General features: G+C 41.6%; 1 pseudogene; it reads right to left on the bottom strand.

The window, feature by feature from the left end:
- Positions 1 to 7315: 7315 nt before the first annotated feature.
- LOC138069885 (activator of 90 kDa heat shock protein ATPase homolog 1 pseudogene) lies at positions 7316 to 8421 on the bottom strand (annotated as a pseudogene).
- Positions 8422 to 60948: the final 52527 nt, after the last annotated feature.

Genomic DNA, 60948 nt, shown 5'->3' with positions numbered 1-60948 from the left:
AACTCAACACTCAAAAGACTAAGATCACGGCATCTGGTCCCATCACTTCATGGAAAATAGATGGGGTAAAAGTGGAAACAGTGGCAGATTTTATTTTCTTGGGCTCCAAAATCACTGCTGATGGTGACTGTAGCCACAAAATTAAAAAACGCTTACTCCTTGGACGAAAAACCATGAAAAACCTAAATAGCATGTTGAAAAGCAGAGACATCACTTTGCCAACAAAGGTCCATACAGTTAAAGCAAGGTATTTCCAGTAGTCATGTATGGATGTTGAGAGTTGACCATAAAGGTTGAGCACCAAAGAATTGATGCTTTTGAACTGTGGTGTTGGAGAAGACTCTTGAGAGTCCCCTGGACTGCAAGGGGATCCAACCAGTCCATCCTAGAGGAGATCAGTCCTGGGTGTTCATTGGTAGGACTAATGTTGAAGCTGAAACTCCAATTTGGCCACCTCATGAGAAGAGCTGACTCATTTGAAAAGATCCTGATGCTGGGAAAGATTGAGGGCAGGAAAAGAAGGGGACGACAGAGGATGAGATGGTTGGATGGCATCACCGACTCAATGGACATGGGTTTGGATGAACTCAGGGAGTTGGTGATGGACAGGGAGGCCTGGTGTGCCACGGTTCCATGGGGTTGCAAGGAGTCGGATACAACTGAGCGACTGAACTGACCTATCGTGTTGGAGAAGACTCATCTTGAGAGTCCCTTGGACTCTTGTAAGATCAAACCAGTCAATCCTAAAGGAAATCAACGCTGAATATTCACTACAAGGACTGATGCTGAAGCTCCAATACTTCGGCTACCTGATATGAAGAGCTGACTCATTGGAAAAGACCCTGAGGCTGGGAAAGACTGAAGGTAAAAGGAGAAGGGGATGACAGAGGATGAGATGGTTGGATGGACATGAGTTTGAGCAAACTCCAAGAGACAATGAAGGACAGGGAAGCCTGGTGCACTACTGACCATGGGGTCGCGATTGAAATAACAACAATATACGAATGTATATACACATAAAAGTTTTGCTCTGTAACGTTTGTTCAAGAACAGAAAAAATTAGAAGACAAGACCAAGACCAACCCGGGAGTAGAAAAGAGAAGGACAAGGGCAGGACATCCATCCCCTTCACAACATATTTTCACACACAAAGGTATTATGAATAATCCCTTTTTTTGCACCTTCCAAATTTTCTATAAGTGAATGCGTTTTTCATATGAGAAATAAAGTCCACATTTTAAAAAGGCAATTACAGAGATAAGCAGAGAAAATGGGGGAGAGTAGCACCAAAACTCACCAAAACTAAAAGCAGAATGGCATGATTGATAAAAAATATAAAACACTTATCTTCAGACTAATCAGTTAAGCGGCCCTGAAGAGCAAAAGTTGATTAGAAATATACAAATGTCCCAGAGTTATTCAGACAGTCAATTATGTAAGTGAAATAGAACTTTACCAGAGGTCAGTAGTTTGCAGTTTTAGATGGCAACCCAGCAGTCCACAAAAATTTGAAATGCCTAAGTCTTTCTGCTAATCAATTATACTTCTAGGCATCTATTACTGCATATTCAATCATACAAGTTAGCAAGCATGACATATAAGAACACTGTTGACTACAGCTTTATTTTTAATGGCAAGAAATTTGAGAAAATTTAAATATTAATAAGGAGGGAATTCCCTGGAAGTCCAGTGGTTAGGACTCCATGCTTCCAATGCAGGGGGCCCTGATCCGGGAATTAAGATCCTACAAGCCCCATGACGCAGCCAAATGAATCAATGAATGAATAAATAAATATCAATAGAGAAACAGTTAAAAATCAATATATATGGTATAGTCAAAAGAAGGGGTACTCTGGGATTAATAAAGTGAAGTAGATTTGCATATAGTGTGAAAAAAAAGTGATGAAAAACAAAAATATTTTGACTACCATTTTTTGCTAGTTAGGCGAACAGTACGGAAAGGTTACGAACTGTTACTGAAGACAGCCCTGGGGAATGGGATGTGTGGGTGTAGTGAGGCCAGTGTTTTCACTTCTACAGCACACCTGTATACAGCTGGATATTCTAAGGCATGTACTGTTCTGCAACATTTTTAGAGGTAGTGGATTCATGCACGGTTAATGAGATGGTATGGATGCACTTTAATCCCAGACAGGAGCACCGCTGCCTTTTAGTGAAAACATCAATGTAGACAAATGATAAATGCTCCCCATCAATCAATGACACTTCCAGAACCTACACCCTCCTCATGATCACATATACAAGTGAGCAACGGTGCTGCACTCTTCACACTGACCCTGGCCATGTCAGAGCATGTCTGTGGGGAACCAGCCCACCAGGGAGGAAGGTCTGCCTTGCACTGATGTGAAGAGCAAAAACACAAGAGTATTGGCAGGCCTGGCAAAGATGGACTCTTCCTCCAGATCAATTACAATCTAAACTCAGTAGGGAGAAAGAAGCCGGAGGTTGACTTCGGTTTATAACTATTGATATTCTTCTCAAAAAAAAATGGTCTTAATCTACCAACCTTCTAGGACTCAAGCAACTAGTACGATGCATTTCTCTGCTTCAAGAGAGCAGCTGATGAAGTTGGACGGGTATGTCCTTAGAGTCTATGCCACACCATCTGGTATTTCATTATACGATGACTTCTTATTGCTCTTGTTTTCATCTGTTTTGGTCTTAGCTCTTCAAATAAACTCATCTTTTTCAGGGCACTGTCCCCTCAGGGAAGCTGCACAAGGTACTGAAAAAGCACCAGACAAGAGTCAAGGGCCACAGTTCCCAGAGCTACTTCCACACTGTTCAACTCTGAGCAAAGGATCATTTCTTTGGTCTTCAGTTACCACATGTGTAAAATTAGGAGTTTTAAAGATGTTTCCATTCTACTATCTATGATTTTTACATTTCTCATGGGACCTATTATAGAATCGAGTACAGCTATTTATATCAAAATTTTCTCACATTTTTAAGCAGAATATGTACACGCTGTCTTCACAATCATCAAACAAGATTCTACTTAATTTTAAGAATAAATTAAGTATAAACCATTTATTTGAAACAAGTAAACTGAAATTATTTTACATGTATTAACTGCTTAAATTTCACAATAACTCAGTCAATTGCCCCTATCAGAGATGAGGAAACAGGTCTAGCAAGCTTTCTTACCCAAGGTCACACAGCTAGAATATGATGAAGTCAAGAAGCAAAGCATAAGAGTCTAGCATATTTAACTACACACCCTCAGTTCAGTTCAGTCGCCCAGTCGTGTCTGACCCTTTGCGACCCCATAACTGCAGCACGCCAGGCCTCCCTGTCCATCACCAACTCCCGGAGTTCACCCAAACCCATGTCCATCGAGTCAGTGATTTCATCCAGCCATCTCATCCTCTGTCATCCCCTTCTCCTCCTGCCTTCAATCTTTCCCAGCATCAGGGTCTTTTCAAATGAGTCAGCTCTTCGCATCAAGTGCCCAAAGTATTGGAGTTTCAGCTTCAACATCAATGAACACCCAGGACTGATCTCCTCTAGGATGGACTGGTTGGATCCCCTTGCAGTCCAAGGGACTCTCAAGAGTCTTCTCCAACACCACAGTTCAAAAGCATTAATTCTTTGGTGCTCAGCTTTCTTTATAGTCCAACTCTCACATCCATACATGATCACTGGAAAAACCATAGCCTTGACTAGATGGACCTTTGTTGGCAAAGTAATGTCTCTGCTTTTAAATACGCTGTCTAGGTTGGTCATAACTTTCCTTCCAAGGAGTAAGCATCTTTTAATTTCATGGGTGCAATCACCATCTGTAGTCATTCTGGAGCCCCCCAAAATAAAGTCACCCACTGTTTCCACTGTTTTCCCATCTATTTGCCATGAAGTGATGCAGCCATGAAATTAAAAGACGCTTACTCCTTGGAAGAAAAGTTACGACCAACCTAGACAGTATATTCAAAAGCAGAGACATTACTTTGCTGACTAAGGTCCGTCTAGTCAAGGCTATGGTTTTTCCTGTGGTCATGTATGGATGTGAGAGTTGGACTGTGAAGAAGGCTCACCGCCGAAGAATTGATGCTTTTGAACTGTGGTGTTGGAGAAAACTCTTGAGAGTCCCTAGGACTGCAAGGAGATCCAACCAGTCCATTCTGAAGGAGATCAGCCCTGGGATTTCTTTGGAAGGATAGATGCTAAAGCTGAAACTCCAGTACTTTGGCCACCGCATGGGAAGAGTTGACTCATTGGAAAAGACTATGATGCTGGGAGGGATTGGGGGCAGGAGGAGAAGGGGACAACAGAGGATGAGATGGCTGGATGGCATCATTGACTCGATGGACGTGAGTCTGAGTGAACTCCAGGAGTTGGTGATGGACAGGGAGGCCTGGCGTGCTGCGATTCATGGGGTTGCAAAGAGTCGGACACGACTGAGCGACTGAACTGATGGGACCGGATGCCATGATCTTTTCTGAATGTTGAGCTTTAAGCTAACTTTTTCACTCTCTTCAACTTTCATCAACTACACACCCTACACCCTACTATATTGTAGGAGAGGAAGGAATATACCATTTGTGAGTTGCTTTCTCAAATCTGACACAAGAGGTTCTTGCTTTCTAACACCTCTCCTTGAGACTAAATTATAATCCAATAGTATCATTCCAATTGAATAACTATATAGAGGCATATAAAATATTAAATAGCAACACAAAAAATATTCTGAAAAAAAATCTAGTGAATATACAGCCCTTCTCCAGGCTTTCTCCCAATGGCTTTGCAGAACACTTTGCATTAACTCTGCAGTACAGAACCAACTGTAATAACACTTTCTCTCCCACCACCTAAGCTGCATTCCTGGCCAGCAGGCCTGTCAGTATATTGCTTGTACCCTTGCTTTGGTACGGCAAACAGATGGGGAAACAATGGAAACAGTGAGAGACTTTTATTTTGGGGAGCTCCAAAAATCACTGTAGATGGTGACTGCAGCCATGAAATTAAAAGATGCTTGCTCCTTGGAAGAAAAGCTATGACCAACCTAGACAGCATATTAAAAAGCAGAGACATTACTTTGCCCACAAAGGTCCATCTAGTCAAGGCTATGGTTTTTCCAGTAGTCAGGTACGGATGTGAGAGTTGGACTATAAAGAAAGCTTAGCACCAAAGAACTGATGCTTTTGAACTGTGGTGTTGGAAAAGACTCTTAAGAATCCCCTGGACTGCAAGGAGATCCAATTAGTCCATCCTAAAGGATATCAGTCCTAAATATTCATTGGAAGGACTGATGCTGCAAGTTTAAGCTCCAATACTTGGCTACCTGAGCAAAGAGCTGACTCACTGGAAAAGACCCTGATGCTGGGAAAGACTGAAGGGAGGAGGAGAAGGGACGACAGACGGTAAGATGGTTAGATGGTATCACCTACTCGATGGACATGAGTTTTAGTAAGCTCCCGGAGTTGGTCATGGACAGGGAGGCCTGGCATTCTGCAGTTCATGGAGTCAAAGAGAGTCAGACACGACTGAGTGACTGAACTGTACTTGCTTTGGTATAGGTATCATAACTGACCCTCAGTCAATATGGAATCCAATAAAGTTTGCTGAATGAACGTCAACTAAGTTTGATGATGTATTAATGTGATGTATGCTGCTTTAAGGGCTTCCCTGGTGGCTCAGAGGGTGAAGCATCTGCCTTCAGTGCGGGAGACCCGGGTTCAATCCCTGTGTTGGGAAGATCCCCTGGAGAAGGAAATGGCAACCCACTCCAGTACTCTTGCCTGGAAAATTCCATGGACAGAGGAGCCTGGTAGGATATAGTCCATGGGGTCATGACTGAGTGACTTCACTTTCACGCTACTTTAATACTGTGACAGACCAGAATCAACACTTCAGTCATGCTGCAACTTAGTAAGGCTTTCAATGGAGTCTTGATCATCTCTAAGTCTTTCAGCTTAGAGAAGCAGGAAGGTGATTAGATGTTTGAATCAAGAACACGTAAGAGTCAGTATGAAAGTGAAAGTCACTCAGTCATGTCTCACTCTTTGCGACCCCAAGGACTGTACAGTCCATGGAATTCTCCAGGCCAGAATACAGGAGTGGGTAACCTTTCCCTTCTCCAGGGGATCTTCCCAACGCAGGGACTGAACCCAGGTCTCCCACATTCTTCCAGGGCAGAGCTAGGAATAGCAGCAATCATTCTTAAGAGAGGATTAAGGAAAAAAAAAACAACCCACATTGATCTAACTTTGTAAACCTGAAAGTGAGCTAAGTGAGAATGAAATACCAATAAATGGCAATTATTTTTTAAATCTTATTTGGACTTCTTAGCTAGCTTAAAAGTAGAAAAACAGGCAGTTTTGGCCACAGTTTCAGAGGATCCATGAAGCCATCCGGAGATTGGCCAAGGATCATGGACAGGGACTGAAGAACTTGTTTCAGATAACTATGTGAAGCTGGTAGGTGTGAAGAACTGCTGCTCTCAGCTTTTACCACCTGCCAGATGTGTTCACCAGCCATGTCACTCAGCCTTACCATGGCCCTAGTAAGGAGTAAATACAATGCTACTTTCTTGATGGAAGAATATGAAACTCAGGGAGGTAAGATAACTTAGCCAGTTGCACACCTGCAAAGACAGAAAGGAAAACTTAGCTCTTTAACCGGGAAGGTAAGAATAAGACTAGCTTACAGCCTCACCTTGGAGATACTGTGGTTTGCCTCCCGATTACTCCAATAAAGCAAGTCACATGAATTTTTTGGTTTCCCACTGCATCTAATAGTTATGTTTACATTACACACGTAGTCTATTACATGTGCAATAACAGCATTATGTCTGAAAAAACAATGAACATGCCTTAATTAAAAAATAACTTTACTGCTAAAAAATGTTAATCACACCTGACAATGCAGGGTTGCCCAAAACCTTCAATTTATTAAAACACACAATAATGTGAAGCAAACTAAAGAGGTATGTCTGTATCTGATTCCAAAGCCTCATAAACCTTGGCCTCCTCTTGACATTCAACAGGTATCTGGAGCAAATGATGTAAATTTTTTGAGACCCTCTCTTCATAAACTAACACAGCTGGTGATAGACTGTATTAAATGATGAATTCTAAAAGGTCTTTTCCTTCATTTTTAAAATTACATTTATTTAGCATAGGTACACCTAAAGGAGAACTCACCCTCTGTTCCCACCCAGCAGAAAGCATGCACAAACCCAAGGTACACATGAAGGGAAGGGGCCCTGGTGCCAAGTTAGTGGTCAGGATGGTACAATCCTCTGAGTCCCAAGCCTCAGTCAGGAGAGGGTTGGACTGAGATACTGGGCAGCCTGGCCCTAAGAGAAGCGTGCCCTATAGCCAAAGGTCTGTTTGATGCCCTCAATGTAGTGCCGCTGCCAACCCTGCCGCATTCTCTCCTCCTCATGGGCAGAATACCTCAGCTTTCCAAACACAGCTCATTCTCTCCATTCTTGTCAATGAAGGTCAAGGTGATGGTGGCAAAGCCACGTTCTGGCCAAGATTTAAACCTCCACTTCATCGCAATATGTTTCTCAGGGACCAGTTCAATGAATTCTCCAGACACTGACACCAATCAACTGAAACTTGCCACCTTTCTCTGCTTCTAACATTGCAGGAGGGCTTTCCAGGTGAAGTGGAAATACAGGAAATGCAAATTTAATCCCTGGGTTGGAAAGATCCCCTGGAGTAGGAAATGGTAACCCACTTACTCCCGTATTCTTGCCTAGAGAATTCCACGGAGAGAGGAGCCTGTCAGGCTACAGTCCATGGGGTCGAAAAGAGTAGGACCCAACTAACTGACTCAACACAAACACATAACATTACAGTAGCATGGGTATAGGGCTGAACCAAAAAAAAAAAAAAAGGCAAACCAAAACAACTCTGTAGCACTCTGATCTGGGTTTTTGAAGGGGCAGATTTGGCCTTGCGCTCCTCAGTTTTCAGTGCTGGCTGCCTGGCTGGGTCAACTGACTCTCCATGATTGTAGGCAATATCGTACCCTGTGTGAACTCAGTTTTGAAGATGCTGCTGATTCTTTAAGGCCATGAGATTTGTGTCTGGCTCATTTCTGGCAAAGCTCACACTAATCTCCATTTCATCCACACTATTTTCATCAGACAAATTGAGGATCTCCACATGGCCCTTGTACTCTCCAGAGGTACCTGTCCAGTTTAGTTTGATGCTCCACTCATAAAAGAAGGTAAATTTGCCTTTGTGATGGTTAATGGATGACTTCCCATCAAGTTTATTTGCTTCTGACACCTTGAACTTCTCATTTAGCACACACATAAGAACAGTGTTTTGAGTTTACCTGTGGACGTATTCAAAGCATCCCTCTCAATGCCAGCTGTTGACATTGGTGGTGTCTGCTTATTCATACCTCCATGGTCCAGCATGGGTCACCCTCACCCTACCTGGCCATCGGCTCTCCTCACACGCTGCCCCCAGCTCCCGAGCAGCCACAGTCTCAGGACCATTCAGTCCCAGCCTCCCAGCAGTGCCTGGAAACTACTAGAAGCCAAAATGTCTTCTTGCTATTACATGCTTAATCCTATGTAGAAGGATATTTCTAGAGCTTGAACCCAGAATACAGGCATATCTCACTTTATTGTTATTGTGCAGATATTTGCAGATATTGTGTTTACAAATTGAAAGTTTATGGCAACCCTTTATCAAGAAAGTCAACTGGCACCATTTTTTATAATAGTATTTGCTCACTTTGTGTCTCTGTCCTCATTCTGTTAATTCCTACCACATTTCAAACTTTTTCACTGTTACTGTGTTTGTTATGGTGAACTGCGGTCTGTGGTCCTTGACACTACTGCTACTACAGAAAGACTAGGATTTGCTGATAATGGTTAGTATTTTTTAGCAAAAAAGTATTTTTTAATTACGGTATACACATTGTTTTTCAGGTATAATGCTACTGCATACTTAAAAGACTATAATACAGTGAAAACATAACTTTTATATGCACTGGGAAACCAGAAATTCATGGGACTCACTTTATTGCAATATTCACAAAACTAGAACCAAATCCATTATATTTCTGAGGGTGGCTGTGAAAGAATGCTGAAGGTTCCATCTTTTCGAAAGGAAGCACAATCATATTAAAATCAACCAGCAAAAGACTGGGAGAAGGCAATGGCACCCCACTTCAGTACTCATGCCTGGAAAATCCCATGGACGGAGGAGCCTAGTAGGCTGCAGTCCATGGGGTAGCTAAAAGTCGGACACGACTAAGTGACTTCACTTTCACTTTTCACTTTCATGCATTGGAGAAGGAAATGGCAACCCACTTCAGCGTTCTTGCCTGGAGAATCCCAGGGATGGGGGAGCCTGGTGGGCTGCCATCTCTGGGGTCGCACAGAGTCGGACACGACTGAAGCGACTTAGCAGCAGCAGCAGCAGCAAAAGACTGACAAACTCAAGACTCTATCCTTTATAACCTAAACTATTAACCATTAGGCAAAAACTACAGTCGTCCTCCAGGATCCAAAAGGGGTTGGTCCCAGGGTCCCCCGCAGATTCCAAGCTCTGAAGATGTTCAAATCCCTTATAGTATAATACAATGAACACAGTCAGCCCTCCTTATCCACAGGATTCACAGTCACAGATTCAACCAACCTGGGTTCAATTCAATTGATTCAGTTCAATCTGTGGTTGGTTGAATCTGTGGATAAAGAGGACCGACTATATATATGCAATGGCTGGTATCCACCTCGGATTACATGTATCTACTGGCCACTCATGAAACAAAATTCTTTTAGAACAATATTATTCTAGAAGTCTCCTCCCACATTATGCTTACAAAATAGGTCCCATTTTCAGTAGCCCTGCCACAAAAATATTACAGCAAACATAGCAATAATGGTCGGGGCTGGCTGGCCAGATTAGCCAGTGACAATGAAGACAGTGAAGGAAAGATAACAAAAGCTTCAGAAGCTGGGCTGACAAACATGGTGACAAATACACAAAAGGGAGGCGTGTATTCTCTCATGGAAAAATGTGTTTGTGGTACTAGTGGCACATAGAACACAGGAGTAAGGTTACCAGCAGGTGTGGTTAAGTGCGTGAAGATAAAGAGCTCAGTGTAGAAAGTTAGTTAAGTCACTCAGTCATGTCCGACTCTTTGCAACCCCGTGGACTGTAGCCCACCAGGCTGCTCTGTCCATAGGATTCTCCAGGCAAGAATACTGGAGTGGGTTGCCATTTCCTTTTCCAGGGGATCTTCCCGAACCAGGGATCAAACCCAGGTCTCCTGCATTGCAGGCAGACGCTTCAACCTCTGAGCCACAGAACTCACTGGGTTCATACAGGTCCTCATGAAACACTGCAATGGCACCCCACTCCAGTACTCTTGCCTGGAAAATCCCATGGACGGAGAAGCCTGGTGGGCTGCAGTCCATGGGATCGCTAAGAGTTGGACACAACTGAGCGACTTCACTTTCACGCATTGGAGAATGAAATGGCAACCCACTCAAGTGTTCTTGCCTGGAGAATCCCAGGGATGGGGGAGCTTGGTGGGCTGCCGTCTATGGGGTCGCACGGTCGGACACGACTGAAGCGACTTAGCAGTAGCAGTAGCAGCAGCAGCATGAGACATTCAAATGAGGATAAACTCTAGGGCCTGGAGATTAAGATATCAGGGCAGATTTAGGAGTCATCAGCATACATGTGGTAGTTGAATCTATACAGAAAAAAAGGGGGGAGGCAGAAAGAACCTTCAAGAACATCAACATGTAAGAGGTGAGGGCAAGTGACCTCGATCTAGGAGATGAAAATACAGGGGTGAGGGGAGGTTTTAGGAAAACCAAGGAAAACGAGTTTTAAAGAGGAGGAAATGAGGAACAGCAGCAAATGCCACAGAAAGAGCAGAGCTAAATAGAATATTATGTTCAGTCTGGTAATTAAGGACTCTATGACAAAGCTGAGGAGTAAAAATGGAAATCAGATTTCAGGAAAATGATCAGTAAATAAAAGGAGATAATAAACAAACATCACTCGTTCAAGAAGTTTAGTTTAACAGAATATATTTACCCTCTCTGAATGTAAAGGGTTTAGCTGATACTCACAAATAGAACAAAAAAGAAAAAATTCTGCCTTTAAGTTAGTTCTTATTCAATTGCAGCATTTTTATGTCAAACAGTTAAGTATTCAAAAGATGTAAAGTGTTTTTCCAGGCACCATTCTGGATACTAACATATCATTTAATCATCACAAACCTATGAAGTAGGTTTTACTATTCCTAATTTACAAATGAGACAACTAAGGCACACAGAAGATATACTACTTTCTGAGGTCCAATAGCTAGTAGTATGATAGTCAAATCTAAAATTTCACTCAAAAGAAGTGGGGAGGGCAACCTGAGAAGTGAGGGTTAATAGATGAAAACTGCAAATGTTATAGTAAGACTGCACTGACTGTTTAACTGGACACATTTTAACATCTATTCAAGAACTTATTTTTAATTAGACAGAATCTGTGTCTTCTCTCATCTCAGAATCCCACATTGCTGAGACCTGACATAATCATGCCTCTTGTGACACCCAGATTCAGCACTGTGTTAGAACTGTCATCTCTTACTGAATCACAAGTTGATTGAAAACGGATGTGTATATTATTTATCTTGGTGTATTTATTCCTCTAATCCTAAAAGTAGAAGATTCTAGACTTACTATGGTAACCATTTCACAGATATACAAGTATCAAATTATGTTGTGCACCTGAAACTAATACTGTTATATGTCAATTATACCACAATTTAAAAAAGAAAGATGCTCAATAAAAGCTGGTTGTATGAATGATCATTTTTACTTTTCAGAACATCCTGGGGGCTTCAATAACTTATTTTTAAAGTCTTAAACTGCTATGTACTACTCTGACTCAGATATTATTTAAATCATCTATGGACCACTCAAATTACTGATTTTGCTGGAAATACCATTCTGAAGTAAAAATCAAATATAATTCCCCTGGATAAAACTTTTTAAGGATTCTCTATCACCTACTAGTCAAAGGTCATAGCCCTGTTTTCCAACCTTACCTCTAATCCTAGTTACCTGCTTCCAACTACCAAACTGGGATTCCCTGGTGGCTCAGTGGTAAAGAACCTGCCTGTCAATGCAGGAGACGTGGGTTTGATCCCTGGGTCAGGAAGATCCCCTGGAGGAGGAAATGGCAACCCAGTCTGGTATTCTTGCCTGGAAAATTCCATGGACACAGGAGCCTGGCAGGCTATACAGTCCATGGACTCACAAGAGTCGGACACAACTGAGTGGCTAAACCACCACAGCAACAAACAAGTAGGTGTAAGTCACTAGCCTCGTGGGACTTACTTACATTTTAGTGGGGGGAGATAAAAAATAAAGCTGACATTTTATTAGATTTTTGTTAATTGCTCCGTTTTAATCTGTCTTTTGGTCATTGTTGTTTATCCTTTTTAAATAAAATTTAAAAATCCAACCATACACATACGAAGCTCTGGAAGTGCTCCGACTTAAGTGTGTAAAATGAATTAAAATGACACAATTCTGGAGCAGTGTCTTTTTTATCTTTTTATTTATAGATGCATACCACAATGAAAGCACTCAATATCTTTTATAAAACCTGAGTCATAGCTAGTTTGGTCAAAAGAAGCTATGTGAGGTTTTCAAACAGCCCCAAAATATAACGTGTCAGCCTTGAGGCCGTAGGCACATCATCTTAACAGTTAATGTTCTTTCTCTTACATACTGCCTCAGCATGTTTCGAACACAATGTGCTTTAACAAGCCCTGTCACAAGGCGCAATGTGTTAGGAAGAGATCTTCACATTTCATCCTAGAATAACTAAGTCTTTGCAGTTATCTTCAAGCTGCTTCATCCATGTTACTAAATCCTGGGCCATGATTATCTTCATTGTACAGATGGGGAAGGAAGGATATAAAATGACTTGACTGAAGAGTCCCAGCAAGTCACTGAAAGAGCCTTCATTTTAACTATCCATTCCTGTTCCTCTCTTCAACCAACCATTCTGAGAAACTCTCACCGCCAACAGGCAGAAAAGAGCATCAAACTAGTTATTTGCTTTTACTTGTTTAACTTCAATGAATAACAGAAGCTTCCTAGACCTGCAGGTTATGATAGCTATAGGATAGGAGATTTGATAGATTAAGTTTTGCTGACTGAATCCAAATTCATAAATCTACCTCTAACTTCTTCTAAATTTCAAAAGAGCATGAAGCAAACTTTAAAGGCTTTTTTTTTCCCCCCTCTCTCTCCTGATCTCTAATTCTATCGAAGTTTGCTCAGTCCCCTAAATGTGTCAAGTCATACCTACCTTTTCCGTTCAGGATCCAGGCTGCCCAAATTTTCTCCTACTTAAACTGTAAACCAATCCCTCCCGAGCCAAGACACCTATCATTGCTAGCCAACTCTAGATCTAGAGGAGCCCAGCAATGTTAAATTCCAGGCAGCCCCCCCTCTTACACCTCCAAACCACTCTGGGAGGAGTGCCTCTTCTAATCGTCGCCCCATTGTGGGGTCCAGAAAAGGGAAAAGTCAAGTGTCTCAGATTCAATAAAAACTATTATCCACGTTGGTAATTTGGAGATCACAACTACTAATGGAAGTAATAACCTAAAGATTCCCACGTTATACGTGCTGAGAACAAATTACTTAGCAGATGAAATTTCCTAGCCCAAGTGACTTGCATAACTGGGCGATTAGCACAGGCTCGAAAAAGAGCAGGAAGCTCATACTTCGGTTTACTGTACTTTACTACAGAATTCTACACCAAAACATCTTCACACACGCCTGCCTTGAGATGATGTAAGTTGTTGCCCTAGTCTTTTAACCAGAACGGTAGGGGGGTTCTCCTCCCCTACAGCGGCCACCGACCACTCCTTCTAACGACTGGCCCCTGTGGCTCGAGCTAACAACCTCGAAGCCCGCGAGCCCCGCAGCTTCAGCTCGGCGGACACCGCAGCCCCAAACTGGCCATCCCCTCCTCCCCCACGTCCCCGCGTCGCTCGTCATCCCGCGCCAGGCGCCACCCTCTCTCCATCCCGGAGAGGGTTTGGGGCTCCGCTCTGCGACTATCAGCGGGAGAGGTCCCCGCGTCGACACCTACCTCCCACCTCCTCCTCCAGGCGCCGCCGGGGGTCAACGCTCGCCCGCCTCCTTCAACGGCCCCAACGGCAGCGCCGAGCCTCCCGCAGAGAAGCGGGGCGCCGCTCCAGGTGCCGGCGCTCACCTCCGCGCCCGCCCTCCCGACCCCGGCCGGCGCCCGCCCCTCGCCCGCCCGCCTGCCCCAGTCCCCGCAGGCGCCGTCGCCGCTCCCCAGGCGGGCGCGTCACAATCCCGGCGCCGGGTGAGGCTCTCACCTCACGGCCCCCGGCTGTGGCGGGGAAGCACCGCTCGGAGTCCTAGACCTGCTCGCGCAGCCCGGAGGGCCCGCACAGGCGCGGCTGCACGCTGAGCCCGGGCCGACGGCCCCGCCTCCACCTCCGGCTCCCGCCTTCCCCGCCCCCGGCCGGGCTCCGCCCCACCCCTCGCGGCCACCTCCCCTGCTCCGCAGGTTCGCAAGGCCTAGCCGCTTCCCATTGGCTCCGCCAGTTGCTAGGCGATGAACAACAGCGGCCTGCATTGGTCCGGTGGCACCTCCAAAAAAACCCGGAGAAAAAGAAAACCTCATCCCTAGAGCCCGAGCGGGATGCGGTCGCAGCTGCGGCTCTCGGCACCTGTTACGCCCTGTGATTCACCCTGCTGGGTCCTGCTCTCCACCCCCTCCTCACGCCCGCGGAGCCCGGGGCCCCGGGCTTCATGGGGCTAGGGGCGGGTGGCGGGGTCGTGGCTGCTTCAAAGCACAAGTCCCGAGCCCCTGTGAACCCCAGCACCCACCCGAGCAAAAGTGAAGCGCCCAATAAAGCTCTGTGGGCTTGAAAAAGTGGGGAAATAAACCAAACAGCCGGCACCCAGAATTAGGTCAGGCCCAGGGGAAGGGAGGTTCAAGCGCTGGGAGTCGAGGATGCCAAGGAGAAAAGTTCATGTAAATTTAGGGCAAGAATTGGACCTAGGCGAAAGACAGCGGGAAGTCTAAGAAAAGGCATTCGTGAATTAGAAGTTTATGCAAAACTGCCCCACACCCACTGATCAAAATATGCGCAAAGAAAATGTATGCCCGCTACTCCCTTAGCCAGGTCATGGCTGCTGCTCTCGTGCTCCATGACTTCCTAAAATTCTCCAGCGGAGATGAGACGCCAGAAAAAGGAAGGAGATCAGATGGAGAAATCGCAGGCATATGAGTTGAGTTATAAAACAAAGACGTACTTGGATAGATTTTTTTTAAGTGAAGCCAAGAAATTTACTCAAGAGAGTAAAAACAGGTTTGGTATTTTAAGGAGGATCCTGAGAGCACTTTGAAACCAAAATACTATGCGAGAAGGACAAGAATTGTTAAAACTGAAGAACAAGGGAGAAAGGAGTGCCTTCTTCCAGTTCACACACGTATATCCAGGCCCAATCCTGGATGAAAGATCAAGGCGAGAAAATGAACATGCCATGGCGACGACTTCAGAATCCGAGGTAACCCTCCTGTTGCTTTTGGCCTAAGCTATCGGGAGGCCAGGACTGATGCAGGTAAGCATAGGTGAATCACAGGCCCTCCTTATAAAGAGAGACGCCCCAGTGCAGGCTGGTGGTAAGGCAGGCCAATTATTACCAAAAGTTAATCGCTAACCCAGACAACTGATGAGACTAGAGTGGGGTTACCCCTGCTCCCGAGAAGAGTTCTGAAATTTCAACTGTCCACCGCTCAAAACCCCACACCCCTTCCCATCTTAAGAAGCAAGTTCGTGTGACGTTTGTCTTTGAAGTAACACTTCCAGCTTCATTTTGACCATTTAACTTCCTCACTGTCAAAAAGCAAGAGTTTACTCTCCGATTAGCTAGAAGCATGGAGATCGGTTAATTTAATAAGCTGCGTCTGCGACTTCCTTTTGTGGCCTAACAATTTACAGAGTAGGATTTTAAGAAGGCTTGGGTCGGGAAGAGGAAAAGGCAATGGCACCCCACTGGGTCAGGAGGAGGTGAGTTAGGAAAAGTTCCGGCTCTGCCTCAGGCCACAAGGGTGAATCAGACCTGTCAAATTAAACCAGCGCTTTACTGTCTTGCTCTAGAGACCCACTTTCCATTTCTAAAAGTTATTGAGGGGCCCCAAAAGCTTTTGTTTATGTGGGTTATATGTATTAATATTTACTATACTAAAATTAAAACTGAGAAATCTAAAAATATTTATCTAAAAAATAATTACATCTTACCATAAATAGCACATTTTAATGAAAAATAACCATGTTTCCCCCTAAAATAGTAGCAAGATTGATGTTACTTTAAAAATTTGCAAATATCTGTAATATCCAGCCTAATGGAAGAAAACTGGAGTTTCAAATCTGCTGCGTTCAATCTGTTGCACTATTTCAGGTGGCCCCTGGAAAACGCCATTGTACCCTCAGAATGGGAGTTTAAAACAAAAAAGGCAAATAACATTTTAGTATTAAAACAAAATAGTTTTGACCTTGCAGACTCCCTGAAAGTGTCTTGGGGATCAGCTCTTAACACCCTCTCCCCTTCCTCAGATTAATGCTCTGCAAGCCACCACTCTAGACATGTCTTGCTTCTCTGTCCCTCTTTGTCAGTGACTGTTTTAGGAACTAAGCATGTGGTGTGAACGTAATGGGAAGGTGGAGGAAAAGGACTCCAGGGGGAGGGTTTTATTTCTGAGGACCCCTAAGAAGTTTTTTCCTTACTTCTTGCCTTGGCCATCTTCCAGTTAGCAAGATATGTTTCAACCTATGGTGGCACATCCTGGAACAATGAGCAAAGAAAATATAGGAATGGTAACCTAGAACCAAAAGGTCACTAAGTGGCTAAGTTAACCTACCCTGGCCCTGCATACCTCATGACTACTCACGTATGATATAGTAAGTGGTCTGATGCCTAAGCCATTTTGGTTCAGGTATGCCAATTCCTTGGGGCTTCTCCGGTGGCTCGGAGGTAAAGAATCTCTGCAATGCAGGAGACGCAGGAAATACAGGTTCAATCCTTGGATTGGGAAGATCTGGAGGAAGGCATGGCAACCCACTCCAGTATTCTTGCCTGGAGAATCCCATGGACAGAGGAGCCTGGTGGGTTACAGTCCGTAGGGTCACAAAGAATCAGAAACAGCTGAAGCTATTGAGTGATCATGGGATGCAGTTTCTTGCAGCCAAGAAGATCCTGGCTATCCTTTAATCAGGATAAAGATTAAAGAACTTGGCTGCGGCCTGAAAATGGTCTAAGGACACTTTGGGCCCAGGGACAAAGGAATTGGGCCTAATAGGACTTTGCTCTAAAGGAAACAAAGGGGAAAGACATGACCTGGAATGTTTCTTAATGTTTAACTATGGTTACTTTCCCCTTTCCTGGCAAAATTAGGAGATTGATTATCAAGTGATGTTGTTTTCCAAAAAACATAAAAACTTCCATCCTTGCTCCTTGTAGTCTGTATCACAGTGGTCAGAATAATGTGTCATGCCACTTTTCTGCTTTGTTTCCCTTCAGTTAGTGTTACAGTCAAATTTCTTTCCATGGCTACAAGTTTCTTATCACTTGTCCTCCATCTCCTTATCTCTCTGTTCTTGTAGCCTACAGCTCTCTCCCTTACTCAACCATTAGCCACCCCAGTGTTCCTCATGCTTGCCGGGACTTTCCTACCTCAGAACCTTTACACTGTCAGTTTGAAGTTTCTTCTCCTTAATGTCTATATTACTTATCTCTGCCCTTTCAAATCTAACCGAAGTCATCTTCTTTGTGAGGCCCAACCTAACAACATTATTTAAAATTGGAACACCCCCCACCCCCTCCCGCAGCTTCCTAAAGCTCTCTTCCCTTGCTCTTATATAATCTTCAACCATAATACAGAGTTCAGTTAGTTTTATTTGTTGTTTGTTTGGTACATCTTCCTTTTACTAGAATGTAAGCCCAGCAGGATTGGAGAAGGCAATGGCAACCCACTCTGGAGAATCCCAGGGACGGGGGAGCCTGGTGGGCTGCCGTCTGTGGGGTCGCACAGAGTCGGACATGACTGAAGTGACTTAGCAAGCCCAGCAGGGACAGATTTTGTCTCATTGTTCACTGCTGTGTGTGTGCTCAGTCACGTCCAACTCTTTGTGACCCCATGAACTACTGTAGCCCACCAGGTTCTTCTGTCCCTGGGATTTTCCAGGCAAGACTACTGGAGTCAGTTGCCATTTCCTTTTCCAGAGGATCTTCCTGACCCAGGGATCGAACGTGAGTCTCACCTCCTGCATTGGCAGGAGGATTCTTTACTACCACTGAGCCACCTGGGAAGCCGTCACTGATGTATGCCCAGTGCCTAAATCAGTGCATGATACATAGTGATTAGTACTCAGTAATTATCGGTGAATAAATATAACTTTAAATGGATGTTTTTCATTCCAAATAAACCACCTTGGCCAAGTGTATACATGTTCCTATGCTGCTGCTTAAAAGTATCACATTTGTAGACACGGAATTTTTGAAAAGAATTCTTTCTTTGAGAATAAATCTGATTTTTGGAATAGTCCAAAAGTTATTCAGACCCAAATCTGATGAACACATTCTGGAGTCATGTTAAAAATGCCAAAACCTGTGTTTTCCAACTAAGTTACTGCATTTGGGTGGATAGGGAAAGGTCAAAAAACAAAATGTGTTTGATTTTCTAAGAAAGTAAAGTGACTGTGAACATAATTTCAAAGAGGAGTTCTAAAAATAACACTAGTAGCAAGTTGCAGGAAGAGTGTGCATATATTTTAAGCTCTATATGTTTCAGTGTATGTGTGAGTGAATCTCTTCTAACATGTCTGGTCTGCAGACTTCCATTCTTGCCCTTATTTTTTTTTTCAAAACTGAAGATCAGATTCTCCCTGCTGCCCTCTCCTTCAGTTAAGAATCTTTCATGGCCTTTCATAGTGCTTAGATGAAACTGACCTTCCTACCCAGATCTTGCGTGATATGACCCTATACTCCTCTTGGAATGCTCACTTTGGTATACTAAAGTGATATACTATATGCAGCGGCCCCCTTTTTTCTTGTCTGGCCCTTTGAACCTGCAGTTCAGTCTGCCAGAAGGTTCTTCCAACAAGAGTTCAACAGTGTGACTTTTTTTTCCATCATTGAGATCCCACTTCCATATATCCCATGTCTGGTTTGTCTACTTATTTGCTTGCTGATTGTCTGTCTCCTCCCACTAGAATGTAAACCCCATGAAGGCAGGGACCTAGTTGATCATATTTGCCTCTGTAGCCCCAACCTCTTCATTCCTTCACTGGATGGTTGCTAACCATACTGTTAAAAGTGAAATTGCTTTACATTGTATTAACTCCTGTGATATATAAATTTTTATAAGTATGTATTATTACAATTTTAAAGTATTTTAATTTTGCTGAAATAAACAGGCTCTGATTTTTAACACATATAGTAAATTAATAATCCACTCCATGTTTACTTTTTTTTTTTTTCAAAAACCAGTTTTTCAAATAACCCAGCAAGCATGCAGGTCACATTGCTTCTAATAACATGTATCTTCAAATCTGGATAATAATGGGCCAACTTATAAAGGCTTTCTGGTGTAATTCGTACCATCTGGATTATTTCAATAGCAGCAACAGTTTCTGGATCTAGTGAGGAACATTGCTTGTCAAGGCCTGTGTACTATAACAGATGAGAAGAAGGGCTGAGTCACCTCTCCTTAACGCCCCCACTTTCATTATTTCTATGCCCTGGCCAGAACTGTCTTTCAAGGGGTGATAGAGTGGAAAAACAAAGTCTCGCTAGATTCTGTACTAGGAACTTTCATATCTATAACCTCATTTGATTCACAAGATCAACTTAAGCTGTTTGTAATTAACTACAAAATACAGGCCAAATTCCAAAGGCCCTGAGACTTCAGAGTCCTCACTGTGGGCTGGAGTGGCCCAGGGAGTTCTCCATGGAGGAGAAGGAAAGGGACTAGGGCCTTGGGACAATCTGACTCTGCAAGCTTGACAGTAGGCAGAGACCAGGCCATTTTTAGGTCTGCTTCCTGGTCTAAAAGGTGGCCTTACTCTTAGCTGTGCTTGGCTCCTCTAGCTCCTGAGTGAGTCTCTGCATCATGCTGCATTTCCAAAGATGATTCGTTTCTGGCCAATCGCATTGGATTTAGGCCAGTAATGGTTTAGCTTGAAACGAGTCCTATGCCATTTATAAAGTGCTGGCTGAGTTTGCAGAAAAAGCAGACCCCTATAGTTCCATCTTCTTCTCATCTCTACCCAGGTGAAGATTCTCAGAAAACTATCCATTACCCATCTTGCTGCTTGTCACTACCCTACCCCCATCCGGCCCCACCATCAGAGACAAACAGAACAGCAGACAAAATGCTTGATCATCTTCTAGGAATTTCACTGTTAGTGCTTTAGATTTTTGTCAGGTGTGCTGAATGTTCTGCTCTATCATTTCTTTTGAAAGTGGATTCTTTTTTTCATTTGTTGAGTGTTTTGTTATTGTTGTTGTTCATTTGTTTTTGAGCCTTGTGATTTTTACCAAGCTCTAACTCCGATTTTCAACTTTCTCTTTGTCCTAAAATTGATATGTCATATAAAATTTGATTTTACATAAATCACTCCAACAGTTAATAAGGGGCTATCATAGAAAATTAATCAGGTACCAACCAGAGTAGTTCTCAAACACTGTATTTCCAAAAGAGAAGTATTTCCTTTAGGAATTGCAGTGAGTGCACAGGCAGAACATAGGAGCACAGAAACACTCCACACAGCTTACCTTGCTGACCACAGTGACCTCCAGACCTTTCTCATACAGAGCAATGTGGCTCAGTCCTCATTTCTACACTTGCAAATTTTAAACACCGAGCATCAAGAGGACAACAGAAGAGACTCCAAGGAAGTAGGAAGACTATAAATGACCCGAAATGTTTTTTAGTTATATTGAAATCTATTTAAAAACCACATAACACAAAGATCCAGCCTTAACTTGAATAGTTGTGACATCATTCAACACCAAACCACCCTTTTATTTCACATAGTCTTAGTTTTCCTGCTCTTATTTTAAAATTTCCTTAACTGTTTAATGAATGCTTATTAAATGATTACCATGTGAGAGACTGAGAGATTTTAAGTCCCTGCTCACTACAAGAGGGCTTCCCTGGTGGCTCAGATGGTGAACAATCTGCCTGCAATGCAGGAGACCCATGTTTGATCCCTGGATCAGGAAGATCCCCTGGAAGAGGAAATGGCAACCCACTTCATTATTCTTGCCTGGAGAATCCCATGGACAGAGGAGCCTGGTGGTCTACAGTCCATGGTGCTGCAAACAGTCAGAGACGACTGAGCAACTAACAACTGCCTTCTTCTTTTACTACAAAAACTCAAAGTTTCCCAGGAAGACAGAATGATCCATTGACACTTGAGCCTGACTGCCTGCACTGAAATACTGTCTAGCCCACTTGGGTCCATGTTGACATCACTGAGCTCCCAAATCCACCTGGGGTTTTCTTCCTCCGGGCATTCTTTTTAGTAAACAATAAATGCTTCATGGTCTACATCACTTCTAGTTAGGTTGTTTGATAATTGCAGCCAAATACAATACATTGAAAAAAGAACTTTCATGAAATGATCTGAGGGTGTGATATTTCACTTTATTGGTACAAATATATTCAACTGCCACATGTGGAAATAGTCAAGTGAGCAAAAACGTCAATGAAAAATGAAGTACAGGAGTTATTTACAGAGGGCTGAATGAAATAATTAAAGAAGTAGGAACATGTGGGACTGTGTCTTTGCTTTGAACTATAACTATGTATCTTGGATATTAACATTTTTCTAAATTTTATTTTTTTCTTTACTGATTTAACTAGGTCAGAACAATTAAGACACATTGATAAATACAACTTTTCATGAAATAATTTGCTATTCTGAAAATTTTAGGTTTCAGCTCAATGTCTTCTGGCTAGTCTTTGTGTTATATATATATTCCAACAAAAGTCATATGTAAATAATGTCTTTAGAAATCAAGTCATAATCTAGATGTACTAGTGAAGCTAAATATTTAAAATTAAATCTATTTGCATAATGAATGACACTTTTGTAGGAAAAATAATCTTATTATTCATCCAGTCTATAAGATTATATTTTAATATGTTGGATTTTCTTAAGAGAGTTCTGCTTATCCTTACTTCCTAAGCTCAGTTCGCTGGGTTTTTTTTTCTGTTTTCTCTATTTTTTGGCCACAGCATTTGGCATGGGGAATCCTAGTTCCCCAACAGAAATCGAACCCATGCACTCACTGTGTAATGAAAGTATGGCGTCTTAACCACTGGACAATCAGGGAAGTCCCTTCACTTAACCTTATTTAAAATCCAAACTTTTGTGTGTTACTTTAATGAAGAGTTTCTGGATATGAATCCCAGTACAGAAAACAGAGATGTTGCAATCAACAAAACAATTTTTAGCTTTTTATTCTGCAACTGGCAATGCAATTTTGTCTTAGTAATAAATTTCCATTTGATCTCATTATTTCTATTCACTAGGTAAAGTTTTGTTTTGTTTTGTTTCTACATTCTCAGTGAAGAAGAAATCTGAAAGCTTGATTCCTGGTGGATTTTATTTTCTGCTTTGTAAACGTCTATCAATGATGTCATCAAATAATTGTTCAAATTGAAATACAGTGGAAGAGAATCCCCTGTATACAGGATAAAACACCCCATAAAAATTCAGAGTTGAAAAACTTAGGTATCAATTAAAATATAATATTGATTTAAAGTAACTGATTAAGGTTTTACAATAGTGAGTGAATCTGCCTGTCCCTTTAAAAAGAAAAGCTATTGCGTTCTGGTTGCTGAGCTCTCTTGGATTTATTTTATCTTAGCAGCTGTTCCTGAAGTCACTGTTATTCAAATGAGGGTTTTCAAGCTCTTTGTTGTGTTTTTTCATAACTTATGGTATATGCTATCAAACATAAAACTCAAATTTAGAATGGGGTAGAGGTGAGGACAATTAGAAATACAGGAGAAATACAGTAATACTGAAAAAAATCTCTAATTTTCATTTAACAAAGACTGTTGAGTATGATCTCCTGAAGCCCCAATGATAGTAGCAAGGCAAAACCCCTGAACCTCTAAGCACCAGAAGTTTGGATGGTATATTTAGTAATAGCGTATGTGTGGGGGAAGATATCCTAAATGGAAATAATGGGACTTTCTGTGGTTATAAAAGATGGGGAAAGAACACATCAAATGCTTTTCTTGCCACTTCAAAATAAGCAGATCATAAATTTTACCTAACATAGGCTATGCTTTGATCTAGAAAGAATAACTTTATATCTCATATTACCTTTTGTTTCTTTTATTTTTGTTGTTGTTTTCTTAAGAGGTAGCATAAGTCTGTAAACTCTGAGCAAGGAACCTGGCTTCGCCTCATACTTGTACTTTTCATTTAATTTACAAATTAAATGATTAGTTTTGCTAAGAGCAAAGTATATATGGAATTTTGATTTCTTTAGGAGTCAGTCTTATGAAACTCATTTCTAGTCATGTATAATCATTTCCTAGTATGAATGTCAATGATTTATTGAGTAATTATTGTCAAACAGTATTCTAAGTGCTTACAAATTAATTCTTCAAATTCTCAATACAACCCTATGAGGTAGGTAACATTATTGCCTTTATTTCTAAATTAGTAATTAAGAAAGCAGAGGTTAATTTGCTCAAGAATACCCTGCTAGGAAATTTCAGAGTTAGGCTTTACAGAGCTCTTGTCTTAACCACCATGTCATACCCAGTATTTAGGACTGCCTTAATCTCTCGTTTGCTAGTCATTTTTGTTCAAATGCCTGCTGACTAGTGAATAGAAATCTTCAAACCAGAATAACCATATCTGCCCATGTTTATGAAGACTCCCCAGTAGTACAGAGCATGGATAGTTTTAAGGGACTCAATTCCACATTCTTAACTTTCATTTCTTTTTTAAAAAATATTTATTTATTTATCTGCTGCCCCAGGTCTATGGGAAACGGATTCTAGTTCCCTGATCTGGAACTGAACCCGGGCCCCCTGCTTGAGAGCACAGAGTCTTAGCCACTGGACCACCAGGGAAGTTCCTCAACTTCCATTCTTATACATTCCTAAAATTTATGTGCCTGAAAATATGCTTTCAATCTCTTTTCCATACCCCCCCCTTTTTTTTTTAACAATTTCCATTTTCCCATTTAACATAAGAAAGTCTTTCTTCTCACAAATTCTACATCATATTGTGGTGTGTTGACTTCAGTTGCGCAAAACATGGAAAATCAGAAGCCTGTGTGAGTGCTGAGAAAGGGAATAACCATGATGACTGGGGAACAAAAGTGTGTCACCTGCTAGAGTACTAACGATAATTTAAATGGCTTTAGTTCAGATTTCAGCTTGAAGGGGGCTGAGGTGCAATTTTCTCAGTCCTCTGCAATCCAGGTTTATCTGACACCAGCTGCCTCACCATGTCGCCTAAGTGAGACACTAAGGAGACACAGTTATATACCTGAGGGGCACCCGTGGGGAAATCCGTGCCACGTCTGTCCTGGCCCCCAAGCTCAGCCCCCTAGGTCTGTCTCCAAAAGAGGTTGGTGATAACATTGCAAAGGCAGCTGGTGATTGGAAGGGTCTGAGGACTACAGTGGAATGGAGCATTCAGAACAGACAGGCCTAGATTGAGGTGGTACCTTCTGTGTCTATCCTGATCATCAAAGCCTTTAAGGAGCAACCAAAAGACAGAAAGACGCAGAAAAATATTAAGCACAGTGGAAACATCACTTTTGATGAGATCATCCACATTGCCCAGCAGATGCAACACCAGTCTTTAGCTACAGAATACTCTGGAACCATTAAAGAGATCCTGGGGCCTGCCAGGTCTGTGGGCTCTGATGTGGATGGCAGTCATCCTCATGACATCATAGATGAATGACAATAGTGGTGTGGTGGAATGCCCAGCTAGTTAAGAACTGCAAAGGAACATAATTCAATAAAGGGTTATTTGACAACCAGTAGGAAGAAAAGATACTTTAAGGAACGGATCATCACATGGTTTTTGGCATATAGTTGAAACCAGTTCAAGGAACTGAGTAACAGGGCTACAGCAAATCCCTTCAGCTCCCATCTACTTACTTCTGTGAACTAACTGCTTGAACAATTATATCTATAAGAACAGTATCAAACTCATGATTAGAGTTGGGGTGAAACTCAGTATTACTCTATAATACTCATTCCCAAATCCACTGGGGAAAAAAGCCCCTTCCATTTTGCTAACAGATATGTTTTATTTTTATGCTTAAAAATAGTCATCAATTTGTAATATAGCCATGTTTGATCAGTTGTGTACTGCTACCAATTTTAGTGACAACTCCATCCAGACACAAAACTAGGACCTTAGAGTTAACAGAAAGCAAAATTATGTAAATATATAGTTGTAAAAAATGATGCAATCATCAATACAAATTTTCAAGTATGAAAATATGCAATAAAATAGCAGTCTGTGGGAGCAATGGAAATATGGAAATGAAAATGACTTCAAGAAGAAGAAGGAACAATGTAAAATTTCTGGCTGTTAAAGAATAACTAGGTCACATATATTTAAAATGAATAATGTTGGGTAAAAAAAGTACTATGGGATTTAGACTCTTTGGGGTAACTTTAAAAGAGTGAGCTAACAGCTTTATTTTAAAATATCATGAATTGCATGCAATATGCTGGAAATGATGCTCTGCAAACGTCCATTGAAAAATTACAGGTGGCAACATAAAAATACAGGAAAGATGCAAATTTTTCAAAATTCTTTCAGGGAGGTATGTGAGCAGAAAGTTTGAAGACCACTAATCTTGAAGCCACAAAAGATCTCCCCCGGGGTACTTAAAATTTGGTCCAAGTAATCATTAACAGTACCATTTTACATACTAAAAACATGGTTGCTGTGTAAAATAAAATGCCCTTAGTCACTGCTCCTTGCCCTGGATATTCAGCAAATGCTAGCAAATGAGAACTGAATATACCAGTTTGAGTTGTCACGGTTACTTTTCCTGTGCTAGTCTAGCATCTCTAAAGAGGGCTACTGTGTGTAACTATGTCCACCATACTGAGTATGTTTTAGGAAAACAATAAAACAAAGCTTTTAAGATAAATGTGCCAGAAGATTTTCCTGTGATTTTTCTATCAATATAAGCCTAGTCTATGAGCTCCTTAGGCTAAATATTTTCCAAACCCAAATTTAGGGCCCATGATTGGATATGTGAAAGTGTCCTTTAAACAGGCAGCTTACTGGAAATCAGAAATTTCCTGAAAATCCGGGGGCTCAGGTTAAAATAAGTAGGTATGATCGACAGCACATCTACTATCTCAAAGTGAAAGTCTTATAACTTTTTCTAGTACGAAACTTGGATTCTAGAAAGCATGGATTCTCATTTTATTCTGCTACTGATCCTCAATAAATCTTCTCTGGGCTTCATTTTCTTCATGCGTAAAAGAAGTGGGATTGCTTACTTATTTTTTGTTCCTTTTCTGTGCAGAAGATTACTGAGCACCTGCCATGTACTGGATTCAAAGGTGAATGAGACAAAGTAAGTCCCTTCCCTTCAGGTGCTTCCAGGCTGTGAGGACACTGAGACTGTTAATTTGTTTACAGATAATTACAACACAGACTGATAAATGCTGTAACGGAGTATGTAAAGGCATAGATATCGGTGGCTCAGTGGAGGGAAGTGTCAAGTTAATGCAGAACCAAACTCTGAAATGTATCTCTTTTTTTGGTCCATCTCATGCTTTAAATTTTTTAAAATTTTCATTCCTTTTAGTTACTTTTCATTTAATTTATTTTTAATTGGAGGATAATTGCAAAGTTGTGTTGGTTTCTGCCATACAACTAGAATTACCCAGAAGTATACATATGTCCCCTCTCCCTTGAGCCTCCCTCCCACCCCCGCATTAAATTTCCTTTACTTTTGAAGATGTAGCAATACATCTATATAATATAAAATTCAAAATGTATAAAAAGACATGCTATGAAAAGTTTCCCTGTATCTTCCCTTCACCAGCCTAGTTTCTCTCCTCCAACACAATCAGGACTGCCAATTTCTTGCATCTTCTTCCAAAGATTTTAATCATGTCTTAAAAGAATGGGTGTAAGATAATCAAGTAAAAAAGAGACGGAGGGAGCATTACGACAAAGGGAATAAGCAGAGTTTGTGGGGGAGTTGGGCCTTTGGGGCTGCAGGGCAGTGCTTCGAGGGCTCTCTCCATGCTAAGTTTGGATCTGATCATGAAGCATTAGGACAGCCACCCATGCTAAGCAGAGATGGTGCCTGATTAAAATAATGATTTAGAAAGAGCACTCTGGCAGAAACGAGAACAGATTGGAGAGAGGTGAGATGAATGAGGGAGACCAGTTAGGAGGCAATCGTAATAATCCAAGGAAGTACTAATGAGAAACTAAGGCAGGACAGAATCAGTCAGCATTGGAAAGGGGGCCAACATGGAGTTATTAAGGAAGAAGGATGAACAGCATTACTGGATCAATTGGATTCCGATGGATTTAATTCCTGTCTGTTTTCACCTAAGAATTGCCTGCGTCAAGTTCTAAGAATAATTAGACATAATTATACACACACACACATACACACGCGCGCGCACGCGCCACTGAAGCAGTCACCAGGGTACTCCATATTGTCCTAGATGTTAATCTCAGTGAGGTGGAGATGTCCAAGCTTCCCAGGTCAAATTTCATCACTTAAATTCTTATCCCTGGGCTTCCCTGGTGGCTCACTGGTAAAGAATTCGCTTACCAATGCGGAAGCCAGGAGTTTGATCCTTGGTCATGGGAGGACCCCACGTGCCACGGAGCAACTAAGGCCACGTGTCAAAACTATTGAGCCTGTACTCTAGAGCCTGAGAATTGCACCTACTGAGCCCACGTGCCGCAGAAGGAAAGCCACTGCAATGAGAACACCGAGCACCGCAACTAGAGAGGAGCCCCTGCTCACTGCAACTAGAGAAAAAACGAAAAATCCTTGCAGCAACAAAGACCCAACGCAGGCCAAGATAAAATATAAATAAGTAATGAATTTATTTTTAGAAAAAAATACTACTCTGTCATCAGAAAAGTCCTCTGTAAACACATTTCTCTGAACAGCCCCTTCCCTTTCTATAATAGTTCTGAGGGAAACCTGTGTTCCCTGAGGATACTGCATTCCCTGCAGCCCTCGTGAGTGGTGGCCGGCTTTCTTTGACCTCAGGCACCACTGGGTGAGAAGGTGCTCCAGGTGTTCCAAGTCCTTGTCTCTTTCTTGGCCTCCCCCAACAGCGTCACTGAAGCTCATGCTCTGAAGCTCACCTCCAGACCTCTTGCTGTGGTCTCCTCCTGTCCTCCTGGTCTTTCCCACACGTTCTTCAGAGATTTCAGCACCTGGTTTACTGTCTCTCTCCCATTCTCCTGTCATTATTCTTGGTGATTTCAATACCCACACGGCTGGTACATCCACTCTCATGGACTCTATCCCTCAGCCTCTTTACCTCCAGTGATCTTTTCTTCTGCCACTCCACTCCAGCCAGCAAACCCCACAGTTATCCTTGTCATTTTTTACAACTGCCTCCTCTCAATTATCTCAGTGTCAAGCGTTTTACTTCTACATCCAGCTCATGCCCTCAGCTCAAAAATTCTTCCACTCTACCAGGCGCTTTTTTTCATCTGAGCCTATTGCCTTTTCACTGTTTTATTTCCATCCCTCAGGCCCTCATTCTCTCCTTACCTAACTTAAATTCCATGGTCCTGCATTATAATTACTCCTTTAAATCCGCTGTTACCTCTTTCAACCTTTTATTGCTTCCATTATATCATTCTTTAAAAAAAATCCCCACTCTAGGAATAGTCCTGTGTCTACCTTCTCTGTTTCTGCTCTTAAGAATCTAAATATACCTCAAGAAAAAAACTGATTATGCTGACATCAGACCTTATGTTGACTCTTACTGCTAATTGTCGATTCTTCTGTATTTTCTTAATCTATTTATTTGACTCTCCCAGGGCTATTTCTTTCACAAAGCTTCATCACCTTCCCCCTATTTCATTGACCATTACTCTCAGACAAATACAAGCAGCAACAGAAACTGTCACCATCCAACGCCCCTCCTTCTTGCATCTGTTCCTGTATGCCATCTTTCCCTTCTATTGCAATGAGTGAGCTGTTCAGTCTGTGCCTACCATCCCCTTCACTGGTGCACTGGATTCCAGGCCCCGCTATTCCCATGGTTACCTCACTGTCTTTCTATACGTTCAATTTTTTTTTTCTCTCTGTTGAGTCATTCTCATTAATGAACAAACCACTTTTAAAAACATTACCCCCTTGACTTCATATTTCCTCCAACTACCATACCATCTCATTCTTTCACTTACCTTTACAGAAAAAATTCCTTAAAATAATTGTCTGTGCTCAGCATCTCTACATCTTTACCTCCCTTTTGAATCAGCCTTTAATCGGGCTTACATTCAATCATAGGTGCAGGTAGCTCCTGAGTTACTTATTATGGCTTTTCACCAAAGAGAGATGAGAATTGGATGTATTCCAGAAAATTCTGAGAAGAGACTTTGTTTCAGCTTGGCTGATGTGCCTACTCCTTGAACCAATCACCGTGTTATGAGAAATGTGGTCACATAGCATAGTCTGGATCATGGACTAACACCCTCTGCCAGAGGCAGAGTTACCCTGATTGGCAGTTCCAGTGGAACCACAGGGAGTAAATGAGGAGCAGTTAAGGAGTGGTGCTCTTACCGAAGAGAAAGGGACACAGGATAAACGTAAAAAACAGATATCCTGATAAAGTTCCAAAGGAGGAATAGGGGCCTGGAACGGGGTGGCAGACAAATCCTAGAAGGATGTCTGCAGTAAAATTTAAATCACAGTTCATTCCATAACAAAGCAGAGTGGGCGAAATAAATTTCAATGCCTTATCTGATTATCTGGGCTTCCCTGCTGGCTCAGTGGTAAAGAATCTGCCTGCCAGTGCAGAAGATGAGGGTTTGATCTCCAGATAGGGAACATCCCTGGAGAAGGAAATGGCAACCCATTGCAGTATTCTTGCCTGGAAAATCCCATGGACAGAGGAGCTGCTGGGCTACAATCTGTAGGGTCACAAAAGAGTCCAACACAGCTTAAAGACAAAACAACAATCCAATCATCTATAAAATATAAATAATAAAAATAATTTTAAAAGTACTTTTCTAAAATAATATTAGGCAAAGTCTCTATAAAGTAAAACTTTGAAAAAAAATCTAGCTTGTGTTGCAAACTGGCAACACATCCAAATCAGAGCAAGACAATAAGTTTTACTCATCATTGTCATAAGAAATAAAGGTTTAAGTTCAGCACACTTTAAATTTAGCACACTTCTTGCAAACCCAGAGTAGGAAATAAAAAGCACTAACACATTCTAAAATATTCAAACAAAAATAGCCTTAAGAAACAAAAATAAGCATTTGAAGTTATGTGTGTACAGAAAGTTTTGCTATCTCATTTATTTAGTGTAATGATAATTGTTGACAAAATGCCTCTTTTCTCAACTTTATAAAACTAAACAAATGAAATAAAATAGGAAAAAAAAAAAAAAAAACCTGCTGGAGATTTTGAGACACGAAAGTTCTCAGAACTGCTGTTCGCATTATGTAATATGAGGAACTATTTATAATCCCAGCATTTTCAGAATTCAACATATTTAAATGTTGCTACCTGATTTTACAAGCCAAGAGATTTAAAGCTAGAACTGCAAGCAATATGGATAGAACAGTCAAACCCAGACCAGATGGCTCTTTAATGCTTTTTAAGTAGGCTGGTGGTAACGTCGTGTTATCTGAGGACCCAAAATAGCTCTTCAAAAATCTCTCTCTTATCTAAGAGACTTGGTCCCTGAAACCCCACCTTTAGCAATTGGGGAAGGTTAGAGGATATTTCCTGGAGGAGGGCATGGCAACCCACTCCAGTATTCTTGCCTGGAGAATCCCCATGGACAGACGAGACTGGTAGGCTGCATGTCCATGGGTCGCAAAGAGTCAGACACAACTGAGTGACTAAGCTCACACATACCCCCTTGTACTTAGTTGCTCAGTCATGTCCAACTCTTTGCAACCCATGGACTGTCTCCCACCAGGCTCCTCTGTCCATGGGGATTCTCCAGCCAAGAATACTGGAGTGGGTTGCCATGCCCTCCTCCAGGGGATCTTCCCGAACCCAGTTCTCCCGCGTTGCAGGTGGATTCTTTACCATCTGAGCCACCAGGGAAGCCCTAAAGTTATATTATTATGCCCCTCCTCCCAAGCTTTCTGATCCAATCTTTAAAGGCATGGGGGCAAGCTGATTTTCAATTGTAGAGCAAATTTCATCAACTTTTCACAAGGGTTTTAGGCTGAGTGACAACCTTCTGATGTCCCTGTGGGTCCAGCAGAGTTCACCAATTTCTACTTCTGATTACATCAATATTTTCCTTCAAAAGCTGACATTCAAACCCAAAATGTGCTCCAGTAATATGGTTCTGGGTTTTTATTTCTTTAAACTTCTTTCTGCTTGCAAATTTATTTGTTAGAAACTGGAACTTAGATGCAATAAAAATAACTGTACTCTCCAAAAAGATAAAATAGATCTGAAGCTACGTGCAACAGGAAAGTATTTATAACAAAGTCAGTTTACAGGAATTATTCATAACAAAGATAGTTTAAAGATGTATTTAGCTGAGAGGCATATATCTGCCTTAGGTAATAGTTTGGAGAGGCTTTTAAGTTCTTTAAAGAGTTTTGAAGCCAAATGAGTGGTAGAAGTCAACACTGCTGCTGCTGCTGCTGCTAAGTCGCTTCAGTCATGTCCAACCCTGTGTGACCCCATAGACGGCAGCCCACCAGGCTCCCCCGTCCCTGGGATTCTCCAGGCAAGAACACTGGAGTGGGTTGCCATTTCATTCTCCAATGCGTGAAAGTGAAAAGTGAAAGTGAAGTCGGTCAGTCGTGTCCAACTCTTAGCGACCCCATGGACTGTAGCCCACTAGGCTCCTCTATCCATGGGATTTTCCAGGTAAGAGTACTGGAGTGGGGTGCCATTGCCTTCTCCGGAAGTCAATACTGCTATCACCCAAAAGGCCAAAGCTAAAAAAACAATCATGGTATCACTGAGTATTCACCCACAGGAGCTTCCAATTTGTCAGGTGATGAATGGTTTATCTGATTAATAAACTCCAACAACCTGCTCTGAATACAGCACCATACCCTCCCTCTTTGTTTGCAAGAGTTCTTAGCTGTGAGTATATCAAATGCTGGCTAGAATCAGGCCCACCTTCTCCCAGGGGAGAGTCCACTGTCTGTCTTCTCTACAGAGGCCTGAATAGAAATAAATCAGCCATTCAATATGCCTACTCAGTTAAAAGCCTATTCCCTGAGGGCTGACCTCAATCCCACAGTGAATGGGGAACCGATTAGCATATCACCGATCCCAGAGTACCAGGCATTGTCTGGTAAACAAAAAGAAATTAGAAACACAGGAGTGGGACACAAAAGCAGAGACAAATTAATGCTCTATGTGTGTTAATGTTTATCTTTGCTTAAATAAAGATTTTTGAGACAAGTGGTCAGTCATCTGTAAATAAATGTCTGGTTAGATGGTGGGGTGGAGGAAGTGTTGTTCATTCAATAGAACACTCAAGATTTAGATTTCACAGGTGAGCTTTAGAATCATTAAAGACTGCCTCCTGCCATTAAATTCTTATTACCTATTGGTTTTGCTTTTAGTAGCGCAGAGTCGGACACGACTGAGCAACTGAACTGAACTGAACTGAGGGCTCTATTAAATTGTATTTATATGTTTAGCTGTTTACTCTGTTAGACAAAAAAATGAGACTGCAGGAATCAACAGTGGTTAGCAGAACAAGCTAAATGATTAGATGAAGGTCAGCAAAGCTCAGAACATCTCTACAAGATAGATGACATAGATTTTCCAATAAAATACAAGAAAAATAAAAAATAAGAGGAAAGAGAAATCTATAAAAGAGACATAGAGACATAGTGACTACATGCAATGTGTGGACCTTGTTTGGATTTTGCTGTAAATAAATGTTTAAAACATTATGAGAAAATTGAGGATATTTGAATAGTGGAATTAAATAAAGCCTTTATACTGAATATACGTAGTTATACTGAATATATATAGTTAAAATGATATGATGTCTAGGATTTGTTTCAAAATATACAAGGTTATTGATTGTCCATGGTTAATAATTATTAAGGTTGAGAGATAAGTATATGGAGATTCTTTATATTGCCCTCTCTTCTTTTATGTTTGAAATTATCCATAATAAAACTTTTTTTTTAATCAGCAAGATATGAATAATAAAACAGAAACTATTCTTGTTAGAAATACACTACAGTACTTCTACATGTTCTTATTTAAGGACACTGTAAAAGTCCAATCAAAGTTCATAAACATTCATCCTTATGTGAATGAATAGGCATCACTTCAGTTCAGTTCAGTCACTCAGTCGTGTCCGACTCTTTGCTACCCCATGAATCACAGCATGCCAGGCCTCCTTGTCCATCACCAAATCCCAGAGTTCACTCACTCACATCCATCCAGTCAGTGATGCCATCCAGCCATCTCATCCTCTGCCGTCCCCTTCTCCTCCTGCCCCCAATCCCTCCCAGCATCAGAGTCTTTTCCAATGAGTCAACTCTTCGCATGAGGTGGCCAAAGTACTGGAGTTTCAGCTTTAGCATCATTCCTTCCAAAGAAATCCCAGGGCTGATCTTCAGAATGGACTGGTTGGATCTCCATGCAGACCAAGAGACTCTAAAGAGTCTTCTCCAACTCCATAGTTCAAATACATCCATTCTTCGGTGCTTAGCTTTCTTCACAGTCCAACTCTCACATCCATACATGACCACTGGAAAAACCATAGCCTTGACTAGACGGACCTTTGTTGGCAAAGTAATGTCTCTGCTTTCTCTTCCAAGGAGTAAGCATCTTTTAATTTCATGGCTACAGTCACCATCTGCAGTGATTTTGGAGCCCCCCAAAATAAAGTCTGACACTGCTTCCACTGTTTCCCCATCTATTTCCCATGAAGTGATGGGACCAGATGCAGTGATCTTCGTTTTCTGATGTTGAGCTTTAAGCCAACTTTTTCACTCTCCTCTTTCACTTTCATCAAGAGGCCTTTAGTTCATCTTCACTTTCTGCCATAAGGGTGGTGTCATCTGCATATCTGAGGTGATTGATATTTCTCCCGGAAATCTTGATTCCAGCTTGTGCTTCTTCCAGCTCAGAGTTTCTCATGATGTACTCTGCATATAAGTTAAATAAGCAGGGTGACAATATACAGGCTTGACATACTCCGTTTCCTATTTGGAACCAGTCTGTTCTATGTCCAGTTCTAACTGTTGCTTCCTGACCTGCATACAGATTTCTCAAGAGGCAGGTCAGGTGGTCTGACATTCCCATCTCTTTCAGAATTTTCCACAGTTTGTTGTGATCCACACAGTCAAAGGCTTTGCCATAGTCAATAAAGCAGAAATAGATGTTTTTCTGGAACTCTCTTGCTTTTTCGATGATCCAGCAGATGTTAGCAATTTGATCTCTGGCCCCTCTGCCTCTTCTAAATCCAGCTTGAACATCTGGAAGTTCACGGTTCACATGTCGCTGAAGCCTGGCTTGGAGAATTTTGAGCATTACTTTACTAGTGTGTGAGATGAGTGCAATTGTGCAGTAGTTTGAGCATTCCTTGGCATTGCCTTTCTTTGGGATTGGAATGAAAACTGACCTTTTCCAATCCTGTGGCCACTGCTGAGTTTTCCAGATTTGCTGGCATGTTGAGTGCAGCACTTTCACATCATCATCTTTCAGGATTTGAAAGAGCTCAGCTGGAATTCCATCACCTCCACTAGCTTTGTTTGTAGTGATGTTTTCTAAGGCCCACTTGACTTCATATTCCAAGATATCTGGCTCTAGGTGAGTGATCACATCATCGTGATTATCTGGGTTGTGAAGATCTTATGAATAGGCATAAAGCACTTGAAATGTTGCTATATACACTACATAATAAGTGTTCAATAATTGTGTTAAAGGTAGTAGGTCTAAATCTTGGCTTGTAAATGCAAGCATTTAAGAAAGAATGTATTTTTCTATAGCAGAATACAATCTCTTTTTCAATTCCACTTTCTACTAGGGTGGTAGAAAAACAAATTATCAGTCAACTGTAAGATCTGCCCAGATTTTCACCTGTATTTTACCTAAATTGCAGAGGCATCCCTAGAACCAGGTGTTGGAGTCGGGGACATGGGGTTGGGGTAGGGGGAGTCTATCTGGACCTTTACATCTTCTGTTCACACTTGGCATTTTCTGAGACCTGTACCATCGCACAAGACTCTCCAATCTTGGGCTGGGTGGATCTCTAATCTTCCAGGCCATTCTAAGTTCTTGGAACTCATACTGCTGCTCACCACAGTGGGCCATCCTTGAGGCTCTCCAAGGCCATTTTGCTTGGGGTTTCCCTCCTTTCTGAGGCTCTATCTGGGAGACCAGACACCGATCTTTTCTTTAGAACCTCACAAACCTAGTTGGGGTCTTGCCCAGCTTCATTCTCCTCTCCAGTACCCAAGTCCAGACTGAGCCTAGGGAGCTGGTACAGAGCCCCCTTCTCTCAGGACCCATTAAAACAATTTCTCTATCGTTTCCTTTCCACAGTCTTCCTCTGCAGCCTTTGAAGCACTTGCTTTTTATCAGCTGTATTCCCTTACATAATTTTTTGGGCTCAAGTGCTGTAAAGGTGTGTTTTTCCTACTTTCTCCTATCATATTCCCTCTCTGAGGCAATGCTTGGAGAGAGAGTAACTGATTACATAGAGAATGGAAATAAGTGATGGAGTAATGTGTCCATAAATATGTCAATTATTTTTCTTTCCATTCCAACAATGCATGAATGGAAAAATTACACAGCTGAGCTCCTTAACCTTTTCAAAGTCCCACAATGAGTTAAGACAGCCTTGGCTATGATTCAGAACATCGAGTATGAGGATCAGATTGGGTGAGCACCCATGACTCAGTCCCCAAAAGAACAAATGGACTCTCCAAAGTGGCCTTACACGTTCAAAAGAGAATCCCCCCTTCAATGTTTTCCAAAAATCGATCCCAAGAGAACTAGTGAAAGCTAACAAGCTCAGACACAGAGAAATGTGGCCAGATAGCATCCACCAATTGTTGCACTTCAAATCTAGGATGAAGGTTCAAGTTTGCAGGAAAATCTTTTTTTGAAAACTAAACAGAAGCTAGGAAAACTAAAATTTGTGCTTTTAGTCCTGAGTCGTCCCCTCCCACTGTACATTTGCAAATCATGTCATGCTGGTGGTTTCACTTATTCATCTAACTGTTCAGGCATTCAGTAAACATGTGTATCAATGTGCCAGGCACTGTGCTAGGAACCTATTCGCAACTAAGACTGAGGCCATTGGAAGATCACGTATCTTCAATATGTATCAGATTTTGTTTCCTGATCCAAATTGACCAATCTGTGGATATAAATTTGAATAAAACATTAAGCCAATGTTCTGGCCAGAAACATCAGTTATTATGGTCTAAGGAATGTGTAGTTAGGAGATGTGTGACTAAGGAAGAAAAACACTAACAGTGGCTTTCAGTGAATAGAACGGACTAGAATGAAAAGGCCCTTTATTAGCACCATGATGGGAGTGCATTGTGCATCTGACTGTCAGGTTAAATGCTGCTGCGTTATTACTGGTCTAATGAATTTTAAAAGTATCATTCTAAAGCAAATCCGGTGAGCAACAAAGATAAAGAAATTCTGCAACCACAGCTGAAAACATTGCCACCTCCAGGGAAGTTTATAAACCAGCCTACACTCAGGCTGGATTATGCTTGGGCCCATTAACCACTCACTCCTCAAAACAAACATCTCTTTGAACCCAAGTTAAGGGCCAAGAGAAAAAGCACTAATTGTAATCTAACAGTTGAGGGACCAGAAGGTTATGTATTCATTCCCCTTACTTCACAGCCTCACATATTCCCAGAATTTCCAGCTCACTGAAAGAAATTAATCACTTTGCCATTATATGCTATGCATTTTCTCTACCAATATGATAAGCTGATATTTGCTTTGTTCAGTTTCTATTAACTAGTGATAATGATGGGGCTTATAGCCAGTTGAATTAGGTCACTGGTTAAAAAGAAAGGTCTTTATAGAAATTACTGTGTTTTTTTTTTTTTTTTTGCTATGGCATAATGCTATTATTTTTTAAACAGTTAAGAGGTCAAAGCTATTTTCATAAGACATTTAAACAAAGTGGCTGTTCAGGTGGGCTTTCATCTGAGGATTGGTGACTATGAAAAATTCAGTACATAAAAGAAAAACAAGAAATGCCCTTTCTCAAATACTTAAACTGTGGCAGAAGGATCACCCTTATTTTATAGACACACTTTGCTTCAAACCTCACTTTTGAGATGAAAACCATGTCTATGCAAATTTACATACAGAAAAGTATGCATGAAGAAAGAAACAGCTTCTTTGACTATGAGCCATCAAACCCCTCTGTATGGTGTGTGTGAGTAGTGTGGACCCATGTCCCAGGATGCACCAGTGGAACCACAGATGCCTGATGACAGGGAGAGAGAGGGTTTGCTGACTCAGGGTTTTCCTCTGTCCCCAACATTAGGCACCTGCCACAGTCCCAGAGCTTCATTTCAGGTCCAGCTGGGTAATTTTTAGGTAACTCTATACATAGCATTAGCAATAAACACTATAATCACAGCCTTCAATCCAATGACTAAATGCAATAGATTATTTTGTTTTTCATTTTTCCAATTAGCTCAGCTTCATGGCTGTCTTCCATTTTTGCACTTGGCTATTCTTTCCTTGTAAAAGCAGCAAATCTGCCTCCAGCTTCATCATCTCCAGCTTCATCATCTCCATATTTTTGACTACTAATAATTACAAATGTCTGATGAAAGTGGTCTTATAGTGTTTAAATTTGTAAACTGGAAACACTTTTTTTTTTTTTTTTAAGTATTTCCAGGCTCTGTGACTTTCTTCTTTCTCCCAAATCTATTTGTAGCATCAGAAAAGGGTTAACATTCTGGTTTTCCAACATATGCACTATGTACCTCTTCCCCGTCTTTCTAAATCTTTGTAAACTGATGGAGCACCAAAACCCACATTTATATTATATCTGATGATGAGTAAGGCCTTACCTGGTTGTGTCTTCATCACCTGCAGTTCCTAGATCTTCTCAGTGTAGTTGGCTGGTAGTTTTCTCATACTGCTTTAGGGTTGGTGATGCATAAGAAGCTTTATTCCCATGGCTAGAATAGGAATTCTGGCTACCTGAAGGTTAACGCTAGACTCCTTTCTCATCATCCGTATGGAAGTAATCAGATATCCCTATCTTCCACAAACTCCAGCATGCCACAGTATGCCACCTGGTCTCTTTTATGAGTTAGTTTGAGCAACCTGGGTTAAAAGAGATTAAGTCAGCCAATGGATCCATTGCTGAGGGTGGTATAATTATTTCTCCCCACTTTCCCACGTCTGTCATTGCATCTGGCCCTGTCAAGCTTCAAGTGAAGAAAGAAATGAGATACAGAAGACACAAAAATGGCTTTGAATTTGTGGCAAAGCAGACTTGCCAAAATCCTCCCTTTATTGAAAGATTTATCCACCAAGTTATGGACATAGATGTGCAACCTTAGTCTCTGTGATAGGATCAAGCCCTGTCCATAACTCATAACACAGAGGAGGCCTGATAGGCACACCCTTTGGAGGATGGCAGCTCAAAGAAAAGGTAGAGAAAGAGACTGAGTCAGGTATGCTTAGTTACATCACCTAATTCACTGATCAGGAGGAAGCTTATTGAGATCTTTCCTTCCGGATGGTGAAATGGCCATTCCTTTCTCTCTATGGTCACATGAACAGAGGCAACAAAGCATGCACCCCTAGCAGAGTCTTAAGTGGTGCAAGGGTCCAGGGAAAGGAGTGTTTGGTTGAGTTGCCGAGGCTTCCTTGCCAAGATGGGTTTGTCTGGGCCCCAAGGGTAAGAAGTGGGCAGAGCCGCCAATGGACCCTCTCTGGCTGTCCTGCTGGCCAGTGTGTCTTGGCAGTGCCTAGATGTTGTTCCTTCTCTCTCTTTCTCCCATGCTAAGCTTGTAGAACTCATTGAGGCTTAGGCCAAGATGATTCTTTCTCAGGGAATAATCTCAAACTTTCAAGGATAGTTTTAACCATCTCAGTTCTCACTCTCCCACCCCCATCCCACGCCAATTCAAAGACTGAACCAAGAATTTCTGGAGCAGAGCCTGCATCCCTGAGCCAAACCTGATGGATAGGCTGTGGCCAAGATGCCAGACAGAGGTAGGCGGTCTAAACTCTTTTCCTGGCCCTGCTCCTTCCGGATGTTGATAGAAGTAGCCTAAACTGAAAATAATGATGATGATGATGTTAATAAGCTTCTTAGTTTAACCTGTACAGTACTGTACTTCTCTTTATTATCCAAACATCATTCAAGTTTTCTTGATAGTTTTAGAAGTCAACTATCTTTGGAACAAGAAATTGTTTCTCTTTCCAAAAGAAAGGCAAATTGAAAACTGAGAGAAACATATTTTCAGAGAAGTAAATCATACTTGTAATCTCAAGATTTTCTTTTTAATCTATTTAGTTATAAAGTTGGCTGTATGTGTATTTATAGATATATAATATTTGTATTGAATTAGACAGGGTTCTTTGTAAAAGCAACAGAATGCATTCTGGCTAGTTTAAGTAGAAATATCCCTTTAAAAAGGATATCAACGGATGTTGAGGGGCTCGTTGGGTGCCAGAAGCTAGGCCATCAAGAATTAGACTCAAACCACACTCCAAGGGGTTCTCCAGTGAAAACACTAGAGCTCACACCATAAGGGATGGATACAAGATGTGAGGAACGCTGCCGTGACTGCCCTTCTAATGTGAGATGTTTCCAAAACACCCTCACCAATAGCTCCATTCTTTACTATTGAATTTCAGTTTCCTCACTTCTAAATAAAAGATTTGCATGAACAGGACTGAGTCAGTATCACATGTCTGAACCCTAGCTGCAAGGAAGGCTAGAAGAGTAACTTGCGGCAGAGAGGCTTACAATGTGGAAATTTTCCAAGCAAAGAAAAAGTGGTTCAGATGCTGTGTGACCACAAGCATAAATAGTGTTGACTTCATCCACATCTTGATTGTTCAACAGTGATCATATACTTCTCCTTTCTAAACTTACATTTCCCAACTCTTCATTTGAAGGGCCAGACATGCTCCTCTTCTTCATACCATTGTTGTTATTTAGCTACCAAGTCATGTCCAACTCTTTGCAACCCCATGGACTGTAGCCCACCAGGATCTTTCATCCATGGGATTTCCCAAGCAAGAATACTGGAGTGAGTTACCATTTCCTTCTCCAGTGGATCTTCCAGACTCAAGGATTGAACCGGCATCTCCTGCATCGGCAGGCAGATTCTCTACCACTGAGCCACCAAGGAAGCTCTTCTTCACGCCATACCCTTCCTCTAATAAGTAGGGTTTGTCTGCAACTGATCCCAAATCTATACTCAAGAATCCTCTCCCCTCTTCCCTTTCCTGCCCTGAATGACTATATATTTCCCTGCTTTTGTGAGCTTGTTAATGCAAAAGACTGTTAATTTTTTCTACTGTTATTACCTTGAGATTTGAGAGGAGTGGAATTAATTCTGGAATTCAATAACATCATATATTAAATAATCAAAGCTTTGAGACTCTTAAAGCTAGGAGAATAATAAAGTCAGAGGTAAGATTAGCACACAAAATTGTATGCACATATTTTTATATATTTACTAGAGATGGGTCACAGACTTGGCTCTAATATTTCTAGTGGTCAAAAGAAAGTGAGAAATCTAATTGGTTATGAGATTTAGAATGCTCTACAAGATAAAGCAAAAGGAAAATACATGTTCCACAGAAGACCAATTTTCCTTGATTTTGAGTCTCCTACAAACAAAATATCTTCATAATATTCCTATTGAAATATTTACATATAAGATTTTCACATCACTGTTCATGATAGGGTATCCTAAAAATCTAGTTTTTCTGGGAAAAAAACTACAACAAAGCAAAATAACCCAGTATCAGTATGTCATTCTCTATAGCTTAATCTAAGGGCAAGATCTGAACTCTAAATAGATGTGTTCAACATGGTATCTTGGAAATTCTTGAATTTCAGGCAGGTGCTTTCAGGATCTTGTTTAGGGGGGCAGGATTGAGTTAGGAATATCTGGATTTTTGCATCTATGCTGATGAGGAATATTGGTTCATTGTAATAGCTTTGTCTGAATGATGCCAGCCTTATAAAGTGAGTTGGGTTGTATTACCTTCTCTTTTATTTTCTGGTAGACATTGTGTAAAGTTAGTATTGTTCTTCCTTAAATATCTGATAGAATACACTGATGTCACTGCCTTATACTTCTCACATCTTTGGCCAGGCCTCAGCTGGGTAAGGTTGACAGGTAAAAATACAGAATTCTAGGTTAAATTTGAATGTTACACAAATGACAAATAGTTTTTAAATATGTTTTTCCCATGCAATATTTGAGCCAAAATTGTATTAAAAATTACTAATTATATAATATATAATTGTTTATCTTTTTTACAAAAATCCTCAACCAAAACATTAGCAAGTTAAACACAAAATACATGAAAAAGAAAACAGATGATAACAAAATTCCAGATCCTTCTAACTCAATCCTGCTCCCCTAAACAGGGCAGCTCTGAAAGCACCTGCCTGAAATTCAAGAATTTCCAGGATACCATGTTAAACACATCGATTTAGAGTTCAGATCTTGCCCTTAGATTAAGCTATAGAGAATGACATACTGATACTGGGTTATTTTGCTTTGTTGTAGTTTTTCCCCAGAAAAACTAGATTTTAAGATACCCTATCAAGAACAGTGATGTGAAACTCTTATATGTAAATATTTCAATAGGAATATTATGAAGATATTTTGTTTGTAGGAGACTCAAAATCAAGGAAAATTGGTCTTCTGTGGAACATGTATTTTCCTTTTGCTTTATCTTGTAGAGCATTCTAAATCTCATAACCAATTAGATTTCTCACTTTCTTTTGACCACTAGAAATATTAGAGCCAACTCTGTGACCCACTTCAGTATTTTTGCCTTGAGAACCCCATGAACAGTATGAAAAGGCAAAATGATAGGATACTGAAAGAAGAACTCCCCAGGTCAGTAGGTGCCCAATATGCTACTGGAGATCAGTGGAGAAACAACTCCAGAAAGAATGAAGGGATGGAACCAAAGCAAAAACAATACCCAGTTGTGGATGTGACTGGTGATAGAAGCAAGGTCCAATGCTGTAAAGAGCAATATTGCATAGGAACTTGGAATGTTAGGTCCATGAATCAAGGCAAATTGGAAAAGGTCAAACAGGAGATGGCAAGAGTGAACGTCGACATTCTAGGAATCAGTGAACTAAGATGGACTGGAATGGGTGAATTTAACTCAGATGACCATTATATCTACTACTGTGGGCAGAAATCCCTTAGAAGAAATGGAGTAGCCATCATGGTCAACAAAAGAGTCTGAAATGCAGTACTTGGATGCAATCTCAAAAATGACAGAGTGATCTCTGTTTGTTTCCAAGGCAAACCGTTCAATATCACAGTAATCCAAGTCTATGCCCCAACGCTGAAAAAGCTGAAGTTGAATGGTTCTATGAAGACCTACAAGACCTTTTAGAACTAACACCCAAAAAAGATGTCCTTTTCATTATAGGGGACTGGAATGCAAAAGTAGGAAGTCAAGAAACACCTGGGGTAACAGACAAATTTGGCCTTGAGTGCAAAATGAAGCAGGGCAAAGGCTAATAGAGTTTTGCCAAGAGAACTCACTGGTCATAGCAAACACCCTCTTCCAACAACACAAGACAAGACTCTACACATGGACATCACCAGATGGTCAATACTGATATCGGATTGATTATATTCTTTGCAGCTGAAGATGGAGAAGCTCTATATAGTCAGCAAAAACAAGACTGGGAGCTGACTGTGGCTCAGATCATGAACTCCTTATTGCCAAATTCAGACTGAAATTGAAGAAAATAGGGAAAACCACTAGACCATTCAGGTATGACCTAAATCAAATCCCTTATGATTATACAGTAGAAGTGAGAAATAGGTTTAAGGGACTAGATCTGATAGATAGAGTGCCTGATGAACTATAGACAGAGGTACGTGACATTGTACAGGAAACAGGGATCAAGACTATCCCCATGGAAAAGAAATGCAAAAAAGCAAAATGGCTGTCTGGGGAGGCCTTACAAATAGCTGTGAAAAGAAGAGAAGCAGAAAGCAAAGGAGAAAAGGAAAGATATAAGCATCTGAATGCAGAGTTCCAAAGAATAGCAAGAAGAGATTAGAAAGCCTTCCTCAGTGATCAATGCAAAGAAATAGAGGAAAAGAACAGAATGGGAAAGACTAGAGATCTCTTCAAGAAAATTAGAGATACCAAGGAAACATTTCATGCAAAGATGGGTCGATAAAGGACAGAAATGGTATGGACCTAACAGAAGCAGAAGATATTAAGAGGTGGCAAGAATACACAGAGAACTATACGAAAAAGATCTTCACGACCAAGATAATCACGATGGTGTGATCACTCACCTAGAGCCAGACATCCTGGAATGTGAAGTCAAGTGGGCCTTAGAAAGCATCACTATGAACAAAGCTAGTGGAGGTGATGGGATTCCAGTTGAGATCTTTCAAATTCTGAAAGATGATGCTGTGAGAGTGCTGCACTCAATATGCCAGCAAATTTGGAAAACTCAGCAGTGGCCACAGGACTGGAAAAGGTCATTTTTCATTCCAATCCCGAAGAAAGGCAATGTCAAAGAATGCTCAAACTACTGCACAATTGCACTCATCTCACACACTAGTAAAGTAATGCTCAAAATTCTCCAAGCCAGGCTTCAGCAGTACATGAACCGTGAACTTCCAGATGTTCAAGCTGGATTTAGAAAAGGCAGAGGAGCCAGAGATAAAATTGCCAACATCCGCTGGATCATGGAAAAAGCAAGAGAGTTCCAGAAAAACATCTACTTCTGCTTTATTGACTATGGCAAAGCCTTTGACTGTGTGGATCACAATAAACTGTGGAAAATTCTGAAAGAGATGGGAATGTCAGACCACCTGACCTGCCTCTTGAGAAATCTGTATGCAGGTCAGGAAGCAACAGTTAGAACTGGCCATGGAACAACAGACTGGTTCCAAATAGGAAAAGGAGTATGTCAAGGCTGTATATTGTCACCCTGCTAATTTAACTTATATGCAGAGTGCATCATGAGAAACGCTGGGCTGGAAGAAGCATAAGTTGGAATCAAGATTGCTGGGAGAAATATCAATAACCTCAGATATGCAGATGACACCACCCTTATGGCAGAAAGTGAAGAAAAACTAGAGGGCCTCTTGATGAAAGTGAAAGAGGAGAGTGAAAAAGTTGGCTTAAAGCTCAACATTCAGAAAACGAAGATCATGGCATGTGGTCTCATCACTTCATGGGAAATAGAAGGGGAAACAGTGGAAACAGTGGCAGACTTTGTTTTTTGGGGCTCCAGGATCACTGCAGATGGTGATTGCAGCCATGAAATTAAAAGATGCTTGCTCCTTGGAAGGAAAGTTATGGCCAACCTAGAAAGCATGTTCAAAAGCAGAGACAAAAGGTTCATCTAGTCAAGGCTATGGTTTTTCCAATAGCCATGTATGGATGTGAGAGTTGAACTGTGAAGAAAGCTGAGCACCGAAGAATTGATGCTTCTGAACTGTGATGTTGGAGAAGACTGTTGAGAGTCCCTTGGACTGCAAGGAGATCCAACCAGTCCATTCTAAAGGAGATTAGTCCTGGGTGTTCTTTGGAAAGACTGATGCTAAAGCTGGAACTCCAATAATTTGGCCACCACATGAGAAGAGTTGACTCACTGGAAAAGACTCTGATGCTGGAGGGATTTGGGGCAGGAGGAGAAGGGGACGACAGAGGATTTGATGGCTGGATGGCATCACTGACTTGATGGACATGGGTTTGGGATGGACAGCAAGTCCTGGCATTTTGTGATTCGTGAGCTACAAAGAGTCGGACATGACTAAGTGTCTGAACTGAATTGTTCATCTGAAATTAGAACTTAAGAGAATTGAAAACATGTACCGGTACATGGATGTTCATAGTAGTTTATGATTAATGGCTAAACAGTGGAAACAATCCAAATGTCTATCAACTGAAGAATGATAAGCAAAACATGGTGTATTCATACAGTGCAATATTATCAGTCATAAGAAGGAGGGAAAGTACTGATTCATACCATCACATAAAAGAAACTTAAAAACATTACACTAATGTAAAATAAATCAGACACAAAGGACTGTATATTATATGATTTATATGAAATATCCATAACAGGGAAACCCATGAAGACAAAAGAAAAAAATTAGTATTGCTGGGGTCCAGAGAGAAAGGAGAATGGAGAATGATTGCTAGTGGGTATGAGGTTTCTTTGGGGGGGGTGATGAAAATATTCTGGAATTCAATAATGGTGATGGTTCCACTTTGTAAATATACTGAAAACTATTGCACTGCACACTTAAAAAGTATAAATTTTATCTCAATAAAATATACAATAAGAAACTTAACTGGGCATCATCCTGTATTATTTGTTTAATCTGGATGCATTTGATGGGCCAAACGAGTTACATACTTCTGTATTCTAGCTGGAAGGGACTCTGGGAAATATTCTGAGGCCCACAGTGTGAAAAACTATCAAATGCAGAGAGTATGTTTGAAACATGTTGAAGAGTCTCAAATGGCAGATGTTTACTGCAGATGCTGAAGTAAAATTGCCTGCATTGGAATGTCATTTCCACCACATACAGGCTGTGAGGCTAGAGAAGGTTATATAGCCATCTGTGTTATTTTCTCCTGCATACAATTTGTCAGTACTGGCACAGCAGTTGTTTACTAACGGGTCTTCCTGTTGGCTTCTCTGGTGGCTCAGATGCTAAAGAAACTGCCTGCCATGCAGGAGACCTGAGTTCAGTCCCTAGGTCGGGAAGATCCACTAGAGAAGGGAATGGCAACCCACTCCAGTATTTTTGCCTGGAGAATCCCATGGACAGAGCAGTCCATGTCAGACACGACAGAGAGACTAACACTTTCACTTCTGGTTTACTGCGGTATTCTTCCCTGCCATCTTTATTCAGCAGAACAACCAGAGGGATCCTTTTAAAACGTGTTAGATTGTGTCACTTCTTTGCTCAAAACTCTTCAAGAGTATCCCAGATTACTGAGAGTAAAAAGACTGGAAGACCAGGACTCATATGAGGTAGAACTTTTGTGAGTGGAATCAAAGTTGAGCAGAACAAGGACAAGAGAGATTAAAAGAAAGAGAAGTATGGATAAAAGTGGTGGAGGGAAAAGAGCCAGGAGATCTCAGAAAACAAACTGTGATATTTCCTAAACTCTGTATGAAAAATAAGTAAACAAATGGAATAGGGAGTTTCGTGATGTTAGAAAGGCTATCTCAAACTAATATTAAATAAAACTGAGCCACAAAAAGGACTTGCAATCACATTCTAAGCAAAGCTATTACAAGTACCAAAAGTCTAAGGAATAGGAAAAATTTTTGCAGTCAAGAAATTTAGTGATTTTTTTTAAATTAAAGCTGTAACCTATTTTTTTAAAAGCAGGCTAAAATACATAAAGAACAGAACAGAATATAAGACATGAAATAACAACACAAATTAGAATTAGCAAAACACAAAAATGATATGACAGAACTCAATATGAGGAATGAATAAAAAATTATTTTAGACATGAAATCTAAACTAGAAAGAATATAGAAGCAAATGAACACAATAAATGATGTCATTAGAAGTTGAAGGCGAAAAAGAGAAAAAGGTTAAAAATAAAAAAATGAAGAAGAAAAAGTGCAAATGCTTGAAACAGGCAAAAAAGATCTATACTAATAACAGATCTTAGACTGTGGTCTTGAAATATTATTTCAAGAAACCAGGGCTTCTTGATCTCGTAGATCAGGCTGATTTCAGGCATGAGGACGGAAATGTATAAAAAGAGCCTAGACCAGCTTGTCATTCTAGAAAACAAGGATGCTTGTTATCAGACTACAGGATCATATCAAAAAGACTTGGAGCCAACTCAAAGAGGTCTACTAGCCAAAAATGGAATAATTTAAGTGTCAGCAATGATAATAATGACCATGAATTGCAGCACATTAAATATATATGAATTGTAGAACAGTATGAGGTTTAAAAAAAAAAAGGAACCATCATGTGTGTGTGCTAAGTCACTTCAGTCATATCCGACTCTTTGCAACCCTATAAACTATGGCTTGCAAGTTTCCTCTGTCCATGGGGATTCTCCAGGCAAGAATACTGAAGTGGGTTACCATGCCCTTCTCCAGGGGATCCTCCCAGCCCAGGGACTGAACCTGTATCTCCTGCACTGCAGGTGGATTCTTTACCACTGAGCCACCAGGGAAGCTCAGAACTGCCATATGACCCAGCAATTCCACTCCTAGGTTCGGTTCAGTTCAGTTGCTCAGTCATGTCCGACTCTGAGACGTCATGGACTGCAGCGTGCCAGGCTTCCTGGTCCATCACCAACTCCTGGAGTTTGCTCAAACTCAGGTCCATCAAGTCGGTGATGCCATCCAACCGTTTCATCCTCTGTCGTCCCCTTCTCCTCCTGCCTTCAATCTTTCCCAGCATCAGGGTCATTTCCAATTAGGCAGTTCTTCACATCAGGTGGCGAAAGTTTTGGAGTTTCAGCTTTAGCATCAGTCCTTCCAATGAATAAATATTCAGGACTGATTCCTTTAGGATTGACTGGTTTGATCTCCTTGCAGTCCAAGGGAATCCCAAGTGTCTTCTCCAGCACCACAGTTCAAAAGTATCAATTCTTCAGCACTCAGCTTTCTTTATAGTTCAGTTCTCACATTCATACATGACTACTAGAAAAACCATAGCTTGACTAGACAGACCTTTGTCGGCACACACACACACACAGACACACACACATATATAAAATAGAATGCTACTCAATCATAAAAAATAATGAAATTTTACCATTTGCAACAATATGGATGAACCTGGAGGCTATTATGCTAAGTGAAATATGTCAGACAGAAAAAGACAAATACTGTATGATATCACTTACATGTAGAATCTTAAAAATACTACAGTCCATGGGATCATGAAGTATGGGACACAACTAAGTGGCTAACACTTCATAAATGGAGTATAACCTTTAAAAATTGTGAATCACTATACTGTACACCTGTACCTTATATAATATTGTACAAAACAGTACTTCAATAAAAGATAAATTTGAAAATTTTATAAATATACATTTGATGAGTTCATAATGATATTTTTAAATGTAAAAATAACTGATCATCTTTGAAGGATAATAGGGAAGCAATATATTACTATCTTGAATGCTATAAATAAATGGAAAGAATCAAACACTTATCCTTTCTTTTCTATATGAATATTACGATTGTGTAACCAAATAGTAGAGAAAGAAATCATCTCTTTACAAAATTACTCCAGCTAATAAATGAAAACTAAATTATAACATTTGAATATTACTAATTTGAAACCACCAATGAATAATGAATCTAAGAAATGAACATCAGTGGCTGCTAGCATCATAAAAAAAAAAAAAGGCCATCCAGGCAATTATGTGCCTCCCAAGAAAGAAGATACAACCTATCTTCTTGCCAAAGGAATAGAACCTGCATCTGGTCAAGTCCTTAGATTCAGCATCCAATCTGCCAGAAACACAGAGAACAGTGGAACATATTGAATGCACCAATAGAATGCAATCAATTAGATTATAATAGTGAAAACATTCACATGTCAGTAATTCTTAGAGTGTGGTCCCAGACCAGCCACACCTGAATTATCTGGGAACTTGCTAGGCAAGTAAATTTGGGGCCCCATTCCTACCTACTGAATCAGAAACTTTCGCAATGAAGTCCAGCAGTTTGTATTTTGATGAGCTTTCCAGGTGATTGTGATGCAGGCTTATGTTTGAGAACCACTGCTATAGGTCAAATGTCCATGTTTCTTCAGTAAAAATGTAAGCAAAAGAAAAGATGGAAGAGAAACCTATAGATTAAAAGAAATATATCTAAAAAGTTTTAAATGGGCTAGAGTCAACCACAGTGTCTCAGGAACTGCATGTGGGTGAATAACCACAAGGATATTACTAGAACAAAGTCAACACAGTGTAGTTATTTTTGGAGAAACACGGGAGATTATGACTTTGCTAATGTCAGAGCACATGGAAGGCTCTCTGAAGTGCTGGCAAAGCTGTGTATCTTCACCTGGGTAGCGATTACAAGGGTGTTGAATAGATCATACTTTACTAAGCTGTATATTAGTTTTGTGGCATTTTCTGTATTTTTGTTTTATTTCACAATAATAAGTTATAAAACATTACTGTTGATTGAATGACATTATTTAAACCTCTTGGGCCTTAGCTTCTGTGCCTGAGTTATGAAGATACAGCTTCACGCTCACTCTGAAATTTTATTTTACAACCCCAATAATGTTGACCTTATAGCAGTTATTTGTCATGGTTATGGCAAATGATTGCTTATGTTACAATCCTCCAAGCCAGTGCTTAAATCATGTCTGAGGAGTGGAAGGAGTAGAGAGGACTGGCTTAATTTTGACAATAATTGCCTGTACACTCCCATTTTCTCTTTACTGTGCCTGAGAAATACACTGTTTCACGAGGAGCCCATCAAGGAAGGGGAGAAAGCCACACAGTGAGATACTCTTAGGCAGTGAAACCTCCTGTACTTTCTTTCTCTTGGGAGGATGTATGTTTATAATCATGAATCACTAACCTGCTTAGGACTGGGATCATAACCCAGACAAAATCTGCTGAGAAATATCGCAGGATTTGAGGTTTGACAATTTCTTTCAGCCCCAGTAAAAGGGAGCCCTGGCCGGGAAGTTTTGCGTGACATTACATCACAAGGTCCAGTCCCACTGAGGACTGAGGCAAAGACTGAGCTGTTGATGTGGAGAGTTCAGCAGAAGGGCTAACCCAGGGTGGGGGGTGGCAAGAGCCATAGCGGGCTGGCTCTGCATGACCAACAAAGGTCCAGCCGTACCTCTGAGACTGCCGGGCAAAGACAGGCTGTGCCCGTGGGTCTGAGTGTTTGTGTAATCACAAAGGTAAGTCTGAGGGAGCAGGAAAACACTCGGTTTGGGAACATTTACCTTCCTTGGTCTTTCTTCCTTTTTAAAATGAACATTTATTCCTCTTGTAAATAAATATTTTAATGGCTTTGCTTTGTATTTAATTGTTTATTAGTTGTTTTTTATTGTATTTCTTAGAAATATGTCTGTGACAGGGTGGAAATTAAAAACTGGAAAAAAAAAAAGGTGCCACAGATAGTCTGAGAAGCACTAAAATAGACTACCCTAGAATCAAGAAATTCAGTTCATTAAAAGACATCATAAAGAGTGAAAGAACAAGCCACAGAATTAATGAACTAATTAGAAAAAATGGGCAAAAAACTTGAATAGTCACTGCATATGAGAGGAAATTCTGATGGCCAATAAGCGTACAAAAAAAGATGAATTCATTTGGAAAATGAACATTAAACCACAGTAAAAGGCACACATTCACCAGACTGGCAATAATTTAAGTCTCCTAATTCTAAATATTGGTGGAAGGTACAGAAGCCCTCATAAATTGCTCATGAAAGTACAAAATTGGTGAAATCACTTTGAAAACCCTGACAGTAAGAATCTACCAGAGCTTAATATGCACATGTCCTGAGCCAGCAACTCCACTCCCAGACACACCAGAGATATCCAGCACAAGTGAGTCAAACAGAAGGTTCAAAGATTCTCAGAGCAGTATTATTTGTAAAGCGTCTGCCTGCAATGCAGGAGACCTGGGTTCGATTCCTGGGTGGGGAAGTTCCCCTGGAGAAGGAAATGGCAACCCACTCCAGTATTCTTGGCTGGAGAATCCCAAGGACGGAGGAGCCTGGTGGGCTACAGTTCACGGGGTTGCAAAGAGTCAGACACGACTGAGTGACTTCACTTCACTTCCAAACTGAAATAACTAAAATATACACATCCCTCATCTGAAGAACAGATGCACTCAGGTGTAGTCACACTGGAACACGAAACAGGAAAGAAAATGAACAATCCACAGCTTCACACAACAACTTGGATGAATCTCTGAAACATAAACAGCTGTCATAAGGTTTCGCCATGTCCTGCTAGGGACACAGAATGTGTCAGTGGTCTCAACTAGTTTAGATACATCCTGGTGCTAGAACATTCTCCGCTAGAAACTCAGCTCCATTTTGGAGCTGGGAGGTCATACAGGAGATAGATGTTGAAGTCACTGATGGAGTCTGGAACCAGGAGAAATTTCAGATTTTGACTTATGCCACTACTCACCAAAGGCTTCTGTGGGTGGTCCCTGCTACATAAAGAAAACCTTTCAGTTTTGCTTACAAACAAAGGGTTGTATTTGCCAACCATATGAAAAAAAAAAAAGGAAGATGTTATTCTTAACTACAGGAGTGAGAATTAATTTTGGTTTGTCTCCCCTGTGTGTCTTGGGGTCAGCAGATTGCAGATTTTTGGAGCCAATGTCTCTGAGTTGACTCTCTGTTGAGAAGAAATTTCTAACTCTGGAAAAGAATGAAGATGAATAGTATGCTGTATATCCTGTTGGTTCACAGTTTGAAAGCTTGTTTGCACAGATGTTAATACCGATGTGTGGCTTTAAAGCACTTCTTCCATTATTCCAATCGTTCCTTTCTAACATCCCCTGAGGAAGGTTACTGTCTATTACTCAACTCGCTTAACACCAATCCTCTCCTGACAGCAAGAAACACAGTCCACCTTCTCATGTGCCAGAGCATAGAGGGAGGGCAACTTCCCTTTTGAGTTAGAAAAAGAGAGCTATATTTGTGAAGGGGAAAATCTATATGTCAGGCTTCTCTGGTAGCTCAGACTGTAAAGAATCTGCCTGCAGTGCGGGAGACCTGGGTTCAATTCCTGGGTTGGAAAGATCCCCTGGAGGAGGATCCCACTCCAGGGCACTCTCCAGTATGGCAACCCACTCCAGTATTCTTGCCTGGAGAATCCCCATGGACAGAGGAGTCCGGCGGGCTATAGTCCATGGGGTCGCAAAGAGTCGGACAGGACAAAGAATTGGAGATCTATATGTCAGTATTTATAAATAATAGATTTTTACTGTATTAATTATATCCATCAAAATGTATTAAGGATGTGGAATTCTATACTAGAATCATGGGGATTCAATAAGATACACTCTCCAACCTTAAATTCTGACAGTCTAGTGAGGGATAGTACTTAACTACGTATGGAGGGATGTGACTTACAATTTTTTTACTAATCTTTAAATATTCCACACTTTTAGTTCGAGTCATCACTCATTAGTTTCTTCCTTTTGATTATGAGAAGGGAAAGCACCAACTTCAGTTTCTGTTCTTTTGCTCCAGTCAGCAATAATTATGGAGACACCTTCCTGAGATCTCTTCATCTAAAGAAGAGCAAACGCACAAACGTGGCACTGAATTCGTGTAGTGGCCCCCATGTCTGCGGAGAAGTCAACATGTCATCACGTGACTATATTGTAAACCCTTACAACCGGAAGCATATTCTAAGGAGGGTAGTTCCTGTCAGATGAAAGCTGAGGGGTTTTCTGTTTTTGTTTTTTAGCTGAGCCCTTTCATGGGGGCTGAGTTTGGAAGCCAAGGCTGTAGACGTTTTCGTTGTTTTGCGTAACAGGACGAGAAGAATTGGGTGTTCTCACTGCCAATCCCTGGGTCGTGGGAGATGGGGAGGGAAGGAAGTGGGGGAGGGAAGGAGAGAGGAGTGGGAGGGTGGCAAGGAGTAGAATGAGGCTAGGGTGCCATGTGGGGTGGAATGGCAGGAGAACCCCCTACCCAGCGGTGGGATGGAGGGAAGGATGACGTCTGAGCGTCTACCGGAAGTCGTCAGTGGAGCTGTAGCGGAGCGTCCTTTCCACCCTTCTCTCTTCCCCATCCCTCAGTGAAGTCCGCTACTTGTGTGAAAGTGTATTGTGTGTGCAGTGGGCAGAATAATGGCCCCCAAAGTTGTCCTAATTGCTGGAGCCTGTGAGTCTGTTAGGTGACTCTACGGAAGTGATGAAATTAAGGATATTGAAGTGGGGAGATGATCCTGGATTTTCTGAGTGAGCCTGATGTTCATCACAAAAAGTGAATTGGGAGGCAGAAGAGGCCAGTCAAAGGGAAATGGAACTACAGAAGAACTGCACAGAGAGAAGCAATGTTGCTGGCTTTGAAGAGGGAGGAAGGCAGGGGGCTGACTCTAGGAGCTGGAAAAAGCCAGGAAACCGATTGTCCCCTGGAGCCTCTGGGGGAACACAGCCCTTTTCAACACCTACATTTTAGCCCCAGGAGACCATCATTGGACTTCTGACCTCAAAAACTGTAAGATAATAAATTTATATTTTTAATCTGCTAAGTTTATGATAATTTGTTACAGCAGCAGTAGAAAACTAATACCGGTTATAAATCAGGGAGAGGAGTTGAGTGCAAAGACAGAAAAATGTGAGCATGATTTAGGGGCAGTCATTAGACCCGAGGGTTGCTATAGTGAGTAGGACAGAATTTAAAGCCAGAAGGTCAGTTTTAGTCAGACTGTGGGGCCCCTTAAATGAGAGATTAATGAGTTTAGACAGGCTCTCTGGGCCACTGCAAAGCCACTGACAGGTTCCAGCATGGAGACTTAATGAGCAGAATTTCAGAGGCGGCGATGCGAGAGCGCTGAGGGCCTCTTGGAGCAAACTAGGTAAAAATGTGAGGGTTACTTTGGGACTCAGCTAAGTTGGGGCAAGTGAACAGGCCCTGGGTCTCCCACCCCACTTCTTCAGAGCACTTTGCCTTGTTCCCTGATTCCTATTCTGGGCTTCCACTTCAGAGCTCAATTGAAAAAGGGATTTGCATCTAAAATAATAAAAAGGAAACAGAAAGTGGGCAGAATTTACTGCACAGAGAAGTTAAGTGTCTTGTCCCAGGTCATCCAGCTGAAGGTGGGAAGACAGGGACTTAACCTCCAGGAATCCTGACTCCCAGTCCTGGGCTGGGCTGGCAGTGGGCTGGAGGAATTGGAGAGAAGCTGGTGAGGCCTTCTGTTGGATGATGCTGAGTCATGGACAATAGACACTTTGAGTATGAAAGGTCTGGTCATAAAAGACAAGCCCCAAGAATCAACGTGTCTGGGAGACTTGATGGACCCAGAGGTAGAAGATGCCCATGAGAAACCCCTTCCCAAGTCCAGAAATCCATGGACAGGGAGACTGGATGTTTAGAGCTGCCACGTGACGGAGAGGCACACTGGCAGACTCCAAGAGGATGCACGAATGAAGCAGAAATGCTTTCCCAAGGAGGGTCCAGTCTCTGGTTAACAAAGCAAGAAAACGAATGAAATGATAGAGCAGGAAGCAGAGACCTGGACTCCAGCTTCTGCCAAAGATCCCAGATAAATTACAGCCTGGTCTGTTAACCTCCTCATGACCCCGCTTCCAGGAAACCTGTAAAATCATAAACCAAAGAGCTCTTCGAAGGTTCAGAATGAATGTTTAGGGTTTTGTGGTTCTCTAAGTACGCCTTTTGATTGTCAGGGTGTTATTACTTAAACAGGAACATTGTAATTACTTTTGCATTATTACAATACACAAAGTGATTTAAGCAGTAAAAAGGCTTTGATGAATTAGTAGTTTTTTTATTCCAGCAGTTTTGTGGCTCATGGTCAAAGACGTCTGTTAAAAGTGTTCAGACCCATGGAAAAGTGGCTCTAGCTCCTACCCAGACTTTCCTTTCTGTGACTCCAGCCTGTGTGTTTTTCTGCTTTCTGGGCACTCCACCCAGAATCCACCCTCATCTCCAACTCAACTTTACAAAATTAAAATTTACTTCCTTTCACTCCAGGCTCACTGCTCCTCCTGTATTTTCTTTCTGGGAGAATGGCTCTTCCACCCACTTGGTTGTCCCAGTCACATATTTGTGGAGTCATCTTTATTCTCTTTTTCGTCCTGTCTTCTGCCGTCATCCTTTACAGTCATCAGTTACCAGCATAACAATAATATGGGCCGCCATTTTTGAGTGTCTGTTATACTTCGGGCACCTAGGATACTTTATTGTTAACCCTCACAAATTCTGCAAAATTTATATGGTCATCATTTAAAAGTCAAAGATCCTCAGATTCGGAGACATTATTTCAGCAAAGGCATTATACCAGCAACTGCTAGTAGAGGGTAGGATTTGAACTCACATCCACCTGATTCTAAGACATATACATTTTCCAGTACCCAGGGCTGCACTCAATAGATCACCGAGAGTTCTGCCGAATTTTCCTGTTAATTATTGCTAAAATCCTCCCACTTGGCTTCATTTGCAGGGCTGTTCCCTACCTTAGTTTACACGTTCATTGGTTATCAGCAGTTCTCTGCACCGGTCTCCCTACCTCCCAATCTTGCTATATTTTCAACCAACTTGTCCAGTGGTGTACTGGTAACCTGACTGGCCACAAACATGTTCCTGGACCTGCTAAATCAGAATCTCCAAGCCTACAGGTCTGTCTTAGTAACATATATACTACCCCCGTGACCCTGGTCCAACACATATTGATTCTTAAGCTCAGCCAGTAAAGCCAAAGAGATCTCTAAGAGGGAAACCCTTTGCTTAAAACCTTCAGTGACTCTTTTTTTTTTTTTTTTTTAATTTGAAGATAGGGCCTTTGGAGGGGTTGTGATGTCTCTTCATTGTGAGTGCAGGCTTTCTCTAGTTGTGGTGAGCAGGGGCTACTCTTCCTTGCGGTGTGTAGGCACTACAGCACCAGCCCAGTAGTTGGGGTGCAGGGCCTTAGTTGCCCAGAAGCGTGTGGAATCTTCCCAGAGCAGGGGTTGAACCTGTGCCCGCTACATTGGCAGGCAGATTCTTAACCACTGGGCCACCAGGGAAGTCCCTTCAGTGACTCTTGATCCCCTACAGGATAGATTGAATAATCTTTAACTTGACATATAAGGGCCTTTTATGATTTGGCTTCAACTATACTTTCTAATCATGCTGGTCCATAGAAGTCCCTCAGTAAACTGATGCACAGTGTGGTAAGCAGAATAATAAACCCCCAAAGATATGCATACCCTAGTCCACAGAACATCTGAATATGTTAGCTTACATGGCAAAGGAAATTTCAGAAGTGTGATTGAGGTTATGGACATTGAGATAGGATGATTAGCTTCAGTTATTGCGGTGCCTCTTGAGAAACCTGTATGCAGGTCAGGAAGCAACAGTTAGAACTGGACATAGAACAACAGACTGGTTCCAAATAGGAAAAGGAGTACATCAAGACTGTATATTGTCACCCTGCTTATTTAACTTATATGCAGAGTACATCATGAGAAACTCTGAGCTGGAGGAAGCACAAGCTGGAATCAAGATTGCAGGGAGAAATATCAATAACCTCAGATATGCAGATGTACACCACCCTTATGACAGAAAGCAAAGCAGAACTAAAGAGCCTCTTGATGAAAGAGAAAGAGGAGAGTGAAGAAGTTGGCTTAAAGCTCAACATTCAGAAAACGAAGATCATGGCATCTGGTCCCATCCCTTCATGGCAAATAGATGGGGAAACAGTGGAAACAGTGTCAGACTTTATTTTGGGGGGCTCCAAAATCACTGCAGATGGTGACTGCAGCCATGAAATTAAAAGACACTTACTCCTTGGAAGGAAAGTTATGACCAACCTAGACAGAATATTAAAAAGCAGAGACATTACTTTGCCAACAAAGGTCCGTCTAGTCAAGGCTATGGTTTTTCCAGTGGTCATGTATGGATATAAGAGTTAGACTCTAAAGAAAGATGAGCACTGAAGAACTGATGCTTTTGAACTGTGGTGTTGGAAAAGACTCTTTGAGAGTCCCTTGGACGGCAAGGAGATCCAACCAGTCTATCCTAAAGGAGACCAGTCCTGGGTGTTCATTGGAAGGACTGATGTTGAAGCTGAAACTCCAATACTTTGGCTACCTGATGCGAAGAGCTGACTCATTTGAAAAGACCCTGATGCTGGGAAAGATTGCGGGCAGGAGGAGAAGGGGATGACAGAGGATGAGATAGTTGGATGACATCACTGACTCAATGGACATGGGTTTGGGTAGACTCTGGCAGTTGGTGATGGCCAGGGAGGCCTGGCGCACTGCAGTTCGTGGGGTTACAAGGAGTTGGACACGACTGAGTGACTGAACTGAACTGAACTGATTGCAGTGAGCCCAACCTAATCACATAAGTCATTAAACCCAGAGACCTTTTTTTCAGCTGCAGTCAGAGAGAGATATGATGATGGGGGAGGATCAGAGAGGAGTGATGTAAGAGGGACTTGACCAGCCATTACAGATGGAGGAGGGGGCCATGAGCTAAAGGAATATGGTAGTATCCAAAAATGAAAAGATTCTCCCCTTGGGCTTCCAGAAAGGAATGTACACACCTTGATTTTAGTGCCTGTTGGACTTCTGACATCCAGAACTGTAAAAGAATTGACCTGTTATATTTTATGTTGCTAGGTTTATAGTTATTTTTTTATAGCAGGAATAGAAAACAAATGTATATAGTTTTCCAAAGGTGATCTGCTCATCCGTACTTCTTGCATGTACCACTTTCTCTGTCTGAAGTGCACTGTTAGGTATACTTGGAAAACTCCTACTCATCCTTCAAAATCCAGCTCAGATTAGCTAATTCAGACAGGCATTCACCTACAGTTCCTTCAACTTCAGTAGCGTCCAGTATTTTATTCAGAAGTGCTAACATCACCTTGCTTCGTATTTATTGACAGTTCCCATTCTCCCCATTCTCCTTAGGATTGAGATCTTATCATGCTTATTTTATATTCCTAGCCTGGCACAGTGCCTGGCATTAAGTTAGTGCTCAACAAGTATTTTCTGGGTAATAGCTATGAGGATATTGAAGGAACTGTATTATAGAAGCAACTCATGCAAGCCAATCAATGTTGGATTCTGTGAATTCTTAATAGAATATCAGGGTTTTAAATGTCAAAGGTCATAATTCCAAAGATGAGTCTCTTTGGGATTGACACTTGATGTTTACCACTTACACCTACTTTTGAAATCAGATCATTTTTATTTTCCCTATATGAAAACACTGATTTCTAATATTTAACTCCAGGCAGGCAAGACGGAAGAAAAAAATTGCTTGGGTTAAAGCAAGTTCGGCATCCCTATGTGATTATTAAAACTGAGTTTACACATTTTCCAGGAACTTGAACCCCACTGATTCCCTTGTTCTACAGCCGTGTGAAAAAGTCAGGAGCCTTGCCACATTTCTTCCACAATGTGAGAAAGCCCTTGGTAGCTGGGAAAGCCCTTCCTGAATCCCAGGGAAGAAACCAGATCTTCCAGAAGAAACCCAGTCATTCTGTCCCACCACCCCAGGCTTGGCCCCACTTCGTGTCACAAGGAGCCCAGGGTTCTGTCCCAAACCTGCCTCAGGGCCCAGGTAAGAAAAGAGGACAGGCATTGGGAGTGTCACTCACGCTTACTTCCCTAAGGCAAGGTCCCCAACCTCCAGGATCTAATGTCTGCTGATCTGAGGTGGAGCAGATATAATAATAATAGAAATAAAGTGCACAATAAATGTAATGCACTTGCATGCATGCTAAGTCACTTCAGTTGTGTCTCATTCTGCAACCCCATGGACTGTAGCCTGCTAGGTTCCTCTGACCATGGGATTCTCCAGGCAAGAATACTGGAGTGGGTTGTCATGCCCTCCTCCAGGGGATCATAGGACTGAACCTATGTCTCTTTTGTCTTGCATATTGGTATGCTATGCTAAGTCGCTTCAGTCGTGTCCGACTCTGTGCGACCCCAGAGACGGCAGCCCACCAGGCTCCCCCGTCCCTGGGATTCTCCAGGCAAGAACACTGGAGTGGGTTGCCATTTCCTTATCCAGTGCATGAAAGTGAAAAGTGAAAGTGAAGTTGCTCAGTTGTGTCCAACTCTTAGCGACCCTATGGGCTGCAGCCTACCAGGCTCCTCCGCCCATGGGATTTTCCAGGCAAGAGTGCTGGAGTGGCTATTGGTAGGCAGGTGCTTTACCACTAGCGCCACGTGGGAAGCCTAATGCACTTGAATCTTCCCCAAAGCCACCTTTTCCTCCCCCCACCTCCTGGTTTGGACCTGGTGCCAAAATGCTGGGGATCCTTGGAGAACTCTTACAGTTTGCTATCATAAATTGCTCTGTTTTCAACCCTGGTGGAAAACTAGAATCACATGGAGGAGGCTTATTATCAAAATCCTGGGGAATATTTATCAATCAGTCTGTAATAGGACCTGTGTACCAATATTTTTCTAAGCTCCTCAGATAATTTTGGCATGAAGCCAGGTTTGGATTCCCATCAGGCAGTGATTTTCAAATTTCAACTGGAATGAGAATCAGTTGTGAGTCTCCTTAGGTGAAAAGAGCAATGGCCTCCAGGGCCAGCAGGTCTGGGAAGAGCCTGGGGACCTGCTGGCTTGACCTGTGAGTCAATTCCTAGGCGGGTTGATAAGAAGTCCAGGGTCCCCGAGGAGGAGAAACGGGTCTGGAGAATTCTCAAGGAAGAGGAAAGGACAATTTTTTTTTTTTCTCTACATTCCTTAGTCTTCATCACATAAAACGTTTTTTTCTTTAAGCCCGGAACTGATGATTATACAACAAACAGTTTAAACCCTGTACTGCGATTCATGGGGTCGCAAAGAGTCGGACACAACTGAGCGACTGAACTGAACTGAACTGAAGGATTATATAACAACAATGTATCCTGCTTGAGGACAGTTTCTCCTTCCTGAAAACCATCTGGCTAATCCTATTATCTTAAAATGTAAATTATGGGAGTGAGTCTAGTAAGAGCTTTACAACCTTGAGACATTCTTGATTTATTCTAATAACTAATTAAAGTATATAATTCCCTTGCTAAGACTAGGGATGGGGTCACTCTCTTCTCCCCCTTCTGATGTCTATGTCAGAAGCTTTCTCTGTCCCTTTTTATACTTTAATAAAACTCTGCTATACAAAAGCTCTTGAGAGATCAAGCCTGGTCTCTGGTCCTGAAGCTAAATCTTCAGAGATCAGGAATCCCTCGCCGTTCACCATAAGCTATCACCTGCAGTTCTAGCCTGGCAGCCCCTCTGGGGTGTGGACACTGTCAGCAGCTGCCATCTGGAGGCACCCAGCCCCACCTGTTGTCCAGGCCAGGACACTGTCCTAAGTAGCAGATACACTAGGAAGGTACAGGGTCTCCAAAACAAAGGCTGCCGTTGTTCACAAGCACTGACTTTTCTGTGCAAAGCTGACGCCACGAAGGGGAGACGAAAAAGTACGGTGTAGATTAATGACCACATAGCATACAGAACACACCCCTCCTTTTCCACCAAGTGATAAAGTGAATTGAGTGAATTGGGCCTTTATGAGTTCCTTCTTTCCCACAGTCACATCCTGAGATAACGTATTTACCCATGGACTGAAGCCTACCAGGCTCCTCCATCCATGGGATTTTCCAGGCAAGAGTAGTGGCGTGGGTTGCCATTTCCTTCTCTAGGTGATCTTCCCGACCTAGGGGTCGAACCTGGGTCTCCCATATTGTAGACAAACACTTTACCGTCTGAGCCACCAGAGAAGTCTATTAACCCATTAGTGAAGTGAGTGAAAGTTGCTCAGT

The sequence above is a fragment of the Capricornis sumatraensis genome, chromosome 2 (assembly GCF_032405125.1).
Source record: "Capricornis sumatraensis isolate serow.1 chromosome 2, serow.2, whole genome shotgun sequence".
NCBI lineage: Eukaryota > Metazoa > Chordata > Mammalia > Artiodactyla > Bovidae > Capricornis > Capricornis sumatraensis.
Note: the sequence above shows the minus strand (reverse complement) of the source record. Positions and strands in the feature narration are given on the sequence as shown.